The sequence below is a fragment of the Gossypium hirsutum genome, chromosome A06 (assembly GCF_007990345.1).
Source record: "Gossypium hirsutum isolate 1008001.06 chromosome A06, Gossypium_hirsutum_v2.1, whole genome shotgun sequence".
Taxonomy (NCBI): Eukaryota; Viridiplantae; Streptophyta; class Magnoliopsida; order Malvales; family Malvaceae; genus Gossypium; species Gossypium hirsutum.
The window spans coordinates 116,711,004-116,783,092 of NC_053429.1; the positions used below are offsets into that span (position 1 = coordinate 116,711,004).

The following is a 72,089-nucleotide window of genomic DNA, read 5'->3' on the forward strand; positions in this document are numbered from 1 at the left end:
TTGTTGTTGTATGAATTTTAGATGTGATGGAAGGTATGCTTTGTTCTATAAATTAGCATTAATGATATTATAGATGGAAATAATGTTCATTATATTTTTAAGTATTGATGCAAATATTTTGATTTAGGTTGAAAAGAATCCTAAAATATGTTGAAGGGCAATGTAGATGGGTCCATTTGTTGTTCTAGTGTTTATAGCTAAATGAAAGGTTCTACTTTGAATGAGTTTGAATAAAGGACAGTTGGAACATTCATTAGGATAAATGATGTTTCATTTGATATGTAGAATTACATTTATGAGGCCAATTATATTCAATGTCAGTTGTTTGAATGTGCTTCAAGGTTATGTAGCTATGTAAAGATAGAAGATGGCTGCTATTGTCTCCTGCTTGGAACTGTTTTGGACTATTCGGTCCCATGGAACCGTTGGTTTAACAAGAAAGTAAATACAAAATGAGATTCCTAACTTGGCAGTTGAGATTTACTTTTTTGATGGCTTTTGATGCTTATGATCTTTAGTTATGTTAGTTTGAAGCCGGACATAAAAATTTTGTGCTGAATCATGCATAGCTTACTTTTACAAACAACGTATTCTGCTAACATGTGTAGATATGAGTAGGAGGAATATTCTTTTTTGGAACTTTTGAGTATCATGCATAATGTCAAGCCAATGGGATGGGATGGTACTCTCACGTGGATGAACTTGACTTGTTCAAGGTTTGAATGACTCCCAAATGAACTCACTCTGCATGTGTACAGATAAAGGAGTATAACCGTTACGTGATCTAGGACGGGATTAGTTCATACTTGTATACAATGAATATCTTTCCTATTCAGATGTAATTTAATTAGGTTGGACTGTACTTGTATGATCTAGGAATTTCATTGATCGTGGACGTGCTCTATAAATTTATGTCCAATTTTCTTGTATTATTCTTTTATAAGGTATTGTGTCTTATCTTTAATAACTTGGACCGTTACAGGGTTTTGGTCAATGCAATTTCTAAGATTGAATATTGAACTGTTTTGTAGAACCGCTGTCCAAAACCGATCTATCTCCATTTCCTGATGATGGTTCAAATGTGCGGGTTGCTTTTCAGGTCTGAAACTTATTCATTCTTTGATGGAATGTCCAACATGTTTCTTGCTATACTTATGTCAGCTATTACTTATTTTAGGGAATCTCAGGTGCATATGGTGAGGATGCTGCCCTTAAAGCATACCCTAATTGTGAGACGGTGCCATGTGACCAATTTGAAGCAGCATTCAATGTTCGGATGATAAGTACTTTATTGGTTTTTTTTTACTGCATGAACCTATGCTGAAATTTTTTCAGTTATATTGTTTTCGTTCTTTTAACAGGCAGTTGAACTTTGGTTGGTGGATAAAGCAGTTCTTCCCATTGAGAATTCTGTCGGTGGTAGCCTACACCGTAATTATGATTTACTCCTCCGGCATAGGCTACACATCGTGAGGGAGGTACTGTTGGTGGTTAACCATTGCCTCTTGGCATTGCCTGGTGTTGAAAAGCAGGAAGTGAAACGTGTTTTAAGCCATCCCCAGGTTAATTATGTTCATATTCCAATATTGTTTTAGTTTTTTGTTTGTTCTGGAAGTTATCTTTCAGGATATACTGGTAAAAAATGTATTAGATCACTTAGGAATTTACTTTATCAAATATGCAAACTTCATGTTGAAGTTGGGGATTCAGATTCTTGAAGTCTTAATGTTGCTCTTTTTCAGGCACTTGCTCAATGTGAGATGGCACTTACCAAAATGGGCATTGTTAGAGTCAGTGCTGATGATTCTGCTGGTGCTGCTAAGGTATATTTGAAGACGACCTCATACTAATTTGTCATTTCTTGTTTTATTTTTCATACTAAGATACTTGAACAGATAGTTGCTTCGAGTGGAAGAAGGGATATGGGTGCAATAGCAAGTGCTAGAGCCGCTGCATTATACGGGCTTGACATTCTTGCAGAAAAAGTCCAGGTCAAACCTTCATTTTTGTTGCCTCTCTTTAGTGTCACATAGATTCCTTGAAGAAGACGAATGCTGGCTTCATAACATTGAATTGGTTTCGGTATCATAGGCTTGGAATAGCATTTCCTCTTATTTATTTTATTTTTCTGACAAAGCCAATTTGGTTTGGTATAATGCATCAGGACGAGGATGACAATGTTACCAGGTATTTGGTACTCACAAGAGAACCCATAATTCCTGGAACTGACAGGCTTTATAAGGTATAACTCCTTGAACTTAGCCACTTCTATTTTATTTGATGAATCAGTGTTTCCTTTTTGTTGATAATCTTTCACTTTGCAGACCAGCATAGTTTTTACTCTAGAAGAAGGTCCTGGCATGCTATTTAAGGCTTTGGCTGTGTTCTCCCTAAGGGGTATTAATTTGTCAAAGGTAATTATAACAAAGTGTTCATCTTTGTCTTATATTGTAATGTGAGGAGACTCTGATTGTTATGTTGCCTCTTGGATCAATTTTCAGATAGAGTCTCGACCACAAAAAGGGCGTCCTCTAAGGGTGGTCGACGATTCTAACAAAGGGAGTGCCAAGTAAGTTTTTATATTAATTGATATCTACCATTGTAAACTGGATCTTAGTAAAATAATATACATCTGACGAGCAGTGGGTAATATTCCACTATTTTCCGAGGTGTCGCAGCCTAATAAATATGAATGGTTAAACAAGATCAAAAGAAGATGTTAACAGCACTACTTGAAATAAAAAATCAGGGCATAATAATACATTTGACATGAAGATTATCATAACAAACAAAAAAGTAGTTAAATTAAAACTCTTATTCTGGTTGATGTGTGGTGCCAGGTACTTCGACTATCTTTTTTACATCGACTTTGAAGCTTCTATGGCAGAAAAACGTGCTCAAAATGCTTTGGAACATTTACAGGTCAGTTGTCTCACACTCTTTTATTACATCTGTAACATGTAATGGTCATATTTTCCTACCAGAAGCACTTGGAATCCATGTTTTTGTACCAAGGTCAATAGTTACATTGCGTGGATCATACATGTTGGAAGTTTCTATTTTCACATCTTTATCTTGTTTGGATCCATCTCTGTTCTCATTTTATAGAAACTTGATGTCAGCTTTAGTAAACTGTTCAAAATGGCATGTGTCGAATAATGCTTGCATGTAATAACATAATTCCACTTTGTAATCAACCACAATGTTTCAAAGATAATTCGCATTTGCTTCTTATTAGCATGTCGAGATCTCATTGGTGTGTCGACTATTTCCACCTTATAATTCCTTGCCATATGGTTAAGAAAAAATGGAAACATAGGTTCTTAATAGACTATGAACGTACACGGTCATTTTTATTGCCCTTCTCATTTCTCGTAATTCACACTCAGATTGTGAATCTGAAGATGAATTGTTTTGTTTGGCAGGAATATGCCAGATTTCTCCGAGTCCTCGGTTGCTATCCGATGGATGAAGTTCTATAGATGGATTACCCCCTGCCCTCCAAGGGAGAGTACATTTTGTCAATATATTTATTTTTCTGTCAAACCAGCAAGATGGTGACGGCTCAACCCCCACAGGCAATGTACATACAAGTCCTGCTGAAGATGGATGAAGAGTTTACTGGAACATGTTGAAAGCTTTACTTTATTAGTTCAAAAGCTTCTTCGACATGATCCACTCTCTTTCTTTCCATTCTTTTTAGCCCCATGGTGTTTCTTCATCCTCCTAAAGGATGCTGTGCCATGTGAAATTTCATCCAAAATCACAGTTATACAATTGATACCTATCGAGGTCCTTTTAAATCTTTGCAAATTAAGATTGGATTTCGGGTTTCTTACAAAGTATATTTAGTTGTATTTTAAAGGGTAAATTATACCAACTATACCAACGCTCATTCAATTTTGATGCAACTGGCAAAACAGTCACTCTGTTTTTAATTCAATGACTCAATTTTTAAAAAACAATAAATCATCCATTAATGATATTGAAAAGTGACAAATCAGTCGTTAATGATATTGAAAAGTGACAAATTAATCATCTATTAACATTTTTTTGTCATAGGTTTAACGGGATAATTGATGTGATCAGTTAACTTGCCACTTGGACAAAGAGCTAAAGGGTTTAGGGAAAAAATAATTGATTTAGGGTAATAAAAAAAGACATTCCTTGAGATTAAGGGAAAAAAAAGTCGATTGGGATTAACATTTTACTGTTTACGGTTGGACAATTGAAGGATTGAAACTTTTAGGGTAAGGGTAAGATTGAATGATTGAAGGTTGAAGGATTGATATGTGGGTTTTGGGTTTAGAGAGAAAAAGATAACAAAAGATATCAATGGTTAGGGTTCTGGGCCACAATGATTAATAGAAGAAAAGCAGTTGATGTTGTCTGGACTAAATCTGCTATTTCCTCATCGCAATGTAACCAAGAGTATGCTCCATATGAGAAAATGGAATGAACTGACAGGAAGCTCCCCCCTTTGGAAATGATGCATGGCCTTAACTGTTATCATTTTATTCTGGTCAAAATTGATGTTCAGGTCTTTTGGAAAGTGAACTAATTCAAGTATTTTAGTTGCTAACTTGCAGTGATGATGAATTGAATTTTTATATGATCTGCAGCAGGGCTTATCTTGAAGCTTTCTATTTGGGTAAAATGAACTGGTTTTTCGTGTTTATTTGCATATGCAACTGTTTTTGTAAGATGGGAGGGGTCTGTTTTTATTCTATTTGGCATTTTTAATGGTTTTTAGTTGGAATTTATGCTGTTTTTACTGCTTTTTCATGATTATTTTTTAGTTATCTAGGCTCCATAATCTAAAATGTTTTCTTCAGAAATTAGGAATTTCAAAGAATGTGCTGTTTGCTTTGTCTTTTACCTCATTCTTGCGCTGCAAATTTTAGTATACAATGTGGTTCATACCATAAATGACATTGTTGGGACCTGCAAAAGTGGAGATAGATGTAGAGCCTAAGCATTTCTCTTGCGAAAAAACCCTAATTACCATCTCGTGCATTTATCCATTTGTAATTACAAGGGAGAATGTCAACTATTTTCAAAGTACAAAGTGGTTAATGAATTTAAGAATCCAAATGAACTTTTTCAAAGATTCCCACAATGTCCAGGCCAAAATTAGGGCCATTAGAAGCAGAAGATCGAGTAGGATGGTCATGATGTGCAATGAGTGGTGCAACTAGACCAGCATTGCCCGCTATGCTCGGTTCTGTGAACCATGTCTTCTCCCTTTCATCAGAGAGGTCATCAAATTGATCTGGTCCGGCTACCATTGCTCCCAAAAGTATATTAGGATTTCGATCTTGAGAGTGTAGCCATCTTCACCTTCAGCACAATCGAAGATCCCTTTGTCAGTCGTTGTTTCATCGTCAGCTGCTGCAGCAAAGTTTGTGGTGGCATAGTCGAGAAAAGTACGGTTCCCTGTGGCAAAGAACAACCTAGTTCTGGCCCGGACCAACTCATCTTTGTACCCGGATGATCCGTAAAGCTTTCTTGCTTCGCCTCCACAAGCATCAATGATGGTGTAAGTTATGGCTGTGAATCTGATCTTCTTTTGCAGTTATCTCATATATCTGCTCTGCTTTTTTAATCGATCTCATATATCTGCTCTGCTTTTTTAATCAATCTTTGTGCATATTCGTTCTCTTATTTAAATGCTATTGAAGCTGCTGATAGTGCTGCAACAATTTCCCCTGCTAAATCAGAAGTTGTCTCATTACAAACTGAAACAGGCTTCTTGTACCTCATGTCTTCAGGCGTTTGCCAACAATTTATATCGTCAGGGACCAGATTTTTAGTGTCATTACCTGCATTTCCAACCTAAAGGGCCCAACAACCTAGGTCTAAATTGACTTACCTAGGTCTAAATTGACTTGGCTGGATTTCCACAATAGCACACCAAAACCTAATTCTTTAAATTGGCTGGGTTTTTAAAATAGCACACCCGAATTATGATCGGCATCTCTATTTTTTCTCTTATTCTTTTTCTCTTCTCTTTTTTTTTCTTCTTTTCCCCTTCTTCTTTTTCTAATACTTAATTTAAGACTATTTAAACTGATGCTAACCCTCAGGCTGGCTGATTAATGACAGCAAGGAGCCCATTAAATGCCATAACTGAAAATAGTTAAAAGGATTGATTTGTTACTTTTTGAAAATTGAATGTCTAAATTGAAAACAGAGTGACTGTGTTGTCGATTGCATCAACACTGATTAACTGTTGCTATAATTTGCCCTATTTTAATTCCATTAGTTTCCTATCGTTTGCACAAGCCTCATTTTATCAGACAAGAAATGCAGAGATGCCCCAATGGATCATCCCAACTGTATAATTTACAGATTTGGACTATAACATTATCAAGGCATGACGGTCCAAGTGCGTCTTTTTATTGACCACATCTAAAAAACAGGGATGTAAATCGTGAATATCATCAATCATAAGCATAACCTGCTGATAGCTATGCGACATACTAGAATCCACAACTGATACAAGCGGGAAATGGTCCAGGTAGCATAACAAATATCATATTTAACAGACATATCTGCTCGCTTACACAACAAGATACTGATTTATTCATATAGTAGCATTACTCTTTTTTAGTGCCTACTTGAGTTCCTTCAGAAAGTCCTCATTGTCAACCAGAACCTGCAGAAACAAAGCATAACCATATTATAAACTTGTCAACATAAAAAAGGCTTCTTATAACACGAATCACTCAAAACATTTTATGCTATGCTCTAATTCACGATCTAGTTTGGTTGAGACATGGATGCGCCGTGACCATATGTTTTCATAATCTATCACTCAGCCATCGTATCTCTCCTGATTCCTATTTATGATTCTTCCTTGTAATCTATCACTCAGCCATCATAACCTATTATTCTTTACAAATTCTCATGAAAATAGTGCAGACGGAGAAGTTGCAGTAGTACTAAAAGCTTACAGTTTTCCAGCCATCAGGATCTAGGAAAGAGGTAATTTTAGTGTTGATCCCAGGAATTGGCCCCGGTTTACGAGTAACCTTTCCCCCAAGCTCTTGTATAACATGTTCCACAACCTCACCGCTTTTGTATACATCATCAGTGCTAATAGCAACCTGGAATAAGGAAAATAGTCACCCAAAAAGGACAATGGAATCAGTAGTAACAGAGACTTTTATCTGCAAGGATATAGCTAAGTATAGAGTTAAAAACAGACCTGTGCATATGCATTTCCCTTGGTATATTCAGTCACTCCGTAATTGTAAGTCAACTCAAGAACAGTAGTCTCATGTTCTTCTGCATACCCCATCATAGCTATGGAGTACTGTCAAGCACACGCAACAAAAACCAGAGTTAGGCTTCCTCTGCAGCTAGAAGATAAGCTTTACATATCCTTCTAAGCTAATAATATGAATAGAAAAAGCCAAGTAGGACAGAATTTACCTTATATTCAGGCCTATCCACCTTCTTTACTAGCTTCATTCCCAACGCCTGCAAAGAAATAGATGTATAAAAGCAAGGCCATTACCAACTCAAAAGAAAAAAGAAAAAAAAAAAGTTTGGAGCATTAACCACCAGTAATCAATTAGATCCAAAGACTGCTTATGACTAATTGACTATTCTCCAATAAATAAAATTTTCATCTAAGTGATTCATGCACTCAAAGTCTAGGCACAATGAATTTGCGGTCAAATTGAACAATAAGATTAGTTAGAGAAACAAAAGTCAAGAAAAAGGTTATTTTACTTTGCACTACCTTTTCATAGAACTTAACAGAGCGGTCTAAATCCCCAACACGAAGCATTACTTGACAGAGTGGCTCAGGAGTAGAAGCTCTTTGGATGAGCTCAAAAATATAACCATCAGGATCCTTCACGAAAGCAATAACAGAGGATCCACCTTTAACTGGACCAGGCTCTCTTGTAATATTGCCACCCTTTGCACGGATGTCCTCAACCATTTTGTAGACCTAAAATACAAAAATGGATATATATATATCAGCATTCTCAATGAATCTTTTGTTTGACTATCCAAATGTTTGAAACTTACATCAGGTGTTGCAATTGCAAAATGCCCAAAACCAGTTCCAATATCATACGATGATACTCCATAATCTGTAGAGAAGAATAAAAGCTTTTAACTCAGAGATCAAAGAAGTTTACACTTTAGATTAACAGTAGCGAAGTATGCCACAATAGATGTAGCAGATATCTATAACATATATTGAATAAAAGGAATCGATATTTTAACTGTTTGACAAAAAGAAAAATTTGCCAGCTCCAAGCATTACAGATATAACAAAAGCCATTTGCAGTAAATATTTCGCTATAAAAATACAAGGAAAACATAAACGTACTGTAAGTTAACTCAACAACGAAATGAGACTCCTCTGGGCCAAACCCAAGAAAGGCATTGGAGTATTTCTCTTCAGGAATATCTCTTTTCCTCAACAATTTCATCCCAAAACACTCAGTGTAGAACCTAGATACAAATTTGTAGCATTAAAACTTCAAAAAGAAAGTGAAAATTTAAGAACATCAATAGTACTAGAAATAAAAAAAGCAAATGTTACTTGATGGTACGATCAAGATCGCCAACACGGTACACGGCGTGAAGGAACCGACGCTTATCTTTCTTCGGCCATTCCAACAACTCAGTGCTGGGAACTGCAGCTGAACCCTCAGCCATCTTTCAACAAATCCGATTGCTGTGTAATCATTCGCAAAGTCAACCAAATGAATAGAAATTACATAATAAAAATATCATTTTCATTTCATTTTTCAATTTTAAAGTAAAGATCAAAGCTAAAACTTATTACAAATATAGATCAAAACCAAAAAAAAACTAAACCCTAACCCAAATTAAAGAAACCCTAATTTGGATCGAAGAACTTACCAGCAATTACTAGAGAAAAATAGAGTGAGAGTGGGAGTGAGTGGGAGTGAAGCGCCCTGTATAACGCAGTGTCAACATTGGGACAAATTTATAAACTTTTTAATTTTTATTTCACTAATGTAACATGACAGTTACAAAGTGGTGATATAACCGACAAACACGTCTCTTAAGTAGTTTCAGCCAACCAATCAGATATGTGCTTTTCTTCTTGTTAAAAACGCCAACTGTTGTTCTAGACAATTTTGGGAGTTAATACGGAAGTCTAAATCACTAACGGATATTAATATGGAAACGTGGCGATATCCAAATCATTACCACCTATTGAATAAAAAAAATTAGTATTCTCAATTTTTTTTAGTATTGAGCAGCTTTAGAATTTTTTTGCTAATATTTAATTTTTAATGAGTTTTCATAAGAGTGAAAATTAATTATTGGGTTCATTCTAATATATACATTAAAAAATAAAAAAATTTATTTTTTTAAATCATCAATTACTTTGATAAAATAAAAAATGATTGCTTGTTCTTTTTAATATAATATCTTATTACAAATTGATGGATTGCAAAATAAACTAAAGAGAGAAGAAAGCAAATCACGAAGATTATTATATTAAAAATTAGATTTGATTTTGTCTAGTTTACTTAAAAATTTAAAAAATTAATCATTATTTATTAAATTAAAAAGTAAATTGATCTTTTTAATAATAATTTTTCTTGTTAAAACTAACGTCAATAATGGTAATAGAATGATCATAAAAATAAGAACATACAGATTTTATGTGGAAACTCTATCGGGAAAAAATCACAGGCAAATGAGAAGAAATTCACTAATTTTAAAAGAGAATGATACAACAAGAGTTTCGACTACGTCTATTTAAAGGTTAAAAAACATATACAACAAGAGTTTCGACTACGTCTATTTAAAGGTTAAAAAATCATATTCTAATCAATGTCAAATAGAAGAAGTGTAGTTCTATACGAATTCTACTTGTGCATCATGGTCCATACACAGATCCCCTTATTTTGCTACTACATTTTATTTCTTTAACAAGTGTTGAATTCGAATGATACAAGGTGAGTTTCGACTACATCTATTTAGAGGTTGAAAAAAACCTAATTCTAATCAATGTCAAATATATTATGCTAATAAATGCTAAATATATTATGCTAATAAATACAAGATCTTCTAGAAAGAAAATATACTTTATTTAACTTGACTTGCAAATAATCTCTTAGAATTTGGGTTGTACAACTCTAACAATCTCCATATTGACATGAATTCTCAACGAACAATTTCTTCATCACAAACTCTCAATGAACAAGTTCTCCACATCTTTCACAAAACCCTTTAAAGGTATTCTTCAACAATGAACACTAACCAAGTCCAAGCAATCTCAAACTTGGTTATAGGAAGTGACTTAGTCATCATATTTGTAGGATTATCATGAGTACTAACTTTGCTCACAACAATATCACCACGAACAATAATATCACGCAAAAAATGATACCGAACATCAATGTGCTTTATTCTCTCATGAAACATTTGATCTTTCGAAAGGAAGACGTCACTCTGACTATCACAAAGCACTATACTGATCTGAAGGTCTCTACTGAGTTCACCAAAGAGTTCTTTTAACTAAATAGTTTCTTTACAAGCCTCGATAATTGTCGTGTACTCAGCTTCAGTAGTAGACAAAGCAACTGTAGTTTGCAAAGTGGCTTTCCAACTGATTGCGCAACCTCCAATAATAAAGACATACCCGGTGAGAGATATTCTTTTATTAAGATCTCCAGCAAAATCAGAATCAACATACTCAATAACTCCATATCTAGTTCTTCCAAACTATACGCAAACATCAACAGTACCTCTTAAGTATCTAAAAATCCAGCGAACCACTTTTCAGTGTTCTTTACAGAGATTCACTATGTATCTACTAATTGCACTAATTGCATATAAAAAATCTAGACGTGAGCAAACCATAACATACATGAAAGATCCCACTACACTAGAATATGGAACACATGCCATGTAATCAATATCATAATCTAATTACGGACACAAAACTGATGAAAGCCTGAAGTGGGCTACTAATAGAGTACTAAAAGACTTGGCATTCTACATACTGAACCTGCGAAGAGCTTTCTCAATGTACCATTTCTGACTTAGGTACAATTTACATGCTTGTCTATATTTGAGAATCTCTGTAATGACCCAAAATTCATGGGCACCGGAAAAGTGAGTTATAGGGCCTCCATCTTAGTGAAATAAGTTCGAAAATAATTATTAAAAATATTTATGAGCCTAGTGGTGTGTCTAATTAGGATTTAATTAGGTGAATTTAGCTAAATTTAGAGTAAGTAATAAAAAGGATTAAATTGAATAAAGGGTAAAAGTTTAATTATAAAACAATAGAATATAAAAAGGATTAAAATGGCAATTAAGCCATTGACTGCAATTGAGGCGGCATATTGGTGAAATAAAATCAAAGATTTTTTTAGGTTTATATATTATAATGATTATTATTATGGTTTTATATTAAATTATTATGATTATTTAATTGATAATATATTATAAATAAATTAAATAGAAGACAATTGTATGGTAATAAAATATACATGTGTAAGAATTGTATTGGTACATTTGTAATTTAAATATTTAATTACTTATAATTTAAGTATAAATATATTTTATAATTATTAATTGTATTAATTAAATCATGCGATTTTTATTTGATAAGCAAATTAGATAATGACATTTGTAATAATATAAATATGTACACTTGTTATATAATTATTAATTTACTATATAATTATTAATTTACTTAATATTAAAGTAAAAGATACTTTAATATATGATATTTATATTATATTATGTTAATAAAATAATATAGCATAAAAGAATTAAAGAAACAAAAGAAACAAAACAAAAGAAACAGAAACGAAACAGAGAACAAAACGAAAACAGGGGAAGAAAAAGGGAAAGAAAATAAAAAGGGAAATTGGGATTTTAAAGCTTCAAGTTTAATTGGTAAGCTTAATTAAGTCATTTTCTCTTAATTTTGATATTTTAGAAGCCTTAAAACAAGTTTTGATGAAATTAAGTTGATAATTCAAGAGTTTATATGTTTCCAAGTAGGGTTTATGTTGGGAAAAAATTATGGAATTAGGGATTTAATTAAATGAATTATAAGTTAGAATTGATTAAGGGATTAAATTGTAAAGTAGGCTAAAAGTTTTATGTTGTAGGGACTAAATTGAAGAAATTTTGAAATTAGGGAAATATGCTGGAAATTTTATAGTTAAATATAAGTTTAGACAAATTTTGAATAGAAAAAGAGAGTGAATTGGATTAAGAAAGTAATTAAGTTTAGTTAGGATTAAATTGGGAATAAGGTAGGAATTGTTTAGAAATTTAATTATTTATTATAATTAATGCTGTAAATAATAATGTAAATTACTATTGTTATAATTCGAGGACTAAAACGGGAGAATTACGGTGTGTATTACTATAATTCGAATTTTAATTATTATTGATTGCTGAATTTTTAATTGTTATGTATGGTAAGTAAGACTTGAGGTAAGTATGTGAAATTGATATGAATATTGAATGAAAATGAAAGTGATGCAAATTGAATCAAATTGAATTGAATAAGTGAATTATGGAATATGAGATTATTTGAAAAGTGTATTGATTGAAAAATGAATGGTGATTTGAATTGTGAATTGAAAGTCATATAGAATTGAGAAAGTGAATTGAATACCCTATTAACTAGTCGGGCTGAGTCGGATATAGTTGGCATGCCATAGGATTGGAAGTGTTCAGGGATACTTCGACCTCGAGTTGATGAGACACTGGGTGTCACTATATTTCTTCGAATAGATTCGATGAGGTACTGGGTACCAACTTTACTTCGGCTAGGCCGATGAGACACTGGGTGTCAACTATTGCTTCGAACTATCCGATGAGGCACTGAGTGCCATTTGGTGTGTTTGGTTGGATCCGTGTATCCGCCAAAGTCCGAGTTATGTTAATAGGGTAAAAAAATATTTGAAATATGAATTTGAGGTATTAAAATGAGAAAAAGAAATTGAATTATGAATTGGAATTGTGATAGAAATAGAAAAGTATGAACTAAATGTTCATAAGTGATTTAAATTCAAGTTTGTGAAAAGTATATTGATTTATGAATAATTAAATTGAATTGTTATTATGAAATGATGAAAGAAAATAATAATAATAATAATAATAATAAAGTATAAATTAGTATATAAGAAATTAATTGTTATGTATTTAATATTTATGTTTTATATTGTTGATATAATTTGAATTATGGTAATACAACTGAGTATATCTATACTCAGCGTACGATTGTTTCTGTGCGCAGGTTAGTAGAAGCCAAGTGTCCCGGCTTAGCATCCATAACAATCCCGACTCCAACACAAATTTGGTGATGTATATTTCTCTTTTGAGTAAAGGTGGCATGTACATAGGTGTTGTTTAGTCACTTGAATATGTATATTACTTTGGGTAATGAAGAATGAATTATAAGATTTAGATGGTTAAATGAAATGGTAAGGAAAGTATATGATATTTTGATACGTGAACATTAAGTTGTTAAATGAATGAATTTTTTAATCAATTTTGAATGATGCTATGATAGTTATTAAGTTAAAATTATGTTAATGATATAAATATTAGTTATATGAATGTGAAACATTGGTGTTGGTTATTTTGGTTTGAATTTGTAGGGGTTTTAGGTAAAAATAAGCAGAAATACTACCGAAATTTTTACAAAAATAAATAAATAAATAAATACGAAAAATTTTCCTGAATACTCAAACAAGTCCTGTTCTACTTTTAATACGTGTTTTGAGCTTCGAGAGTCCAATATAGGGACTTAATTATTATATTATACTATGAAAGTTATAATTATTCGTAAGTTGTCTGATATGTCCGGTAATGCCTCATAACCTCGTTCCGACGACGGTTTAGGGTTAGGGGGTGTTACAGTTGTTGGTATCAGAGCTATCAGGTTTAGCCGATTCTCGAGCTAAATTAGGCTCGGAAGTGAGTTTAGAAGTACATGCCACTTTCGAGTCGAAATTGAGTCGGGATTTTTTTGGATGCTGACCTATTTGTTTGTTTCTGTTTTATAGATTAAAGATGTTTGATGAAAAAATTAATGATACTGATAAAGAAATGCATACTGGTGATGAAGAGTCGTATGGATTAGATGAAACAGAGTCGGTAACACCTAGTATAAATCCAGAAAGAAATCAACCACCTAGAGTTGATAGAAGAAATAACAGAGATGATTCTGATATATTAAGAATTATTGCCGATGCTTTTCAAAGAGTAGCGAGAACCGCTCCTGCTACGACTTCATTTCCAACTCAAAGACGGGCCCCGATAAAGGAATTAAGGAAGTATGGTGCCGCTGAATTTATGGGTCTTAAAGGAGTCGATCCGTCCGCAGTTGAAAATTGGATAGAGTCGACTAAAAGAATTTTACAGCAACTGGATTGTACCCCCCGGGAGAGTTTGATTTGTGCTGTATCGTTACTGCAAGGGGAGGCTTACTTATGGTGGGAATCAGTTGTTCGGCATTTACCAGAGGATTAGATAACATGGAACCTATTTTAGAAAGAGTTTCAAAAGAAATACATCAGAGAAATGTATATTGAAGATAAAAAGCAGGAGTTCCTAATGCTGCAACAGGGTGACATGTCAGTAATAGACTATGAGAGAGAATTCTCGAGACTCAGCAGATATGCCTCAGAGTTTATTCCAACGAAGCTAATAGTTGTAAAAGATTTTTACGGCGTTTGCGAGATGAGATTAAGGTACAATTGATATCTCATCGTATTACTGAGATGATAGATTTGATTGAGCGAGCTAAAATGGTAGAACAAGTGTTGGGAGTTAATAAAAAGATTGAAAGTGCTCGACCAGTTGGGAAGCGTGTAGGAACTACTAGTTCGAATCCTCAGCCGAAAAGACCAAAAGAATCTTAGGGTGGCTGGAGATCCAGTTTTAGATCAGACAGAGGTGGTAGAAGCAGAGGTAAACAGATGACAGTATCTACTAGCAGTGTGAGAGGTCCATCTCGAAGTGTAGAAATTTCAGACTGTGAGCACTGCGGGAAGAAACACAGAGGAGAATGTTGAAAGTAACTAGAGGTTGCTTCAGATGTGGTTCTACAGACCATTTTATCAGAGATTGTCCGAACACCGATAGTGCTGCACCTGTATCGTCACAAAGATCAGTATCTACTGCTAGAGGCAGAGGGTCAGGTAGAGGTAGTTCGGCTTCCAGAGGAGGTGCTGGTAGAAGGAGCAGTGATATTGTTACTCAGCAGTCTGAAGCCAAAGTACCAGCCAGAGCTTATGTGGTCAGAAAACGAGAAGAAGGTGATGCTCATGATGTGGTGACAGGTATATTTTTACTGCATTCTGAGCCTATTTATGCTTTGATTGATTCTGGATCTTCGCATTCTTATATTAATTCAAAATTAGTCAAATCGGGAAAACTAAAATCTAAAATGTCTAAAGTGTCTATAGAGGTGTCAAGTCCGATAGGCCAAACAGTGTTAGTGAATCAGATTTGTCCAAGATGCCCGTTAATTATACAGAATAAAACTTTTCCTGTTGACTTGTTGATTATGCCATTTGGGGATTTTGATATAATATTGGGAATGGATTGACTATCCGAATATGGAGTAATTTTGGACTGTTATAAAAAGAAATTTAGTATTCAAACAGACAGTGGGGATCAGATTGAAGTAGACGCTATTCGTACTAGTGGGCCGGCACGTATCATTTCAGTAATAAAGGCTAGTAAATTACTTCAACAGGGTTGTTCAGCATATTTGGCATATGTTATTAACTCAGATTCGGTTGGAAGTCAATGTAGCAAGATCCGAACAGTTTGCGAATTTCCTGATGTATTTCGTGAGGAATTACCGGGTTTACCGCCTGATAGAGAAGTTGAATTTGCTATAGAGGTTTATCCGGGTACTGCACCGATCTCTATACCTCCGTATCAGATGTCACCTACATAGTTGAAAGAATTGAAGATACAGTTGCAAGATTTGTTAGATCGTGGCTTTATTCGACCGAGTATATCACCGTGGGGAGCTCCGGTATTATTTGTTAAAAAGAAATATGGCTCTATGCGACTTTGTATTGATTACCGACAGTTGAACAAGGTGACAATTAAAAATAAGTACCCGTTGCCTCGCATTGATGATTTATTTGATTAGTTGAGAGGAGCTTCTGTGTTTTCGAAGATTGACTTAAGGTCGGGTTACTATCAGTTGAAGGTAAAAGAAAGTGATGCACCAAAGACAGCTTTCCGTATGAGGTATGGCCATTATGAGTTCTTGGTAATGCCATTTGGGTTAACAAATGCCCCAGCTGCTTTTATGGATCTCATGAATCGTATCTTTCAGCCATATTTAGATCAGTTTGTGGTGGTTTTTATTGATGATATATTGGTTTATTCAAAGTCAGAGTCAGAACATGATCGGCATCTGAGGATTGTGCTACAGACTTTACGAGAGAAACAACTATATGGAAAGCTTAGTAAATGCGAGTTCTGGTTATCAAAAGTGGTATTTCTGGGACATGTAGTATCTGCAGATGGAATCCGAGTTGATCCGAAAAAGATTGAAGCAATTATTCAATGGAATGCACCGAGGAATGTATCTGAGGTACGTAGTTTTCTTGGTTTAGCTGGGTATTACAGAAGATTTGTAAATGGATTTTCGAAGATAGCTTTGCCGATGACCAAGTTGCTGCAGAAGAATGTTCCTTTTATTTAGGATGATTAGTGTCAGAAAAGTTTTGAAACATTGAAGCAAATGTTAACCGAAGCACCAGTTCTGACATTGCTAGAATCGGGTAAAGATTTTGTAGTGTATAGTGATGCTTCTTTGAGTGGTTTGGGTTGTGTATTGATGCAGGATGAGAAGGTAATAGCCTATGCATCTTGTCAATTGAAACCACATGAAAGGAATTATCCGACTCATGATCTTGAATTAGCAGCTGTGATTTTTGCATTGAAGATTTGGAGACATTATCTTTATGGTGAAAAATGTTACATCTATACTGATCATAAGAGTTTGAAGTATCTTCATTCTCAGAAAGAATTAAATTTGAGACAAAGGCGTTGGATCGAGCTTCTGAAAGATTATGACTGTGTTATATCATCCAGAAAGAGCTAATGTTGTAGCTGACGCATTAAGTAGAAAAGCTGTAATTGAATTAAGAGCAATGTTTGCACGACTTAGTATCAGTGATGATGGGAGTCTTTTGGCCGAATTGAGAGTAAAACCGGTAATGTTTGATCAGATTAGATCAGCTCAGTTGGAAGATGGCAAATTATTGAAGAAAAGAGAGATGGTACAGAATGGCACAGCAGAAAATTTTAGTATTGATGATTGTGGATGCTTGAGGTTTTGAAATTGGATTTGTATTCCAAATACTTCTGAGCTTAAAAAGTTGATTCTATGGGAAGCTCATGATAGTTCATTTGCTATGCACCCCGGAGGCACGAAAATGTATCGAGATTTAAGAGAATTATATTGGTGGCCAGGGATGAAAAGAGACATAGTAGAATTTGTAAGTAAATGTTTGACTTGTCAACGGGTAAAGGCAGAACATCAGGTTCCTACTGGATTGCTTCAGCCTATTAATATTCTTGAATGGAAATGGGATCGCATCACGACGGATTTTATTACGGGATTACCGTTGTCAGCAAGCAAAAAGAATGCTATTTGGGTGATAGTTGATAGACTTACCAAGTCAGCACATTTTATAGCAGTCAGGACAGATTGGTCGTTGCAGAAGCTTGCAGACGTGTATATTCGAGAAATTGTTAGATTACATGGCATTCCGATATCAATAATTTCAGATCGAGATCCTCGGTTCACATCGAGATTTTGGAGACAGTTACATGAGTCGTTGGGTACTAGACTTAGTTTCAGTACAGCTTTTCATCCCCAAACTGACGGACAGTCCGAACGGGTAATTCAGATACTAGAAAATATGCTTCGAGCTTGTATTATTGATTTTGAAGCAAGTTGGGAGCGATATTTGCCACTAGCTGAGTTTGTCTATAATAATAGTTTCCAATCTAGTATTCAGATGGCTCCGGATGAAGCGTTATATGGTCGAAAATGTAGATCACCAGTATGTTGGACGGAGTTGAATGAAAGGAAAGTAATTGGGCCGGAATTAATTCAAGAAACAGAAGAAACAGTCAAAAAGATCAAAGATAGATTAAAGGTAGCTTTTGACAGACAAAAGTCTTATGCCGATTTGAAACGTCGAGATATTGAGTATTCAGTTGGAGATAAAGTATTTCTTAAGGTTTCTCCTTGGAAAAAAGTTTTGAGATTTGGTCGGAAAGGTAAATTGACCCCACGTTTTATTGGGCCGTATGAAATAGTGGAAAGAATTGGACCAGTTGCATATCGATTGGCTTTACCTTCTGAATTACAAAGGATTCATGATGTTTTTCATGTTTTGATGCTACGAAAATATAGATCAGATCCTTCTCATATAATTTCTACAGAAGATATTGAAGTTCAACCTGATCTATCATATGAAGAAGAGCCGGTTCAAATTTTAGCACGGGAAGTGAAAGAATTAATAAATAAAAAGGTTCCTTTAGTGAAAGTCCTATGGAGAAATCATAATGTTGAAGAAGCGACTTGGGAACCAGAGGAAACTATGAGAGTACAATATCCTCATCTCTTTTCAGGTAAATTTCGAGGACGAAATTTATTAAGGGGGGAGAAATGTAATGACCCAAAATTCACGGGCACCGGAAAAGTGAGTTATAGGGCCTCCGTCTTAGTGAAATAAGTTCGAAAATAATTATTAAAAATATTTATAAGCCTAGTGGTGTGTCTAATTAGGATTTAATTAGGTGAATTTAGCTTAATTTAGAGTAAGTAATAAAAAGGATTAAATTGAATAAGGGATAAAAGTTTAATTATAAAGCAATAGAAAATAAAAAGGATTAAAATGATAACTAAGCCATTGACTACAAATGAGGCAGCATATTGGTGAAATAAAATCAAAGATTTTTTTAGGTTTTATATATTATAATGATTATTATTATGGTTTTATATTAAATTATTATGATTATTTAATTGATAATATATTATAAATTAATTAAATAAAAGACAATTGTATGGTAATAAAATATACATGTGTAAGAATTGGATTGGTACATTTGTAATTTAAATATTTAATTACTTAAAATTTAAGTATAAATATATTTTATAATTATTAATTGTATTAATTAAATCATGAGATTTTTATTTGATAAGCAAATTAGATAATGACATTTGTAATAATATAAATATGTACACTTGTTATATAATTATTAATTTACTTAATATTAAAGTAAAAGATATTTTAATATATGATATTAATAGTATATTATGTTAATAAAATAATAAAGCATAAAAGAATTAAAGAAACAAAACAAAAGAAACAGAAACGAAGCAGAGAACAAAATGAAAACAGGGGAAGAAAAAGGGAAAGAAAATAAAAAGGGAAATTGGGATTTTAAAGCTTCAAGTTTAATTGGTAAGCTTAATTAAGTCATTTTCTCTTAATTTTGATATTTTAGAAGCCTTAAAACAAGTTTTGATGAAATTAAGTTGATAATTCAAGAGTTTATATGTTTCTAGGTAGGGTTTATGTTGGGAAAAAAATTATGGAATTAGGGATTTAATTGAATGAATTCTAAGTTAGAATTGATTAAGGGATTAAATTGTAAACTAGGCTATAAGTTTTATGTTGTAGGGACTAAATTGAAGAAATTTCGAAATTAGGGAAATATGCTGGAAATTTTACAGTTAAATATAAGTTTAGACAAAATTTGAATAGAAAAAGAGAGTGAATTGGATTAAGAAAGTAATTAAGTTTAGTTAGGATTAAATTGGGAATAAGGTAGGAATTGTTTAGAAATTTAATTATTTATTATAATTAATGCTGTAAATAATAATGTAAATTACTATTATTTTCGTAGCCAACAAAGAACCCGAATCATCAGCATCGAAAGGAAAGGAGAAAGTCATCGAGGACTAAAACGGGAGAATTACGGTGTGTATTACTATAATTCGAATTTTAATTATTATTGATTGCTGAATTTTTAATTGTTATGTATGGTAAGTAAGACTTGAGGTAAGTATGTGAAATTGATATGAATATTGAGTGAAAATGAAAGTGATGCAAATTGAATCAAATTGAATTGAATAAGTGAATTATGGAATATGAGATTATTTGAAAAGTGTATTGATTGAAAAATGAATGGTGATTTGAATTGTGAATTGAAAGTCATATAGAATTGAGAAAGTGAATTGAATACCCTATTAACTAATCGGGCTGAGTCGGATATAGTTGGCATGCCATAGGATTGGAAGTGTTCAGGGATACTTCGACCTCGAGTCGATGAGACACTGGGTGTCACTATATTTCTTCGGATAGATTCGATGAGGTACTGGGTACCAACTTTACTTCGGCTAGGCCGATGAGACACTGGGTGTCAACTATTGCTTCGAACTATCCGATGAGGCACTGAGTGCCATTTGGTGTGTTTGGTTGGATCCGTGTATCCGCCAAAGTCCGAGTTATGTTAATAGGGTGAAAAAATATTTGAAATATGAATTTGAGGTATTAAAATGAGAAAAAGAAATTGAATTATGAATTGGAATTGTGATAGAAATAGAAAAGTATGAACTAAATGTTCATAAGTGATTTAAATTCAAGTTTGTGAAAAGTATATTGATTTATGAATAATTAAATTGAATTGTTATTATGAAATGATGAAAGAAAATAATAATAATAATAATAAAGTATAAATTAGTATATAAGAAATTAATTGTTATGTATTTAATATTTATGTTTTATATTGTTGATATAATTTGAATTATGGTAATACAACTGAGTATATCTATACTCAGCGTACGATTGTTTCCGTGCGCAGGTTAGTAGAAGCCAAGTGTCCCGGCTTAGCATCCATAACAATCCCGACTCCAACACAAATTTGGTGATGTATATTTCTCTTTTGAGTAAAGGTGGCATGTACATAGGTGTTGTTTAGTCACTTGAATATGTTTATTACTTTGGGTAGTGAAGAATGAATTATAAGATTTAGATGGTTAAATGAAATGGTAAGGAAAGTATATGATATTTTGATACATGAACATTAAGTTGTTAAATGAATGAATTTTTTAATCAATTTTGAATGATGCTATGATAGTTATTAAGTTAAAATTATGTTAATGATATAAATATTAGTTATATGAATGTGAAACATTGGTGTTGGTTATTTTGGTTTGAATTTGCAAGGGTTTTAGGTAAAAATAAGCAGAAATACTACCGAAATTTTTACAAAAATAAATAAATAAATAAATACGAAAAATTTTCCTGAATACTCGAACAAGTCCCGTTCTACTTTTAATACGTGTTTTGAGCTTCGAGAGTCCAATATAGGGACTTAATTATTACATTATACTATGAAAGTTATAATTATTCGTAAGTTGTCTGATATGTCCGGTAATGCCTCATAACCTCGTTTCGGTGATGGTTTGGGGTTAGGGGGTGTTAGAATCTCCATCTCAAGAATCTTCTTTGTTGCTCCCAAATTTTTCATCTCAAATTTTTTACTAAGTTGGGCTCTAACTTTTCTTATCTCTCCTTCATTTTTGGCTGCTGTCAATATGTCATCAACATGTAGGAATAGGTACATAAAAGAACCATAATTATTTTTCTTAAAATAAACACAACTGTCAAAGTTGCTTCTTTTGAAATCATGAGTAGTCATAAAAGAATCAAACCTTTTGTACCATTACCTTGGTGACTGTTTCAAGTTATAAAGAGACTTTTTCAACAAGCAAATATAGTCCTCCTTTTTTGAGATTATAAAACTCTCTGGTTGTTGCATGTAAACATCTTCCTCAAGTTCTCCATGTAAGAACTTTATTTTTACATCTAACTGCTCAAACTCCAAATCATATATGGTCATAATACCAAGTAAGGCTTGATCGAACTATGCTTCACAACTAGAGAAAACACATCTATGAAGTCTACACTTGGAATTTGACTGTAACCTTTTGCAACCAGCCTTACTTTATATATGGAATTTTCAATTCCTAGGGCCCCTTTTTTCTTCTTAAGCACCCATTTACAACAAATAGTCTTTTTACCTTTAGGAAGCTTCACTAGATCCCATGTTCTATTCTTATGAAGTGATTCCATATTTTTCTTGTATGGAAAACATCCATTTTCCTAAATCTTTACAGCTAACTACCTCAGAATAAGTAGTTGACTCTTGATTTGCATCTATATCTTTAACCACGTTTAAAACATAAGCAACTAGATCAGCCTCGACGTACCTTTTTGGAGGTTTAATTTCTCTTTTAGGTTTGTTCTTAGCAATAGAATATTGTGGTGAAGAAGCAACTCTATTCTAAGTTTCTATACTAACATGAGAAGTAAACTTCATTGTAAATTCTAGATTAACCTGTAGCTCTACCTGCTTCATATGTGTGCTTGAACTTTGCTGGTTTTTATTGGAAGGGTTTTTAAGAGATAAGTTAGGTAGCACAACAGTTTCATAAAAAAATAACATCTCTGCTAATCACAAATTTTCTATTTTCAGGACACCATAACTTATATCCTTTAACACCAGCCTTATAATTAAGAAAAACACATTTAATGGATCTAAGTTCCAATTTCCCATTATCAACATGAGCATACGTAAGACAACCAAAAAAATTCAAATTAAAATAATCAACAGGATTACTAGACCATACCTTTTATGGAGTCTTTTTCTCAATGGCAATGGATAAAGATCGATTAATCAAAAAAATGCAATAGAGGTTGCTTCAGCCCAAAACGACTTCGGTAAAAAATCATTTGACAACATACATCAAACTTTTTCTATGATTGTTCTATTCATCTATTTTACAATGTCGTTTTACTGTGGAGTATGACAAACTGTTAAGTATCTCACGATTCGTTTTGATTTGCACAATTCATTAAACTTATCACAACAGAATTCCAAGTCATTATCTATGTGGATGTGTTTTATCTGTTTTCTTGTCTGCTTCTTGATCATAGTTTTCCAAGCTTTAAACGTGAAAAATACATCACTTTTCTGCTTCAAAAAGAATACCCAAACCTTTCTGGAAAAATCATCAATGATCGTCAGCATATAATTAGAGCCACCCCTCGAAGGTACTTTAAATGGTCCCCAAAGATCTGAATGTATATAATCCAGCGTTCCCTTCGTGTTATGGATTCCTCTAATGAATCAAACTTTCTTTTACTTCCAAAAAAATAGTGCTAACAGAACTTCAATTTGCTAATGTCTTGTCCATCAAAAAGTCCTATTTTGCTAAATTCTGTCATGTCATTCTCACTCATATGCCCTAGACGTATATGCCAAGGTCTTGTAACATTATCATTTGGCAAGGAAGAGGAAGTGATGACTGCATCACCAGTAACAGTTGAACCTTGCAAAACATATAAATTGGCAGTTTTTCTTTGCCTTTTCATTACAGTGAGGGAACCTTCGCTAATCTTCAGAACCCCACTTTCAGCTATGTACTTGTACCCCTTTGAATCAAGAGTACTTAACAAAATCAAATTTCTCTTCAATTCTGGTACATGTCGTATGTCACTAAATGTTCTGACGACCCTATCGAACATCTTAATTTTATCGTGCCAATACCTGCAATTTTACAAGAAGCATTATTTTCTATCAAAACAACACATTCATACACTATTTCATAAGTTGTAAACCAATCCCGATTGTGACTCATATGGAAGGTGCAACTAGAATCAATGATCCACTCCTCACTCACTTTAGGGTTGTTGGCAGAAGTAAATAAGAGTTCACCATCACTGTAGTCTTCTACAACATCAGTTTTACCGGATTGTTCTGGTTGTTTCCCCTTTTGATTCGTCTCCTCCCTTTTGATCTTATTCTGCAACTTATAACATTCAGATTTAATGTGCCTTTCTTCTTATAGAAGTCACAAGTTTTACCTCTGTTTGAATATCTCAATCTACCCTTAGATTTACCGCGAGGATTTCGTTCTTGTGTCCTCCTACGATTATCATCAGTATTTCATTTTTGTCTCCCACGAACAATGAGACCCTCTCCCTGAGTGTTGGATTCAGACACAAAATGTTTTATCTTGTCATATAATGTTAAGGAAGCATAGACTTCATCAACTGTGAGAGATTTACGGCTATACAAAATCATATCTCTAAATGTTGAATAAGATGGGGGCAACGAACAAAGTAAAATTAACCCTAAATCTTTTTTATCATACTGGACCTCCATGGCCTCTAGGTTTGAAAGAATTTCTTTAAACACAGTTAAGTGTTTGTACACAAATGCACATTCCTTCAAACAATGAGCATAAAGGTGTTGCTTCATATGCAACTTGATAATTAGGGTTTTCGACATGCATAGCTGCTGCAGTTTTGCCCATAATGCAGCGATGATCTTCTCCTTCATCACGTCCTATAGAATTTCATTCGATAAATACAGATGTAATTGCGTTAAAAACTTTTGATCTTTACGTTTCTTCTTTTCCTCCTTCAATGTTGAAGGCATCTTATCTAACCTTAGCAAGGTATCCTCCAAATCCACCTGTGCAAGAACTACTTGCATCTTTATCTGTCATACTGAGAATCTGGTGTTGCGATCCAATAGCGGAATATCATACTTCATTGTCGCCATTACTATGATTGAAAACAAGCAACCTAAAAAGTTCCGATACTAATTTGTTAAAAATTGAACGTTGATAATGGCAATGTATAAAGATCACAAAGAAAAAAAAATAAAACACATAGATTTTACGTGAAAACCCTTTCGGGAAAAAACCATGGGCAGAGGAGAATAAAATTCACTAATGTCAAATTCGAATGATACAAGATGAGTTTCGACTACATCTATTTATAGGTTGAAAGAACCTAATTCTAATCAATGTCAAATATGTCGTGCTAATAAATGTTAAATATATTATACTAATAAATACTAAATCTTCTAGAAAGAAAATATATTTTGTTTAACTTGATTTGCAAGCAATCTCTTAGAATTTAAGTCATACAACTCTAACAATATTCGGGTCACACAACTCTAACATATCTGTTTTTAAATAGAGGGAGCAAAATGCAATTTAAGCCCCTATTAGACTTTAGAATAAATGATTTTTCATTCCATTTCAAAACAATACTGAATAATAAATTGCGAGAGTTAGGTGAGATGATAAGGATCTTTCCTACCTTAACTAGTGTCGAGGGTTTGATCCTCGCCCTGAGTATATAGCAGCTTTAAAACTCATGGTCAGCATCTACCCCTTAATGAACCGACTTAGATTTTCTCTCAAACAAAATGATAATCGATTTCTCTGTATTTTGTGCGTTCATGAAAAATAGGATGGGTAGTAATGTGAATGGTAGCATGGTTAGCACAATAAAGAGCAACATGAGGAACCGGAACCGAAAATCAGATAAAAGAGCAGCTAACCAAGTAAGTTCGCGAGTAGCTAAACCATGGCTCGATATTAAGCTTCAGCAAAGGACCTGCTAATAGTTGGATATCCAGGAGATTAAGGAATGACCAAATAAATACAAAAACCAGTAATGTTTGATTATTAATTATTAATAGTTGGTTGTTTCAGTAGAGGACCTGCTAATATATGTTTTTGCTTTAATTATCAATTAAAATTTTAAAATTTTATTTTTTTCTAATATTTGATTAATTAAGAAAAGGTTTTAATAAAAATAAGCTATCGAAAAAAAATTAAATATTTTTACAGCACTTAAAAATATATTAGCTATGATACTAAAATTATAATAAATATTTATTATTTTCAATGAATTATTGTTATTTTATATAATAACATGATAAATAAAATCTTATTATATTACCTTGAATGTACTTCGAAATAAAATTCTATAAACATATATGTATGATAGATTATTTAATTATATATGGAAAAATTATTTGTTTCTATTAAATGGACCACCAAACAACCATATAGTATTTTAACGTAATTGAAATTTCAATATTTATTTATTTATTGATACTAATTTGACCATATATGAACTTTTCACGGGTTACTTTCAAAGTCTCTTATTTTAAATAAAAGAGGTATAATAATAAATTGAGTCCCTAATATTTATTATTTTTGTTATTTTAACTCTATTTTTTATCATTTTGATCCTAACTTTAAAAAATAATCAAATTACTTTTTTTTTATGAAAAAGTTAACTAAACTGATAAAATTTTAATGAAATCAGCATAATAATTTGAGTAACAATCTATATGTATTTCATAAAAGCTCAAAAGAATACGTAAAAATATTTAAAAAATTCATACAAATTTATGCATATTAGCAATGAAGTAATTGTGAACTGTCACCGGTCAGTCATATTAATTCTATTAAAATTCTAACAATTTAGTCAACTTTCAATTAGAAAACAATTTGAGTACTTTTTCAAGGTTTAGGACTAAAATAATCCAGAAAATGAATCAAGGTCAAAGTGACAAAAGAGATCAAATATTAGGGACTAAATTTATAATAACACCATTAAAAAACAACTTTAATTATGTACTATCACTTAAATTGAACAATTTATTTATAGAAAACGAAAAAGGTTATTATTGACTGGGGGAAAAAACAAAACAGGACCATTTGTTTATAGGGTTGGACCACCTTGATAAGAGGTCAGCAAATTTTGCATAATTTAAACCACTTCTTAATCTCTCAAAATAATAATTATTTTTATGTAAGCTAAAAAATTATTTAAAGAAGGTTAAATGCTATAGAGGGTCCCTGTACAATGTATTTTTTATGGATTTAGTCCCTCTACTATAAGTTAACCATTTATAGTCCTTTTACTTTTATAAATGTGCATTTTTATCCTAATTTTAACTTTAGTTTCTATTAATCCCTTCAAATAATTTAACATTACTTATTTTTATTAGACATATAATGACATTTTTGTACTGTTTGACAAATCGTTGAAAAAAAATAGAACAAAAGAAGTCAACAAACTCTGTGGTGTAATGGCAAGGGAATTTTGTTAAAATGAAGTTTTGGGTTAAATCCCTAAACACCCCTCCCCTTTCCCCTTACAAAAGAAAAAGAAAAAGAAAAATGTAGAAAAATATATAATATTTGTCCAATGGTATAAAAATGCTAATCTAAATAATGTTTCAAAAAATAATAAAAAATTGATCCCAACTCCCAACACTGAAAATACACATTTCTAAAGTAGTGGAACTGAAAATATCAAATCATGATAGAAGGACTAAATATGCCAAAAAGGCATAATATAGGACCTCTATAAATTAGACCCTAAAGAAGGACCAGAAAAAAGAATAAATAAAAATTAAAGGAAGGGAAAAATCTAAGAAAGTTGGAAGTTCTCTATTGCGTGATGATGGAAGCAATGAGGGATACATTAACCTCCATCCAATCAAAATCACCCACGTAAGCCAACGAAGGATATCCGAAATTACGTCCAGGTTCAATGAACCGGTTTATCAAGCTATTATTTAAGCCTTTCGCTAAACACATCAAAAACAAAGACGGATTCTTTATTTTTTGGGAAAACAAAGATTACCTTTTTTTTTTTTTTGGGGGTTTGAGAATGGCGTTTGCTGTTACTTCATCGTCTTCTTCAACTGCGATTTCTGGTTCTAGCTTTCCTCGTTCAAGTGCCTCCCCTGATCCCAAAGGTACTTGTATTTTCCGTTATTTTTCTTTTTCTTTTTCCTTTGAAAATTTCGTCTTTTTTGGGTTAATTAAGTTTATTGATTTCTTTTTTTAAATTTGGTGTATGCAGTTCCACAAATTGGTTCAGTCCGGTTTGCAGATCGTCATGCAACGGTGAATCTGTCTCGAAGACGTTGCGCAGTGAAGCCCGTAAATGCGGAGCCAAAGCGTAATGATTCCATCGTTCCTTTAGCAGCAACCATCGCTGCTCCAGGTAAATCTTCAAAAAAGAACTTATCTTTTAAATTTGATGGTTTAAAAAGGGTTTAATGGGGCTTAATTATTTGGTTGATTCAACAGAAATATCGGAAAAAATAGAGGCGGAGGATTTCGAGCAATTGGCTAAAGAACTTGACAACGCTTCTTCACTTGAAATTATGGATAAGGCTTTAGAGAAATTTGGAAACGACATTGCCATCGCTTTCAGGTAACCCTTAGCTCAAAAATTGCTTAGCGTTTAGTACTATTTGTAATAGAAGTTAATAATTTGAAAGCCAAAGCATCTCATGGAATATTCTCCTTGTCTGCAAGATCTAAAATGGTGAATGTGTTAGTTCAACTGTTAGTTTAAAAATTACTAGATCATTTCTTTTAATGGCAAATTTGAGTGTTAATTGAAAATGGGAATTTTTGTTATGTTTTGAATTTGTGCAGTGGAGCGGAGGATGTTGCTTTGATTGAGTATGCGAAATTGACTGGTAGACCATTTAGAGTGTTCAGCCTTGATACTGGAAGACTGAATCCAGAAACGTATCGATTCTTTAATGAGGTTGAGAAACATTATGGAATCCGTATGGAATACATGTTTCCAGATGCTGTTGAAGTTCAGGCATTAGTGAGGAGCAAAGGGTTATTTTCATTTTACGAGGATGGGCACCAAGAGTGTTGCCGGGTTAGGAAAGTGAGGCCATTGAGGAGAGCACTCAAAGGGTTACATGCTTGGATTACCGGTCAGAGGAAAGATCAATCTCCAGGGACTAGATCGGAGGTTCCTGTTGTTCAAGTGGATCCTGTTTTTGAAGGATTGGATGGTGGGATTGGTAGCTTAGTGAAGTGGAACCCAGTCGCCAATGTTGATGGTAAAGACATGTGGAATTTTCTTCGGGCGATGAATGTGCCTGTCAATACTTTGCATTCCCAAGGATATGTGTCTATTGGCTGCGAGCCGTGCACTAGGCCAGTTCTACCGGGCCAACATGAGAGGGAAGGAAGGTGGTGGTGGGAGGATGCTAAGGCCAAGGAGTGTGGTTTACATAAAGGAAATTTGAAACAAGACAGTGCAGCCCAACTTAATGGCAACGGAAATGGGGCTTCCCATGCCAATGGTACTGCCACTCAAAGTGATATTTTCAATAGCCAGAGCTTGGTCACATTAAGCAGGACTGGAATTGAGAATTTGGCGAGATTGGAGAACCGGAAAGAGCCGTGGCTTGTTGTGCTCTATGCCCCATGGTGCCATTTTTGCCAGGTAAACCCTGTTTCAAACCATGCAGAATTTTAATTGAAAAAAATGTTGGTTGTTTGGCTTTAATCTGATGGACGACTGTATGAATTTTGAACAGGCAGTGGAAGAATCTTATGTTGAACTGGCGGAGAAGCTGGCAGGTTCCGGGGTGAAGGTAGCTAAATTCAGAGCTGATGGTGAACAAAAGGAGTATGCAAAAACAGAGTTGCAGTTGGGAAGCTTCCCAACTATACTTTTCTTCCCCAAACACTCGTCTAAGCCCATAAAGTATGCATCGGAGAAGAGAGATGTAGATTCATTGATGGCCTTTATTAATGCCCTCCGATGACGGGAATCAAAAAGTCATTTGTCTGAATTAGCTAATCATCAGTTGAGCGACGAAGAATGAAGCTGATAAAGCGTAGGACACTCTGCTCCAATGCCCTTGTTTTCGAGATTCAAGTGAGGGTATAAAACCCAGATTTTGCCATGCTTTGTTGTTTTTGTATATTCAGCACATACTTCCGTATTCTATCTGAGGTCTTTTTATTTAGAGGGTATATTTATATTGTTTTTGAAAGCATTAATCATCTAGAAGTAAATTGGACTGTTTTGGATTTTGTCTCAATGGGAGGGAACTTCTCTTCTCGTGACGAAAAAGCATAAATGTTTCACACTACTGCAGCGTTGATCTGTAAGTCCTGTGCATGGAGTGGGACTAGACCAGTTGCCTGTCAGGCGCCATCAACCCAGCCTGATCTGGGTTGGTATGGGATTAGAACTGGTTGGGCTTAATCCGAATTTAAATTAAATGATAAAATTATGTTTAATATATTAATATTTAAATAGTTAATTGCAACAAACTATAACCCACATTCTAAATTAGTTTTTAAATTTCAAAATATTTTAATTACGAGATTATATCCAAATTTTATGTAGCATAAATTAAAGAAAAATAAAGAAAAGTGAATATAAAAGATATATGTAGTAAACATTTTGGTTTTGACTTTTGAGATTTTCAAAATTGTTTTTATTAAGCTTTATTGTTGATTTTTCTTTTTCAATTTTATTTCGTTTTAGTTTTTACACTTAAAAGTTTTGCCCCAATATTTTTATAATTTTTTATTTTAAATTATAAGATTTAGTATATTTTTTAATAGTTCAATTGACAATTTTAATAACGAAGTAACTAATAGATATAATTTTAATAGTGTAGGGTGTACTTAAAACGTTTTGATTTTTGGGGTTTAGAATTAAAATTTTTGTTGGAATTGAGCTTTGGCTCGACTCGGCTTATGGACATATTTTAATAGATTGGGTTGGGAGTAGATAGATCTTTTTTACCTTAAACTGGTTCGGATTAATCTGATTTTTAATTTTTATTTAAATTAAGTTAAATTATAAAATATAAAAATATTAATATAAAAGAATATATTTAATATATTATTATTTAAATAGTAATATTAGTTTTTTTGGATGGATTGGGCTAAAGCTCGGCCTAGGTTTAGATTTCTTTTTAAAACTAAGCTTTGACTTGGTCCAATTCGATTTATGGACACATTTTAATGGGACAAGGCGATATTTTTACTTTTTTTTTTTAACTTTCTAGGTCTTGATTTTATTTAAAGTTGAGTAATTTTTATTTTTAAACTTTTATTGTATTAGAGGCCAAATTTTAGAATTTCAAGTTTTAAAATCTCTTTCATCTTTTAGGTAGTAGATTTTAGGATTGAATAAGTTTAGTTAAATTTCAAATCAAATTAGATTTTAATCTTAGAATTTTAAAATTTTTAAATAGAGTTAAGTTTAAATTCTTTTAGGACTTGCTTTAAGCTCATAGCTGATTTAGATTTAAACTTTGGAAATTTAGAGTCAAAATTTGAAAATTTTAAGTTAGAAACCCTAAATACCAAATCTTGTAGGACTATTGTTAAATAGGCATTATAAGGGTGCTCTAATCTTTTTTACACGTAATTTTATTCCCAAACCCAGATTTTGATAATGAGACCGAGTCTTAATTTAAAGATTTTTCTTAAATTGGTCTGAGGATTAGTCTTAAAATTTTAAGTGATACATGGCTAACTGGCGTAACTCAAATTGGTTAGGGCCGACTCTACTCTTTTACATTTTCATATCTAGCTTGCTAAGCTTTCATTGAGCATGTTATGATGCATGACACCATCAAATTGGTGATTTTATAGCAACAAAAAATTCTTGGCCTAGCTTCGAATTGGATGTCAAGTCGACATTCTTGCATGTATACTTGAAGGAAGAGGTATTTTTTAAATAATCCCCTAATTATATTAAGGATGGAAAAGAACCTAAAGTTTATACATTGAAGAAAGCTCCATATAAATTAAAGTAAGCTCTATGAGCTTGGTATGGTCATATTGAGCCTTTTTTTTTAAATGAAAGTGGAGTTTCGAAAGCGTCCATATGAGCACACACTTTTTTTTTTAAAACTAGAGATAATGGGAAAATGCTAATGGTGTGCTTATATATTGATGATCTTACTTTTACTAGGAATGATATAGCTATGTTTGATGGTTTCAAGACGTTTATGATGGATGAGTTTGAAACATCAGATCTTGGGAAGATGCACTATTTTCATAGTCTAAAAGTGATGCAATCTGATGATTGAATTTTTGTTTCCCAAAAGAAGCATGTGGGAGAAATTTTGGATAAATTCAAGATGAATAGTTACAAATCTATCAACACTCCAATTGAGTTTAGGTTAAAGCTAAATAAAGAAAGAAATTTGAAAAAGGTGGAAAGGACTTTTAATAGCAAATTGTAGGCAATTTGATGTATTTAATTGCTATAAGATCAGACATTATGTATTTTACGAGACTTATTAGCAATTATATGGCCCATTTGAAAGACACATGTTAGCTGTTAAGAGAAAACTTCATTACCTATAAGGAACCAAAGATTTTGGTATTTTCTATAAGAATGGTGAAATGTTAGATTTGATTGGCTTCCCTAATAGTGATAATGAAGGTGACAAGGATGATAGAAGGAGCAATTCAGGCTATGTTTTTATAGTTGGCATAATGACTATTTGTGGTCATCCAAGAAGCAACCCTTGTCACATTATCAAGCACAAAAGCTGAATTTGTTGTTGCTACTCTTTATTCTTTTCAAGCTATTTGGCTTAGAATAATCTTTGAAGAACTTTAATTCAAGCAAGAAGTGTTAGAAAAATCAGTTAAGAAAATGATTTTACAATTATAGCAGAAGTTTAACTTTTTTCAAAACTGAGTTGATTTGAGATATTTATATCAATAAACTCCAACTGAATAATACTAGTGTATTGTGCGAGACGGATTCAAGTCAATCGCTACTTTCAATCGAACGACCTTCTTCGCTATTCTTGTACCACGAATTGCGCCGAGTGTGGGCTTGAGCAACACAAGCCAAATGACAAAAATGAAATGAATTTATTACTTTCAGTAGGAAATTAATCTCTTTCTATAAAAACCAGTAAAAATCGTAATTGCCAGAAAATAGTTGTAAATAAATTACCACTATTTTTTGGCAGAATAATGATAACTCTAATAATTGTGAAGTATGTATTTTAGGTCAACTAGTCTCATCTATTTATAAGGAGAGATACAAGAATACTAGTTGAACAAGACATTGATAAATAATATTTATTTAATAGAAAACATACTCCTACTCTGTGGGAAGCACAACCTAGTAAATATTACTAGGATTGTCGCCCTTCACTTTTGGTATGAGGAGAATTGGGCCTCTCATGTATTGGATCCAGTTAATGTACTTCCTGAACTTTTGACCCAACACTTTATAACTTAATTCAATCCAATATTTGTTTTCTATATTTCAAAATAAATATTATTTATTAAATTAATTAAATTAATTTCTCAATTAATAATTTTCTCAACCCAATTCTAATATCATTAAAGTTCTAACAATTTTACCATAAAAGAATATATTAGGAAATATATTTAATTCCTTATTCAACAGAATCATAATGAATAATTAATTTAATTTCATTTTCGAATTTCAATTATTTAATAAATTATGATTAAATAATAATTTGAAAAAACTTAAGTTAATTCTCAAGTCATTTTTTTACTTAATGAGAAAATACATTCATTTGTGAATACGATCCATTTCTCTTACTTCAAAATTTTCATTGATTTTTATCCATTTGGTTCTACATATAATTCATTTATGGTTTTAACGAACTAGTGGAGGGACCGATTGGACATATATAATTAAGTTCTAACTTTTCACATATTAATTGTAAACTTATTTAATCATAAAGTTATTCCACTAAAATATCATCATAATTAAGGTCTCCCTAATTATATACCATTACGAAAGTCATTTAATAAGCGCTCGTCCAATGACCTTGTTATAGGTGTGTTACCCTTATAAAATATTCTTTATGTTTTTGGGATAAATTCGTTCTCCTAATATGATCCTATTTTATATCATGGTAACCATTACATCTTTCTTCATGAAAAGTCAATTACTATTAAATAGTAATCAAATAATTTATTATAAAAAAATGAGTCGTTGCTACGTTTACTTTTCATCTATCTTGTAATGTCGATGAAAGGATATCATTTACACTTTAGTTGGGCTATGAATTCCACTATTATGGAACGATGCTACATATTGTATAAGTCGTATACTCAATGCATTAGCTTTCGATTCCTTATCTATTTGAACTCAGGCTTTTATATACATTAAAGTATAGGAGTGACACATACATAATCTATTATCCACTCAATATTAAGGTATGACATTCTATGAACGTCACAAGAGAATAAATCCATAAACTGATTTAGGATCTATTCTACTTGGGTCTTGTCCAGGCACATCTGTGTCTCTATCTTCTAGGGATCATCTGCTCTAATGGACAAGATGAAAATTCTCCCTAATTAGACCTGATAGACGACATATTAGTCATTCGATTGGTTTGCTCATTTTTGACTAGACTAAGACATGTTTAGATTATCTACTAATACCAGTTGTCTTTTTATATTATGATCTGACCACATAATACAACTTAGTATTTGTAACAGCCCATTTTTTAATGGTATCAGAAATAGTGGTTTCAAGATTACAAATCTGACGAGTAAGTTCATATAACTAATATTTAAATTATGAGAGTTTATAATAATTTTTATATTAAATTTGATGAATTTTAATTATTGAATTAAAAGTTAGTATAAGTGGTTCGGCTCAAAAGTTGAGTGAGTTATGAAAATAAGGTATTGAGACCTCATTTCCGTTATTTAAGGCCATAAATATTTTTATCAAATATTTACAGAGTCGAAATATATGTGAATTGAAGTTTGGTCCGGTAATTCTGATGATTTATTGCTTAATTTCAGTAAAAAGACTAAATTGTAAAGGAGACAAAAGTGAATTGTTATAGATTCAATTACTATAAGGACCAAAATTGTAACACCCCGAACCCGAGACCGTCACCGGAGTCGAACACGAGGTGTTAACAGACTTAAAAAAAATTTCCCAGACACTGCCAATCTGTGTACTAGTCGCTTTAAAAATCATATCTTGAGTTCAGAAACTCGGAATCCAGTTCCGTAAATTTTCCCTGAAACTAGACTCATATGCCCATCTACATATTTTTTTCTAGAATTTTTGGTTGGGCCAATTAGTACAGTTTATTAGTCAAAGTCTCCCATGTTACAGGGATCAACTACACTGACCTTTGCGCATTACGACTTGGATATCTCCCTGTACAGGGCTTCAATACTGATGCCGTTTGTTTCTATAGAAACTAGACTCAGAGAGGAATCTATACATATATTTCTTGACTCCTAATTGTCTCTGGTTAATTTATAATGAATTTCCAAAGTCGAAACAGGGAATCTAGAAACCGTTCTGGCCCTGTCTTACGAGAACCTGAATATCTCTTAACATACTGTCCGTATGATTGTTTCGTTACTTCCCTATGAAAATAGATTCATCAAGGTTCGTTTACATAATTTATTCACTATTTAACTCCATTCCTACTATTTTTAGTGATTTTCCAAATCTACATCACTGCTGCTATCAGCATCTGCCTTTAAGGTAGACTTTACCTATTTCATAGTTTCCATTATTCAACTAGCTCTTTTTGCATAAATAGCACAATTTATGATAGTGATTAACCATTCCCATGGCCAATCCTTGTCAAGCATATCCACACCTCTCAATAACCATATCCATACCAAATGATTATAACATTATACTCAAACATATATAAGCCATTTTCGCATGGCTATCCAAAATTATACAAGTCCAAAGGGTCCATGACCCACAACAAACGGGTAGTCCTATACATGCCATTTCGAAGTTCAACCAAAATTGTACCAAAAAGGGGGGGGCTTTGATAGTGTGGGCGACTTCGACTTCAAAATCCCGAGTCCGATAGCTGGAAAACCAAAATCTATAAAACAGAGGATCAAAGAAACGGAGTAAGCAATTTATGCTTAGTAAGTTTTGAGCAAGGAATTCCAGCACAGCAAAAGTATAGCATTCATATAGCTAAACGGATAATTTCATATGCACAAATTTTCGATATCAAACTTGCTTCACATTACCAACCCTTATGTACATACACAAAAGATCAACTTAGCCAAAGGCCGGTAGCTCGTTTATCAACTGAGCGAATACTTATTTGTAAGGGCTCAACTAAATTCAAGCACATACGAAACATACCTCAATGTTGGGATGTTTCTAGAGTATTTACTGAAATTTTTACAGCAAGATCATTCATTCCCAAATCACGTACCTTCGGAATTTAACCGGATATAGCTACTCGTTCAAATGCCTTCGGGACATAGCCCGGTTATAGTAACTCGCACAATTGCCTTCGGGACTTAACCCGGATTTAGTAACTCGCACAAATGCCTTCGGGCTTAGCCCGGAATTAGTATCTCGCACAAATGCCTTCGGATCTTAGTCCGGATATGGTCACTTAGCACAAAGCCTTCGGGACTTAGCCCAGACATCATTCAAATAACCATGCACATTTAACAATAAATCATGGCACATTCGTATTTCGTTTTCGTTAGCAAAACTCGAACACAAGACACTTATCATTCTTGCAATTTCGGCTCAATAGCCACACACAAAGAGCATGATTTTGATTTGCATAAAACATGATCTAATCAAATCATAATTTAAGCTCTTTTACTCAAGAACTTACCTCGGGTGTTGTCGAACGATTCCGATAGCTATTCGACCACTTTTTCCTTCCCTTTATCGGATTTAGTTCCCCTTTGCTCTTGAGCTTAATTAAACAAATAAATTGATTTAATCATTTGAGCATCGAAAAGAGGAACACAAGGCCATAGCCCATATTTATACATTAGACATTTAAGTCACATATGTACGGAATCATGAATCAAACTCAACATTTTAGCTAATTTTTCCCCCTTGGCCGAATTTTCTAAGCCAAGACAAAAGCATCAATATGCTTGCCTCTAACCGAATACATGCAACACCAATCTCCTTCCTATGGCCGAATATGCATGTCTATGTTGGGGCCGATTTGAACACTTAATACATTATACAAGTATGGTCACTTGTATTGACTAAACACCCTTTTGTTTCAAGTTCAAAACTTGGCTAATACACACATATATACACTAGTAAAGCATCCTCTCCCTTTCCATCAATTTAACACATGCATTACTCATTAATATACAAAAATTATATTCGGCCTTAGCACACAACTTGCTAGCCGATTCTTCTCCATCTAGCAACCAATGCACATATGTGCTCACTCAAAAATGCTAAAAAGAAGATTCAAGAATCATCAATCCACCATCACATGCATCATTAACAAGCTTCATATTTAGCATGCAATGGCATTAACACAAAATCTACCTAGGCCGAATATCATCCCCATGACATAGCAAAGATTTGAACCATGGGATAATTAGAACTCAAGCTAGCAACTAAAAACATGCATGAATCTCATGGCACAACCTCAAACATACCTTGATCTAGATACAAGTATGGCCAAACCTCCTCCTAATCCTCTTCCAAACCAAACATGAAGCAAGAACTCCTTCCTCCTTCCTTAGAATTTTCGGCCAAATGAAGATGAAAAAGGATGAACAAAATTTTCTCTTTTCTTTTCTTTAACTCACGGCAATTGGGGGGGGGAAACAACCACACACTTTTTTTTTTGTTTTCATCATATTCCCTTTCATTATTTTATGCCCATGCTCCTTATTTTATTTTTTTCCACCCATGATGCACCAACACAACATGTCTATGACATGTCTTGCCCATCACACTTGGTCTACCATGCTTGTCATGGCCGGCCACTACTAATTAGGGGGGGAATTTGACATGCAAGTCCCCCCTTTTTATTTCATGCACTAATAGGTCCTTATGCTTCGACCTATCACATTTCAAAAATGTCGCACATAAGTCCTATTGACTAAATTCACATGCAATCGACTAAATCGAAGCTTGAAATTTTCACACATTCATAATTACATATTCTAGACAATAAATATCACATTCAAACATTTCGGTGACTCGGTTTAGCTGTCCCGAAACCACTTCCCGACTAGGGTCAATTTTGGGCTGTCACAAAAATGGTGATTAAACCATGGTAAAAAAATCCAAGCGGTGGTGGATGCCAATCATTCCTCTAACTTTTGGGTTATTATTTCATATAGTTTAAGATTAAATTGAAAAAAAAATTGTTTAATTGAAATTTAATATAATTGAAGGACCAATGGTGTAATTGGACCATCCTTAAATGGCCTAATGATAGGATTGATGTGGAATTATCTAGATTTTGATAAATTGCATTTAGCTTCTAATTACTTAATCATTAAAGAAAAATGGACTAAATCATAAAAACTGTAAAAGTCAATTGCTATTAGTTTAAAAGGTTTAATAAGGGGATTCTAAAGGGCAATTAGACCCTTGTGCTTGTAGTGGAGGTAATGGCTAAGAAAATATGAAATTTAAATGTTATAATGAAGGGTATATTAGTAAATTAACAAAAAAAATAAAAATTTATTATAAATTAAAAGGTAAAATAACTTGATCTTGTTCAATTTCTTTCTTTCAGAGACCGAAACCTTTAGAAAAACATAGAAGGAGCTTTGGTCAAGTTGAGTTCTTCATTTGGGTAAGTAAATTTTGCCCTTTTTTTTAATAATTTTTATGTTTTTGAGCTTGTATTAGCTTGATTTAGTTAATTCGGTAATTAATTTGTAAAACTGTTAAATGTTGTAGATTATGCCGTTGATGTGTTGTGTATATTCTTGAAGTTTTATGATGGGTTATTGAGTTCGATTGTTAAATAGGACTATTTTGTAAAGTAGTTTTTTTTAATTTTAATGTTAAAGGACTAAAATATTAAAGTGATAAAAATGTAAAGACTTGACGTGAAATAATTGAAATTATGGGCTGTAATGAGACACAATACCATTTGGCTAAATTTGTTTTTAATGAAAATTGGTTAAATTGTAAGTTTTGAGCTTAAGGACTAAATTGAATAAAAGTAAAATGTTGGGGGCAATTTTATAAAAATGTCTAAAAGGATTAAATTGCATAAAATAAGGTAATTTTTATGTGGAATTAGTGAATTGAATGAAATTATTATTTTATATCAAGAACGAATGGAAAATTGAGGAAGAGAAAATTACAGAATAGTCATTGTACTTTGTTGTTGTTGTAGTTTAGTCTGGTAAGTTTGTTTAGTTTAATTTTAGTACATTTATAAATGTATTATATAAACCTAATTGTATAATGTTAGGTTATATAGATGTGTGTAATTGAAAATGGAAATAAGGAATTGATATGACATCAATAACTGATTGAGATACTTTGAACCGTTACTGCAAATTAGTCCTGTAAGTTCGTAACTTAGTAATTCAATTAGTTATTGTTTCGATGAATTGTTATCTATTTGTGTATATATGTGAAACAAATTCGTAGCTTGAATGAAATGAATAAGACCATAGTTGAAAGACACTATGGCACCATATTGGAAACGAGTAAGACTATAGCTGTAAGGCGTTATGGCATCACGATTTTAATGAGTAAGACCATAGCTGTAGGGCGTTATAGCATCACGATTTTAACGAGTAAGACCATATCTGAAAGACATTATGGCATCACTATTTTAATGAGTAAGATCATAGCTGAAAGACGTTATGGAATCATGATTTTAACGAGTAAGACCATAGCTAAAAGACGTTATGGCATCACAATTTTAATGAGTAAGACCATAACTGAAAGATGTTATGGTATCATGATTCTAACGAGTAAGACCATAGCTGAAATACGCTATGGCATCACGATTCTAACGAGTAAGACCATAGCTGAAAGACACTATGGCATCATGAATTAGACGATAAGATCATGATTGAAAGACACTATGGCATCCTTCAACCATTTGCTATTCAGGTAATATGTTTTGGGTGAGGTATGTATCATAAGATTGAATGTGAGATGAATGTGTTGACTAGTATAATTTGTAATGAATATTTATGCCTTGGTGTGATTATATGCTATATATGTATATAAATATGCTAACTAATGATGTTTGTGATGTTTAAGGAATTAAATGGATATACGAGTATTTTTCGAGTAGTTAATGTTATTCTATTTGGTTCATCGGGCTATGTTTTATTGATCTCTGAAAATTTATTGAAAAGTGGAAACTGATTTGTATTATTGTACTGAGCATTTCTTACCTATTGTGAGTTGTGATTAGCAGAAATTATAATAATAACCTCGTTGACAATTTGGCAGAAATTATAATAATAACCTCGTTGACAAGAACTCTGTTCATTAATCTTGTATTTGAATTATTATTATGTTTGATTCGATAAGCTTTACGATTCAATCGACGAACTTACTAAGCTTTACGAAAGCATACTCGTGTTATTTGTCTTATTTGTTGTAGATACGTTTTGTGGATAGGGAGATTGGATCAACTCGAAGAATCACACTATCCGAGGATCATTTGGTAGCTTTTGAATACATCTTGGCTTATAAAGCATTTAATAGGAGATTTTGATTTGTAAGGGTTCGTAAGTACTTATTGGTGTTATTGTTAACGTGCATATAATTATGTGGTATAAGTAGTTAAGTGAGGTGCATACTTGATTTTATGGTATAACATTTTGAGATAGAAAATAAGTTATTTGAATGTGCTTGTAGCTTGTAAACTTAGTCAAGGAAATGAATTGTGAAAGTACTTGAAATGTGATGTCATGAATGGCACATTAGTTAGACATTAGGATGTTTGTTTTGACATGTTTTGGGTGTCATTGGAATACATTTTGAAGTCTTATAATATTGTGTTGAGAACTGGTTTAGGTATCTATGCAATTGAATGAAAAATAAACATGATTTAGGTAACTTTTGAACACATACGGCTTGGGACACGGGCTATCATAAGGTTGTGTGTCACACACGGGTAGCCCACACAAGTGTGTGCCCTGAACATGTTAGTTGCAGGTTTCACAAGGGCTAGCACACGGCCTACGACATAGTCGTGTGACCTAAGTCATTAAGTTACATGGGTGAGAACACGGGCGTGTATAGTAGCACACAGGCATATGGGCTAACCACATAGCCATGTGACCCTTGTAGTGAAAATTTTCAGTTTTTCCCTAAACGTTCTAAATTGTTCCAACATTAATCCCTAATTATTTCTAAACAAATTTTAAGGCTTTGTAGACTCGATTTAAGGCTCATAAATTTATGGATTACCGCGATATGATTTATTATGAAATTCTGTTAATTAATTTGGCAGCTTGATGCTATCTGTTATTGATTGTTTTGGATTGTATAGTAATACGTCGTAACCCTAATCCAGTGACAAGTATGGGTTATAGGTGTTATAGTATTAGTTAAACGTTAGATATTAATGTGCCAATATTTTCTTCCATTTAGCTTTGCATGCAAAAATCGTTGAGGAAAATATAGAAATAATATTAATGTAATCGATGGATATTTTATTAAACCAATTTGTTTGAAAAATAAAAGTGTACAAAGACGAATATACTACATTTAGGGCACTAGATCCAATAGTCTCCCACTTGCCTTAGTGAAGTAGAGGAGTCATATTTTGCATTCCCATGCCCTCTACATGTTTCTCAAAACTGCTAGCTACTAGAGTCTTGGTAAATAGGTTTGTAAGGTTGTCCTATGATGTGACTTTGACTACATCCACTATTATGTCTACTACTATCTCCCTTATTATGTGATACTTTCTCTCAATGTGTTTCATCCTCTTGTGGTTTTTAGTTTCCTTGGTGTTAGGTAGGTTGCACTGTTATCACAATACAGTATGGTAGTTTTTTTCATACCAGAAACAACTTTGAGATTCGTTCCAAAGCCATATTACTTTTTTTGTTGCTTCAGAAGTAGCCAATTATTCAACCTTCACAGTAGAGTCAACAATACAACACTACCTGACACTTCTCTATACCATGGACCTATTGCCTAGGACAAAAGACACGACCCCAGGTCAATTTCTATGAATCTTGACATGTTTGGAAGTTAGAATCGGTATAACCGATAGAAGTCAGATCTCCTCCGGAATACACAAACTTATAATCCTTCATTTTCTATAAATACTTGGTTATATGCTTGACTATTTGTCAGTGTCTTGGACATGTGCATTACATAGTATACATACTGTGACTCACCAACCCTATTACAAAGTAGATATCTGGACGTGTACATTACATAGTATACATACTTCCTATTGTTGAAGCATAAGGAACATTTCTCAAGTATTGTCTTTCTTTTGCTATCTTAAGAAGTCTTCCAAAGAAATATGAAAGCACGATAGAGAGGGTTGAGTTCGTTTTTTGAATTGACCATTGCATAATGTTCCAATATCTTGTCTATGCATGAAGCATGTGATAATGCTATCACTTTGTTCTTTTGATCCCTTAGGATTCAAATGCCTAGAACAAGTTAGCTTTCTCAAGTCCTTCATGCTAAATGTTAGGGTTAACAACAGTTTAACCCATGACAATGTCCCTATATCATTTCTAATGAGTAGAATGTCATCGACGCATAAAACGAGAAAGACTACCTTTTCATCCTTAGTACATTTATAAATACAAGATTTATAAATATTTTACTCAAATCCAAAAGTTTTTTATCGTTTGATTAGATATTTGACTTCATGAGTGGGATGCTTGCTTAAGTCTATATATAGATCTAAGCAATTTACAAACTTCATGTTTGTTTCCTTTAGCTATATATCTGATGGGTTGCATCATATAGATGCTCTTTTCAAGATAGTCATTTAAGAACGTTGTATTGACATCCATTTGCCAGATCTTGTAATAACAGTAATCGGAATGGATAACAATATACATATAAATTTGAGTATGGCAACTGATCGCCTCTCTTTGTTCTATTAAACAAAGAGAGAAATCAACACTCTTGAACTAAAATAAAATATTACGGCTTTAATGCAAGTGTGACAGGTCAGTTGTAATATTTTTAGTATTACAATGGAACACTAAAGTATTCCAAGGATCGAACCTAAGAGAATCGTGATGTAACACCCCTAACCCGTATCCATCGTCGGTGTAGGGTTACGATGTATTATTAATCAATTCACAACATATAGCATACACTTTTCAAACATAAAGCATTCATTCTCATAAATTATTCAACACAATCACATTGTCCCTTATAAGGGCCTATGATGCCTTAAACATGTTTTAGAAGTGATTCGGAACTAAACCGATAACATATGAAAATTTTGGAAACTTAGAAAAATTTCAACCATTCAGGGGTCACACGCCCGTGTGAATAGGCCATGTGCCTCACACGGCTCCAGACACGCCCGTGTCTCGGGCCGTGTGAAAACAGGGCATACATATTAACTTGGGTCACATGACCAACCACACGCCCGTATGTCTAGCCCGTGTGCGCTTCGAAGTGGCCATACACGCCTGTGTGCCACACCGTGCCAAAACTGTAGGGTATATTGACTTATGCAACACGGCCAAGTCATAAGCCTGTGTGCTAGGCCGTGTGCCAATTAGGGAGTATACTGACTTGTACCACACGGCCAGTCACACGCCTGTGTGTGAGACCGTATAGAGCATACTGACTTCATTTTAATTTCATCACCAGGGGACACACAGCTGTGTAATATGACCGTGTGTCACACACGGCTAAGACACACGTCTGTGTCTCTGCCCATGTGGACAAAAATAGGCCATTTGCAAGGCCAATTTGCCACCCTTATTCATGCTCACTTAAACAACCAAAATGGTACCATTTCATCATACAATTAGGCAGCCAAAATCATCAACCAAATGCACAATTCATGCCATTATAATTTCATCTAATACAAATCTCAATCACTACCATTTACTAAGCCAAAAACATGCCAAAACAATATCAATCTATATAGTTTATCATAATTAACACTCACATAACTTCCTTATAAACAACCACATAACATCTAAAATCATACCTCATCAAGGCATTTCTCAAGCATTTTATACTCCACAAATCAATTAATCATTTGAGCAACTATAAAACCATAACCACATTCATACCAAACATGCCAAAATAAACCATCACTCATGGCTATATATACAAACCAAAATATATACAATTTACAAGCCAAATCCCATGGCTATAATCACAACCAAAACACCACATCTAGCCTATACATGCCATATGTCAAATATGTATAATCCAAAAGTACCAACTTAGATGTTTGATAGTGTGATGATGTTCCCAACGACTCTCGGATCTGAGCTAGCCTTGATTCACTATAAAACATAGAAAAATAACACAAAGTAAGCTTAATAGCTTAGTAAGCTCGTATGATATAAACTTAACTAATCACAAATACAACATTCATCAATCTAAACATATTATCATGTACTTTATGATTACTAACAAATCTTTCCACTGCTTATTCATAAGCTTATATCCAAACTTTGTAACTTCTTCGATTTTAAGCTTATAATATACATGTACATACTTGTAACAATTCATAACAAGTTCAAACATACACGGAATCCCGTTGAACACATAATGTCTTGCACACTAAGTGCCATACTCAATATCTCGCACACTAAATGCCGTACATAGCCAAAGCTATCTCAAATCGCACACTAAGTGCCATATATAGCCGAAGTGTAACACCCTTTACCCGTATCCGAAGCCAAAATAGGGTTCAAGGCATTACTGGACTTATATTTTAATATTCACTCATATTCAAAAGATAAATCTTGCATACAATTTAAAATTTTCACACACTCATTCATACCATGAAGACATATTTCTCAAAAATAAGCTTATACCATGCCTGAATATACACAAACATTAACATCATTAACAAGCCATTCTCGCATGGCTACATATACAAATCAAATTGAACCACATTGAATTTAGCCTATACATGCCACATAACCAAAAACTTAAAGCTTTTAATTACCGAAGTGATAACTAGATAGTGTGATGTGGTCTCCAACGACTTCCAAACCGAGTAAGTCTCCGAAACTCTATGAACATAGGAAAAACACACAGAGTAAGCTTAGAAAGCTTAGTAAATCATAAGCAAATAAATCATTTCAATGATATTTACAAATCATTATCATTAAACCAAATTTAACAAACATCAATCACTTATACAATCTTGTACTCGTAAATTCATATAACCAAATAAGTAGCTTATCTTATATATATATATATCACGTTTTCACATTTGAAAGACAACCGTTAACTCAATCATATAAATCAAGTTTGCACATAATCATTACATGAATAACCAAAACATGTAATGGTTCACTAACCACTTCATATGCAACTTATCCATTTGGCTACATTTCAATTTCATATATATATAGAGCACATATTCACATTTCATTTTCTTATAAATCACATATTATCTTACACATATATATTACTTTCCATTTCCCAAAACCATGTTTCTCATTTCATAATTCCCATGCTCAAAACATAGGACCACAATTCGTATATCAAACATATATGTATCACACCATTTATTTATACATTCACATCATTTGATGTCATATATTTCACATATTATCACTTGAAACATAATCACCTTTCATTTCTGAATTTCATAATCGAAACACACGTACCTGAATTATATATCCATAGATCATAATCATATTCACTTTCATTACTCACTTTCATAAACATTGCAACATACCTGAATCGGATGCACATTTATATATTCATTTACTTCTCAGAATACCAGTTGAACCATTCGGAAACAAAGAGGATACTCAGATATCTCTGGAAGCTCGTACAATTAATTTAAGTCACATACTTTCATATAATCACAAACGTTGACCAAATCGGTCATGTTCTTATTCATAGATATAGTAATCATTCACACATATATATCGTTCTTTAATACTAATAATTCACCTTAAAAATCAATTCACATGCGAGTACATAATACGTACCTGACTATCATAATGTATCATACATAATCAATAGTAGTTTACCTCGAACTTTTTAATTCATAATCTTACTTGAATCACCGGCGTTAAGCCTGCTAGGTTTAAAACCCGAATCCAGTCACCAGCACAGAACCTGCGGGACTTTAAGCTCGAATATAATACCAGCACTAAGCCTGCGGGATTTAACCCGGATATAATACCAGCACTAAGCCTGCAGGATTTAACACGGATATAATACCAGCACGAAGCCTACGGGATAAAACCCGGATATAATACCAGCACGAAGCCTGCGGGATAAAACCCGGATATAATACCAGCACGAAGCCTACGGGATAAAACCCGGATATAATACCAGCACGAAGCCTGTGGGATTTAACCCGGATATGCATCAAATATCATGCATATTTAATCATATATTAACACATCTCATTCAACATATCACATTAGTAGTCATTTGCTACATTCGGATACAAGCTCCATATGAACATCATCATTTACATTTCGGTTCAAAAGTCATACATAAATATCACATATCCATTTCACCATTCAAGCTTAACCCATAGTGGCCATTCAACTATATGTCATATACATAAATTATTTATCACAAAACTTAATTCAAGTAGAACCAAAAGGTCACAATCCATCTAATGTATACATATCAAGGCATCATCAATTATATACTAAAGGTGACTACTTAAAACTTACCACGGACGAAGACGAATGAACCGAGACGGCTATTTGAAAAATTTAGGTTTTTTTTTTTTCCGATCCAATTCTGATTTGCTCTTTTCTTGATCTAAATTAATATAAATTAAACTTATTTAATCTCACATATACTCAAATTCACCCAAAAACAAATAAAAAGGGCAATTTGCACATTAGCCCCTAATATTTCACATTTTCACAAATTAGTCCTTATTTCCAAATAGCACAAAATACACAAAATCTCATCAAACCCGCGTTAGACCGAATTTACCTTAGGCCTTAGTAGCCCATTTATTCAATTTATTTCACACTCGGAACAAATTCTCCAAAGCTCAATTCAATCGGTAACATATATATATATATTTATTTACAACTTGATTCAGCACATATAATGCACATACATTAATACATCCAAACATGAAATATTAGCAACCATTACTGAATGGTCAAGTTATTCCACATGGATTATTAGACAAAAATATAAAAGTACATACAAGCATTACCAAATGACCGAATCTCCATTGTATTTAAAAATAATTCATGCACCACTCATTTAACTATTAATAGTCATTTACTAAGTACCAATGCCAAATAGAAATATACCAAGTTCACATGCTATGAATCATGCTAAAATGTCATTTTCAAAACCAAATTGTTTTTCATCTATTCGGCTAGCAAATTATATAAAAAAATAATTTATACCAATTTCATAACCAAATAATCATATTAACTAAACACCTTAAACTTAACTTAATAATTAACAAATCAACTATAATTCATGAATATTCTTGTCTTCGTAAATGCACCAATAAATCCAATTATACAAGCAATGATTTATTCATCACTTAGCTTATCCAATTAAGCCACAACCGAAAACACATTCATCAACCGAATCATTATTTAACCAAAACATGAAAAATCTATTAATACATATTTATTTTTCATCATCAAACACAAAAATCATCAAACTTTCAACAATGGAAAAACACAATATCAACATAAATTCCGAAAATTGAAGCATGGGTTTACTGGCATTCGAAGCAACGATCTCAAAAATATAAAAATTATCAAAAATCGAGTCAAAATCACTTACTAATTAAAGCTTGAAGTTGCCGAACCCTAATGGCTTCCATGAACCTTTTTTCTTTTCTCATTTTCGGTTGAAAGAACCATGAAAGATGATAATTTGACTTTTATTTTATTAATATATTAACATATATTCATAAATTACTCAAATAACCTTATTTCAAATTCAATATTTCAATAATGTCAAACCAACATTTCCACTAACTAATTAATGGTCCATTTATCACATAAGGACCCTAACTTTTAAGCTCCATAGCTTTTAGACACTTTTAACTTATAGCATGCTACTTTTACATTTAACGCAATTAAGTCCTTTTATAAAATTGAGCTCACAAAGGATAAAATTTTCACATGAAAATTTTACACGTATTAACTCATATACTGTATACACCAAGAATAATACTAAAATATTTTTTTGGCTCGAATTTGTGGTCCCGAAACCACTGTTCTGATTAAGGTCTAAACTGGGCTGTTACACGAAGCTATGTCGAATCACACACTAAGTGCCATATATAGCCGAAGCAATATCGTATCGCACACTAAGTGCCACAAATAACCGATTTGTCATCGAACATATCTGTAGTCCCGTAGATACAATTTATGCAATATTAAAGCACTAAAAGCATAATTATTACAATGCTTAATACATACGAACTTACCTCGGATGTGAAAACAGTGAATCGAGTCGATTAGTCGATAACTTTATCTTTACCCCGATCCAAGTCCGTATTTTGCTTTTCTTGATCTAAATATATTCAAAATTAACTTATTCAATCATCTATTCATTCAATTTAGTCCAAAAGACACTTTAAAACACATTTACACTTTTTCCCCATAGATTTCACATTTTTCACAATTTAATCCTTATTTCACAAAATCACAAATTAATGAAATTCAAGACTAACCCATGCTAGCAAAATTACCATAGTGCCCCTAGCAGCCCATAATTTTCATTTATTCACACTTTTAACCTCTACATTTCACATTTTCTCTATTTAACCCCTTTTCACATTTTTGTCAAAAATCACTTTACAAAAACTATTAATCTAACATTAAACCTTCCAAATCTATCATAAATCATCAAATTACTCAAGTATTCAACAATGGAAACATGATAAATCTTTAACAATTTTGCAAATTAGCCCTTGGGCTAGGTAGTACTAGATGCAACGATCTCAAAAACATAGAAATCATTAAAAACAGGACAAAAACCATACCTGATTGAGCAAAAATACCTAGGCCGAATGTAAAGCTTCTCCCATGGCTATTTCTTCTTCTCAAAATCTGTTGAAGACATAAAGATGGACATAAAATTGTTTTTGTTTTATTTATTATATCATAGTAACCAAATTACCAAATTAACCTTACTAATAAACCATTTAAAACACCTATTATAAGCCCATAATTGTCCAGCCATCATTATAATGGTATAATTGCAACATAAGGACCTTCACTTTAGTAAAACATAGCTATTAGACACATTTAACCAATAGCACACAAATTTTACACTTTATGCGATTTAGTCCTTTTTACTGAATTAAGCATTCAAACAATAAAATTACTTCGCGAAATTTTCACACTAACACAATATCATAATGTAAACATTAAAATAATAATAAAATAAAATTTTAACCTTGGATTTTTGGTCTCGAAACTACTGTTCTGATTTGACTATTGAATTCAAAAATTTCTAAATAATGTGTGTGTAAAATAAGGAGTCTAACCAACTAATTGAAAAAAATTATATTATGATAAATCATAAAGTTAAGAGAAATTAAACTAATCTGCTACCTAGTTGATACGGACTAAATTGTAGAACAGGAAAAAATTAAAAACTAACAATTAAATAACAAACGGTGGTTAATTGATCTTGATGTGGTTCATTAATCCTCAAATTAGGAACCCAAATCGCTTAAACTACAAAATGGCTCCATATTAGCTCTCGGTCTCAATTTTACCAAGTTAGATAAATTAATTCGGATTATCTCTCGATCTCACCGGTTAACCTGAGACTAATGAATTGGTGCCCAACAAGATCTTCTCTCGGTCTCACTTGCCTAGATATTCCCTTAGGGTCGTTAATCATAAGTTTTTAGGTTCATTCAAATTAGTCCATTTTTTTTACGACTTGGTCTTTTATCAAAAATAAACTCACCACATCTCTATCAACCAACCCTCTTTAAAAGATTAGTTACTCATGTTGAAAATAAAACTAATAAACATGAAAATGAAAAACATGGAAGTCATTAAACAAAAGCTTAAGAAAAATGTAAAAGTTGATATTTTTATGCAAGAAAATTTAAAGGGCATATAAAGAGAATCATTCAACAAGAAAATCTAAAGTAAAGAACATAAAAGGAACAAAATTTAACAGATTTAAAGTAAAAGAAACTAAAGTACATTAAACTAAAGCTAAAAATGTCTTACAACCAAGGTACAGAGACTGGATGTGCAAATAAACCTCTGCTACAATAATAACTAACTTAACTAACACTAAGAACAACCTAAGTTAAGCTATAGGTTAAACATCCCTCCAAAAGCACACTTGAAACAGAGCTTCAAAAACACACTTGGGCACTAAGTGCCGAGCTTGTAGGCTACACATCCTCCCTCAAAAACACGCTTGAATCACTATGAATATAACTCGGTAATCCTTAACAAATATTGGATTCAGGTACAATTAGTGAATATATATCATACGTCAACATCTCATCTCATATAAAACCCATAAAACACGCGAGATAACCTTATTAGCATGCCAATTGTATCCTATCCTATCTTTAATTTAGGCACAATTTACACATCAATATCCTTTATTACAATTCATTCCACAGGCACAATTTATACATAAATATCCTTCATTACAATTCATTCCATTCCTAACATTTTATACTGTTCCAACCAAAATTCAAAATATAATCACGTATTACCAGTTTAATCCAATAGATATCAGAATATCAAAACAATATATTTATATACCTTTTAACAACATAACATCACCATGAATATATATATCATCCACTCGTATAACGAATTTTACATTCATTAATATATATCTATCAATATCTACCATAAATCTCACCTTTTTCGATATAGTCCTTTTTATGTCATAAGTCATTAAAATTACATTTGTATATATATAATTAATAAATATAACCACATAATTCAAGCATAATAAGAAAAAAAATTAAGTTCCATAGAACTTACCTGAAAAATGGAAACTACAAAGTGTTAGGGACTAATTTGTGATTCTTCTATTTCTTGATTAAATTCCAATTGATTTAATTCCAAATATATGATAATTAATTACAATTTATCAATTCCAGCAGTCATATAACATCTTAATGTATGCATATAACAACTTAATTTCATTTTACACAATTTTCCTAAAGTTTCACATTTTTTTCAATTTAGTTCCTAAAACTGAAATAGTTATAGCTTTAAATTTTAAGCTTCATTTTTCAATTCAATTTCAACTTCATCCCTGTACAACCCTCTAAATACTATAATTATATAAATTTCATATCAATTTTGACATATTCACATTTTAGTCCCTATACTATAAATTAAAAAAATTCACTTTACAAAATAGTCCTTTTTGAGAACAAAGCTTCAAACTCAACCATTAATAATCCAAAAAGCTTAAAAAACAACAATGGTAAATTTTAAAATCTTTGACATTTTTATGATTTAATATCCGGCTTAGCTAGATTAAGCTACAACGATCTCAAAAATATAAAATTTACGAAAAATAGGCTAGGTTTGGACTTACATGCAAGGGTCGAATGGTTTTGAATGTTTGAAGCTTTCTTCCTTCCCTTAAAAATGGTGGAAATGGTGATGGATGAAAAATGAAGATGATAATGACTTATTATTTTATGTTTTATGTTTTAATTATAACATAGCCTTTTAATTTCACATTTTTTACTAATTAAAATATACTTATCGTCACTACTATACAAAAGTGTTTATTTTCCACTTTAAAATTTAATAATTTACCTTTTAAGCCCTTAGAACTATTAAAAATCAAATACGACTAGCTTTTAGAGTTTTTATGATTTAGTCTTTGTACCTCAATTAGACATCCAATTACAAAAATTTTCGGACCAAAATTCAATTCACCTATATAGAAGTTCCTTAAATATTTAATAAAAATATTCACGAACTCAATTTACAAAAATGAGGTCCCCATACCTCAATTTTTTAAAACCACTAACTTTTGAACTGATTCAACTGTACCTTTACTAACTTTCCAAATAACTTAAATTATTAGACCAGAATTTAGTATAATACTGTAATATCCTCGTAAATATTAATAAATAATATTTACTAACTCGATCATCAAAAAATAGAGTTCGAAACTACTGTTTTCGGTACCAATGACAATTGGGCTACTACAAAAAAAAAAGAAGTGTTGAAGAGAAATGTTAAATTTACAACTAAGGAAATGAAAATAAGAAACCCTAGAAGAAGAGAAGGAAAAACTAAAAGAAAACTAAAGGAAAAGTGTGGCCTCCTTTTCTCTTGGCCAAATTTTTGTTGATATAGAAGCTATTCTGACCCAATTTTTGTGCCCCAAATACCTTGAACGGGTCTTCAATGATTGGTGCTTCATGTGGACAAAGACTACCATTTTTTCAACTTCCCCCTTCACGATGTGGGTATCACGATACTAAGGAATAGGATATTGCAATACCTCAGAAAATCTTGAACTTGGGGTGCTTCTTGGCAAGTGGATATTGCGATACCTAAAGTGGTTATCACGATACCATTGAAGTGTAGTCTCCAATCTTGGGTCTGTTAGAGGTATCACGATTCCAAGGTTTGGATATCGCAATACCCTCTCCTATGGTGTCGTTCTTACTCGATTTCAGCCTCCAATGTGTCCCTTCATCACTCAACCATGTGTTAGGGCTCCCAATGACACTATTAGCCAATTTGGGTCTCAAAATGTGTAACAAACCCATTTTTAGTGGTGTTGAAAACTCCATTTTTGAAATGAATGTGACATACCTTAGCTTAGGTCCGGTGATTAGGTCAGGTTTAGAGTGTTTCAAAATAAGTAAAAACGAGGAATTTACACTTATTAACTTGAAGCCTAAAAACTACAGAAAAGATGCTACTTTGCTTGAGAATAAGCTCTTCAAGTGTATCAGGAAGGCCTAATTTACCATATAAAATTACGGCAGATCAAACTCGCCCACACTTAAATATTTGTTTGTCCTCAAGAAAACACACTAAACATGTAAAAATAAAGATGTCTCTTGGACTATGTCAGGAAATTAAGTCACATTGCGGTAAAACATCGAACTCATAAGAAAACTACCTCTCATGCAACTTAGGAGTGATATCTAGTTAACTTGGTTCTTCCTAATGCAAATACAATTAATTCACTAAGTTAAAATGTCAATAGATATAGGGCCTATTCTTCTGTGCTTAAAAAAAGTCCTTCTGACTCCAAAAGCGCTTTTGGAGGAAAAGCTATACAGAACAAGCTGCTTTTGGCTGGAATTTTTGGCAAAAGCACTTCTGAAAAGGAGAAGCTAAAACTTTTAGTTTTCCTTTCCCAAAAGCACTGTTAGTGCTTAATTATTTTTTCACCCCTCCAATAACATAATATTTTCCTTTTTTTTCTTGGTGTTTAATTACAAATGTGTTAAAATCATTAATTAAAAATAAAAAAATATTTTTTAAAATACTAATTACAAATATTTAATGGTTATATTTAAATATTTAAAATGTAGTTTATATATTCTAATTAAATTTTGTAAGTAATTAATATTAATTACTTAAAATGTTTAAAATTTATATTTCATATATTAAAATATTAACAACAAGCTATAATAATTTTTTATATTCTTACTAAAATATAATAATATTAACTAATTTAAATTTTATTTAAATGCATATTTTTTATTTGATAATAACATGTCTAAAATGGACATTTTACTTCTCAAAAGCACTTTTTGACAGCAATGCTAAACACTCAAATTTTAAACTAAATTTTTCAAAAGCATTGCCAAACTAACCCATAGAGGAAATGGAAATGAACGTATGTACAAGTGTTATCCATCAAAATAAAAAATGTGGGTTGCTTATAGATATTTAAAAAGAATTGGTCATATTCATTCAAACAAAAGCAAGTTGTTCACGAATTATTATGTCGGTGAATTATTCGGGTCCCAAAGGTTTTTTAAGCTTGTAGCATTCTGAAGCTTAGGACAGTTTAGAATTCAAACAATGGGCACTCGAAACGGGTTCAAGCACTAGAAATAGTTAAACAAATGACATTGTTCCCTACTCACCCCCAATTTATTTAAAAACTCACCTCCTTATTTCTCCTTCCCTAGCCTACCTTATTTCTCTAAAATTTTAAAAGGAATTACTTGATATTAGTACTGTAACACCCCTAACCCATATTTGTCACTGGAACATGTTTATAGAGCATTACCTAAGTTTACAGAACAAATACAATTAATTCATGTCTTTTACTATTCATATCCGAATCAAATCATAATTCATTCATGTTGTCCCTTAAATGGACCCTCGAGGTCCTATTTATACATTAGAATCAAGTCGGGACTAAATCAGGAACTTAGAGAATTTTTTGTGAAATTTCAAATTTTTTCTTAGGTGTAGGGGGACACACCCCTGTGTGGTCAGGCCGTGTGGCTCACACGGCCAAGTGACATGCCCGTGTCTTAGGCAGTGTAGGCATTCGATGTGAGGCATACGGCCATGTCCCAACTCGTGCTCAAATTAAGGTAACTACTGACTTGGGTCACACGGCCAGCCATACACCCGTGTGCTAGGCCGTGTAAACTATTTAATTTTCAAAAATAGGTGCAGGATTCACACGGCCAAGACACACGGCAGTGTGTTGGGCCATGTGTTTCACACGGCTGAGACACACGCCCGTGTCTCTGCCCGTTTGACCAATTTTGAGCATTCTGTTTCTTAATTTTTAAGATGCAGAGGATACATGGCCAAACCACATGCCCGTGCGTATGGCCATGTATCACACACGGTTAAGACATACGCCCGTGTGTCTACCCGTGTAGACAAAATAAGGCCATTTCCAAGGCTTATTTCTCACTGAAATTTTTCCTTGTACCTCCACTAGTACTTGCATACCTATACCAACCAACTCAAGATGCTAAAATCAAGCCAACATTAACATTATACTTTATATATCATCACATGTATTCAAACTTACCTTTTTAAAAGACATATATGTTTACCATAATTCAATCTAACCATACCAAGCACACATATATTAACCATATTATAACCTCAAGTATATATTCACTAAATATAACATTATTAGCCATTTTAATGGCTAGATTACAAACAATCAATTACATGCCAACATTGGCCAAGTAAACCTATACATGCCATTATACCAAAACAAGTTTACTATTTATACCAAAACGGGCTGAAAGTGTAATACTCCTAACTCGTATCTGTTTCCAGAACAAGGTTATGGATCATTATTGGAGTTTTTAGATCATTTACAGATAATTCACGTCAAATACTATACATTTTCTGTTATTATTCATAACATCCCTTAAATTGACTCTGGAGGCCCAATACAAGTATTAGAATCGAATCGGGAACTTAGAATTTTTTTTGTAAAATTTCAAAGTTTTTCCTAGGTACAGGGGGCCACACGCCTGTGTGGCCAAGGGACATGCCCGTGTGGTCCCATGACATGCCCGTGTTTCAGGCCTTGTCTTACCCTGTGTAACTCCCTGACTTGGGTCACACGGCCAACCACACACCCGTGTGTTAGGTCGTGTGGCCAATTTATTTTCCTATAATTAGGGGTAGTTTTCACACGGCAAAGCCACACACAAGTAGGCTAGGCCTTGTGCTTCACACGGCTGAGACACATGCCCGTGTCTCTGACCGTGTACTCAATTCTGAGCATTTTATTTCTAAATTTTTAGATACAGGGGACACACAGCCAGACTACATGCCCATGTGCACGACTGTGTGTCAGAAGGATAGTGTGATGATACTCTGACCGATTCCAACCTTTACGAGCTTCTGAGCACTATAAAACAGAGAAAAGAAAACTGAGTAAGCATTTCAAATGCTTAGTAAGTTCATATAACAAGAATTTAACTTACCAATCATGTACATTCCAAAAAAATTTACAAACATGCATCCAAGTCATTTATGGTCATTTTCCTAAACACATATGATCTCAAGAGACTTGTTAGTCATGTATATATATCATGTAAACATAAAAAATCAAAGATGAGCTAATCATGTAATAACTTTTACAAACATGTGCTTTTCATATCATATTTCCTTATAACATATGCATTTCCATAATCAATCATCTTAAGTTCAATTCAACCATGTCAAAACTATTCCCGTTGAATTTATTTGAAATATCGATGGATACACATATAGTACACTCAAAGTGTACAAAACTGTAAATCGTCAACTCATATTCAGGGGTAACCGATTAGGGCACATAATTAGGAAGCATTCTCTCGACCATATAACAGGATGCTCATGTGAGTCATGTAACAAGAAGCTTATCTGGGCTAAATCAGGAAACTCATAAGAGTTTAGAACAAGAAGCTAATTGAGCTTAACAGGTAACTCCGAAGAGTTATTATTAGGGAGCTCCAGATAGCCATATAACAGGATATTCAAACGAGCCATGTCAGGAAGCTCACAAAGAGCCTATATCAAGACACTCATAGAAAGTTGCGTTTGTGTCCGCAATATATATATGCAGGATCACAACCAATCGTATAATAGGACGCTCACAAAGAGCTGTGGTAGCCCGCAACACATGTAGGATCACTACCGATCAAGATGCTCGCAATTACCATGTATTAGGAAGCTTGAGAGGTCTTATAACAGAATGCTCGTAAGAGCTATGGTGTTTCCATAACAAATGCAGGACCACAACCAATCGGGAAATCCTGTATCTATCGAATTCCATGAGTCAAACGGGATTTAAGATTTATCGGGATTTGTCGAATATGTAACCAATTTCATCTATATGGCATTTATAAAATTCACTTACACAACATTCAATTCAAGCATATAAATATACACAATTTAGTTACACAAACTTACCTCGTCACTTTTTATATACAGAAATCTACTAATCCGATACTTTTTCTTTTCCTCAATCTAATTTTGTATTTGATTTATCCAGATCTATATAAATGAATTTAAAATTAATTTAATCCATTTAAAATTCAATTCACATCCTAGGAAAAATTACCATTTTGCCCTTATACTTTCCAAAAATGACAATTTCGTCCCTAGGCTTGGACAATGAAATTCATGCAATTTAATCCTTATTCCAACCCTAACCGATTTTTACATATAACATTTACAACACATATATTTCATAAAAATAAAAAATTTTCCATGAATTTTACATCTTTACAATTTAGTCCCTGAATAATTATTTCATGAAAATTCACTTTACAAAAGTTGTTTATCTATCAAGAACTTTTCATTTTCTACCATAAATTTCAAATTTTCAATATATTCATCCGTGGAAAAATTTTAATACTTTGATAACTTTACAAATTGATCCCCAAAATAGCTAGATTAGGTTATTCTGATCTCAAAAATATAAAAATTACTAAAAATTAGACAAGATTACTTACCCAATTAGGCTTGCTTGATTTTCTTTCTCTTTCCTAGGGTTTCCATAGAATTTGGGGATGAAGATGATATAAAATGATGATATTAAACATTTATTTTATTTATCATCTTTTATTTATTTTAATTTCCAATTTAGTCCTTTTTCTTTTTCTAAATTTCCATGGATGAATCATTAAAAATATCTACTAACTTTTCTTAATGGTCTAATTACCATATAAGGACCTCAAGTTTTGAATTTCATAGCTATTTGATACTTATAGCTACTAGAACTCAACTTTTGCATTTTATGTAATTTGGTCCTTTCTATAATTAATCATGAAATCGGTAAAATTTTCTTATCAAAATTTTCATACGTCTTTCCTATCATAATGCAGACCATGCAATATTATTAAAATAAATTTTCTTTCTGTCTCGAATTTGTGGTCCCAAAAGCACTGTTTCGATTTCACTGAAAACGGTTTGTTACATGCACGCACAAAATTGGTAATTGAGAATCGAAAGATTTTATTTTTCGAGCTAAACTTTGATTTAGCTCTTTTTTTATTTATTTTGCACTCTTTTGTTCACTTTTTTTTTATATATAATGTACGAACTTGCGTTATCTTTTCATTTTCATTTTCACACACAAAGTCACCATGATGTATCTACCTAACCTTCAATGTCCATGGCTCGACATCCATTACATAGTGCATTTTAAAGATCAGGACAGAGAAGGATTGAGTACTAAACTCATTTAGGCTCAAGGCTTTGATATTAAGGTTACAAGGAAAGGGTACTTGAGGCTCAAAGATATGAGAACTAGGGTACATAGTAAAAGGTAAGCTTTTAGGCTCTAGGCTAGTTCAAACAATGCCTAAGGTCTTTACTGAATCAATCAACAACACCAATTCTATCAAGCATAGATATATTTAAATGAACAATTAACAATTCAAACTATTTATTTACAAGGATCTGTATGTTTTATTCATCCTATGGTACACCTTATACATTTTCATTTAAGTTATTGCCTCTACTCTATTATACAAATTAACTTATTAAACTAATTAGTCTACAATTAAGAACATCAAGTTGTTTAGTATCATTCGAAATTTACAAGTTTGGCAATTCCATGTACTTATTCAATATTTACAACTAATAACTTATTACCTAATTATGGTCTAATAACCATGCAATTACACATAACAAAGAAAAAAAATGAAAAATATTTTTGGATTTTTTTATTTTTTTAAAAGGCCTAAAAACAAAAATAAACACACAAAATAACATAAAATAAGAAAAATAAAAAAAATTCAAAATATGTGCATCCCCCTCACACTTAGACTACACATTGTCCTCAAAATTCACTGCACATAAAACAAACACACAAAAACACAAACAACTAAACAGAATACGAAATATAAAAGCAGAAAAATAAGTCCTCAAAGTAGTGTAGTTTAATAGCTTACATGCTGCACAAATAAATAAAAATAAAATTAAAAATGCAAAAGCATGTAACTAATCTGAATCAGAGCTTGATTTTAGCTCCACAGTTTGCTTTCCTTTCCCTCTTGCGCTTGAGAACTTGTGAAGTCGATTCAGTCGCTCTTCGAATCCTCCTCAAATGATCCCTCCTCTAATTGATCGCATGGATGCGAAGATTGCACCTGTTGTGTTCTTACTTTTATTCAGTTCGTTGTTCCCTGTTTTTTTGCTCGTTTCCTTCCTCATATTCTTATGGCTTCTCATTCCACACATTTCTTGAACCTGAGATCTTTTTGGTTTCACCAGCCAAGCTGGCTTTTCTATCCCATGGTTACCCGCACAACGTTCTACGTACAACTTCACAGCTTCAATTATTTGGGAGTTATAATATTGTGACTCTGCTAGCTCATCAAGCCATTTTTGAATGCCGTCTAACATATTCCCTATTCTTGATTCTTTTGGATGTGTTTGTGACAAACCTTCCTCTTTCTTATGCCTATAGGTCCATTTGGCTTATTGCTCCTACAAAAGTGCCTAAATTTTCATATATATTGAATCACCTATAACATATGTGGTTGGTTGATTAAATGGTTAAAGCGACTCCGTAGGCACTTCTGTCTCTCGGCATATGCCTGTGACTAAATGTGGGAAGAAAATCTCTGCTTTATCCCGGATCACACAACACAACATATATTTGTAGATCCATGTCCATACACAAATGTGTTTTTTATTCTTGGATAAATGGTCGACCATGAAGTTCATGAAAAAATTCCATTGCTTCAAGAGATATGAACTTCCAATCGCTTCATTTCATGGACTCCGTTGGTATATCACGAGAACCCATCAAGCTTAGTCTTTGGGAAGGCATGGTAAAAGAGAAAAAAAATACAAATACACAAAATATAAGAAATGAGATAAATATTTATGGCACTAATAGGAAAGAATGAACAAACTGTAGCACTTAGGGACTGTATTGTTAGGTCTTGCGGAATCGTTCAACATTGTTGTTCGAATCCAACAAAGACAACAAGCTACAAAAGAGTGACCAGAAGCAAACCCTAAAAAGAGTTTAAAAAAGATGGTTGAGAATTTTTGAAGGGAAGGAGGTGAGGGAATGAAGGGGGCAGGTAGCTAGGGCATGAAAACTTAAGGGTTTGGGGGTTCTTTGAGGGTTTTTAAAGTTTAAATTCTTAAAAACACGTGGGTAACTTGTAGGAGATCCATTTTTGTTTTGATCTAACTCGGATATCGCGATACCTTAAAGAGTATATCGCAATACCCGCAAAATTTTCACCCCAAAATTTGAAATTATTGGTGGTGTCACGATTTCTTGAGATGGGTATCACAACATCACTGTGTTGTTCCTAATTCTTACACTTTTCACCCTTCGCTCTCCTTAAATATGTAAAATTAAGGTTACTAACTACATAAAAAATTGAAATCAAGCAGCTAAAGCAAACTATAGTGAAGTAATACAAAATTAGTTGCTGGAATTGAGGCCTAGTCTAAACAAGAAAGTTAAAGAAAAGTTTTAATGTACATGCTACTCATTTATATATTACTGATTTCTTTTAAAGAAAAATTTAATGAGTAGCTTAGGGCGACTCGTTAAGCCCCAAAAATGGAACTTCCACGAGGTCCTTGAAACTTTGATTCGTTGTTTGTCTATCATCAAATTGATCAGGGCCTCCTTTAATGAATGAACACATCGAACCTGCCTTAATTTAGGTCATTTTGATTTTGTACATTTCGAGCCAATTCTCACAGCAATAGCATCCACTCCATCGTACCTTTCGAATGATTATCAATGTTGGGATCACAAACTCAACTTGTTCTAAGTTCTCTACCTCTATCTGAGCATACATCTATGAGGGCACTTCTTCGATCGATTTTTCTTGTGGGGTTTTTACTAAAATGTTCGAGAAATGTGGCGACTCTTCCACATTTACATAACTAGATTTAGAGATTTCTTTGATATCACTTGGCACCACCTTCAACTCTCCACTCGCTATATCTGGCTGACAATTGACTCTCAAGTCTTGTTGCTCAACAATCGTATAAGAGACCTCCTCATTAATTTCAACAGTTTCTAATTCGACACACTTGTCCACTGGAACATTTTCCCTAGCTCGGTGTTGGATGACTTCTAACATGAGGTCCAATTGACTCTGTATAGTTTTCAAATTTTCTTAGCATTAAGACATGCCATCCTCAAATGTAGTACCCCGAGTGGTTAGTTAGTTATCTTTATTAGGTGCTTCCCAGTAGGCTCCCTCATCCTCATAAAAAATCCGAGGAATACAAGTCATACTGGTCATATGTCAGGTCAACACCTTCCCATCCTTGGTAGTCATTTTCCACCAAACATGCATAACTATACAAGTCGTTAGAACGATCGTATCCTTGCCTCCCGTAGAGGCTGTAATCATCCCATCTAAGTGTCAAAGCACCATCTACATCAGACACGAACGATTATTCGGGTCACTTGTAGTTATTATTAAACATGACTTTTAGTCAAGTATCAACACAAAAAGATTAAGAGCATTATTAAAATAGGAATAAAAGGTCATATCTATAACCTCGACTTTCATTGATTATCTCCCTAAGTACAGGCAACGAAAATGAAAATAGTTCAGTCAAACGTCGATTCCCTGACAACACACCAACAATTTGACCGTCTTTCCCTCGATCAACAACGGAGAGAAATGAATCAGCACTGGGAATAAAATAAATATAAATATCACGGCTTTACTGCAAGTGTAACAAGTCAGTTGTAATATTTGTAGTGTTATAGTGGAACACTGGAGTATTCCAAGGATCGAAACCAAGAGAATTGTGGATTGAACAATTTCTAAATAATGTCCGTGTTAAATAAGGAGTCTAACCAACTAATCAAAAAAATTATATTATGGCAAATCATAAAGTCAAGAGAAATTAAACTAATCTACTACCTAACTAACAAGGACTAAATTGTAAATCGAGCAAAATTACAAAAATTAGTGATTAAATAAATATGGTGGTTGGTTGAACTCGATGTGGTTCACTAATCCTGAAATTAGGGATCCAAATCGTTTAAACTCCCAAAATGGTTCTATATTACCTATCGGTCTCAATTTTACCATGTTAGACAAATTAATTTGGATTTTCTCTCGATTTCATTGATTAATTTGGGACTAATGAATTGGTGCCCGACAAGATCTCCGCTCGGTCTAACTTGCCTAGATATTCCCTCAAGGTTGTCAATCCTAAGTTTTTAGGTTCATTCAAATTAGTCCAATTTATTACGATTTGGTCATTTATCCAAAAATCAGCTTACCACATCTCTATCAACCACCCACTTTAAAAGTTTAGTTACTCATGCTGAAAATAAAGCTAATGAACATGAAAATGAAAAACATGGAAGTTATTAAATAAAAACTTAAGAAAAATGTAAAAGTTGATATTTTAATGCAAGAAAACTTAAAAGACATATAAAGAGAAACATTCAACAAGAAAATATAAAGAAAAAAACATAAAAGGAACAAACATTAACATATTTAAAGTAAAAGAAATCGAAATACATAAAACTAAAGCTAAAAGTGTCTTAAAATCAAAGTACATGGATTGAAAGTGCAAATAAACCTAAGCTATAGTAATAACTAACATAAGTAACACTAAGAACAACTAAAACAAGAAGAAAGGTTGTAGAGAAATATTAAATCCACAACTAATGAAATGAAAATAAGAAAACCTAGAAAAACAGAAAGAAAAGCGAAGAGAAAACTAAAGAAAACTCTAAGCTAAAACTACTCCAATATAACTTCTTTTTCTCTCAGCCAAATTTTGGCTAATATAGCAGCTATTCTAACTCTATTCTTGTACCCAAAATACCCTTGAATGAGACTTCAATGATTAGTTCTTCGGGTGGATAAAGATTACCCTTTTTGTCAAATTTTGTCCCCTTATAGTGTAGGTATTGCGATACCAAGGAATAGGATATCACGATACCTTGGGTAGTCTTGAACTTGGGATGCTTTTTCACAGGTGGATATCGCAAAACCATTGAAGGGTGGTATCCAATCTTAGGTCTGTTGGAGGTATCATGACTCGAAGGTTTGGATATCCTAATAACCTCTCATTTGGTGTTGTTCTTTCTTGATTTCAGCCTCCAACTTGCCCCTACATCACTCAATCATATTTTAGGGCCCCCAATGACATTATTAGCCAATTTGAGTCTCAAAATGAGTAAAAATGAGGCATTTACACTTATTAACTTAAAACTTAAAAACTACAACAAACTACGTAAAATATGCTACTTTGCTTGAGAATAAGCTCCTTAAGTGTATCAAGAAAGCCTAATTTGTCATATAAAATTATGGTAGATCAACAATTGAAGAGAAAGTTTTCTCGTTTCTTTTTTAGTATACCCCTTTGCTACAAGTTTAACTTTATAAGTTTCCACTTTTCCATCCGCATTTCATTACTTCTTGCAAATCCACTTACACCTTAAAGGTTTTACACCTTTAGTAAGTCTATAAGTTCCCACACTGAGTTCAATTTCATAGAATCCATATCAGCTTTCATAGTTATTTCCCCCTTAGAATCTACACTTTGCATCATTTCGTTAAATGTGAGTGAGTTGTCATCTTCTTGTCGACAAGCTCAATGTTAAAAACACATTTGCCAGACTGGAAGAACTCAGGCCTATGAGAGACCCTCCGATTACGATGAAGCTCCCTACGCTACTAATCGTTTGTAGGTTTAATATTAGAAGTTGGATATGAAATATTTACTAAAGGGTTTTGTGTATTTCTCAAAAGTTCCTCGAGTACTTCTTTACTTTTAGGTTTAAATTCGTTCAGGTAACTTTCCTCTAGGAGGGTAGCATGAGTCTACATTATAATTGTTTGCTCTTTTAGATTATAAAGCAAACCACCCTTCATCCTTTAGGATATCCTACAAACATGCATAATTCTGTCCGTGAATCCAACTTTTTTACTTTTTTGTCTAATACGTGGGACGGGCTTCCCCAAATCCTAAAATTCGTTAGGCTTGGCTTTCTATCGTGCCATAATTTATATGGAGTTTTAGGTGCAATGTTAGTTGGTATATCATTCAGAATGCAACAAGTCATTTATAAAAATATCCCTAAAACATCAATTGAACCATGTCTAACAAAGTTCAATTCTTTCTCTTTGCCAGACTATTCTATTGTGGATTTCCCAACAAGGTTAATTAGGATAATATCATGTTCTCTATGAGGTATCCTAGGAACTAATTCGATAAGTATTCCTTACTTCGATCAGATCAAAGTGTCTTTATGGGTAAACCTACTTGTTTATCCACTTCCACACGAAACTCTTTGAATTGATCAAAAGTTAACTTTTGTGGTGCATTAGGTACACATACCCATATCTAGAATAATCATCTATAAAGGTTACATAATGATTGTATCCACCTCATGCACTAATGTTCATGGGGCTACATATATCAATGTGTACAAGTTCTAAGGGTTCAATAACCCTCATTCTTTTTGAATTAAAAGATCGCTTAGTCACCTCATCTTCCAAGAAAGATTCACATTGTGGAATATTAATTTCCTTAAGCAAACTTAAGGTTCCATCTTTCACAACTCAAGTGATTCTTTCTTGGTTAATATGACCAAGTCCTGAATGCCAAAGGTACGCCTCGTTAGAGTGAGATCCTTTATAAATGATAGTACGTCTTTCTTGGTTAATATTTTAAGTTCCTTATTCATTGTACATCTTTTTTTTGATAAAATAAAGATTATTTGACATCCATCAATTACAAATAATAGTACAATTTCTAAAAATTGCAATACTATTATTGAAAGAGACGATCAAGCTGTCTTTAAATAAACATGCAATAGAAATTAAGTATCTTTTAAAACTTGGTACGTAGAAAATTTCTTTTAAAATAATCTTTCTAAAATTATCAAAACAAAAATGTACATCTTCAACTATTTCAGCTATTATATTTAACCAATTTCTGGTTAGCAATGATAGACTCTTATCTCTAAGATTTTTCGTTTCCTCGAACCCTTGTAGTGAAACCCACACATGATTAGTGGCTCTAGAACCAATAACTCAATAGTCTATTGAATTTTCCACTAAGCAAGCTTCTATCATAAAGACTTCTATACGTTTTCCTTTAGTGGCTAGGTAATCCTTTCACTCTTTACAGTTTACCTTGAAGTGTCTTTTTTATTATTATAGAAGGAACATTTAGACTTGGATAAGTCTTTAGGCTTATTGATTCTCTTCCTTTCCTCTTGAGGTAGCCTAGAAGGCTTATCCTTGTTTCTTGTAGTGTGTTTCCCTTTCCCTTTAGAGGAAGAAGCAACGACTAAGTTTTCTTCTACTTTTTGGACCGATTGACTGCTATTCAACATCAACTTATAAGATTTTAAATTCTTCTTGAGTTGTGTAAGTGTTAGATTCTTATTACCAAGGTTATATTTGACTTTTAATCTTACAAAATACTTGGATAAGCTTTTGAACACCATATCTATATGCGTTTTTTGGTCCAAATTGACCTCATTATCTGTAGCCTCGGCAAAGTATCCCATAAAAGTAATCATATGGTCTTTGACCAGAGTGTCAAGCTTTTGTTGGACATTCATCAAACTAGTTATAGTCGACTATCAAGCCAAAACAGCTTGGCCTCTGAACATGTCCTCTAGTTTTTCTAGAATTGCTTTGGTAGTCTTCCAACTATCTAGTTGCTTATAAAGGGTGTTGGTCATGCTTGCCAGCATATAGCAATGAGTTATCCAACTAGACTCCTCCCAATGTTTTCTAGTTTTAGCTTGAGTGGCCGAAGGACATTTATTATCAAGAACTTTTTTGAGTTTCTCAAAGCTCAGAACAATCATGAGGTTTTTTTTCCATTCCTTATAGTTATTTTTGTTTAGCTTGTTTTCAGTGAGAATGTTTAATAAGAGAGTATGTGTCATTTTCAAACTATAAATAAGATTATTATAACACCCCTTACCCGTATTCAACACTAGAATAGGGTTACGGAGCATCACCGAACATATTAAATAATTACACATACAGTTCACATACATTTTCAAGTTTCAAATAATCATCATTCAACAACATACATATCGTCCCCAGTATAAACCTATGAGGCCTAAAACATTCATTCGGGAAGGTTCAGACTAAACCGATAACTCAGGAAACTTTTGAAACACTTAGAAATTTTTTGCAAAATACAGGGGACATACGCCCGTGTGGTTGTGCAGTGTCTCACACGGCCAATGACACACTCGTGTCACAGGCTGTGTGGGCATTCGAAATGGAAGCACATGGCCATGTCCCTGCCCGTGTCCGACCCCGTGTAACTCTCTGACTTGGGTCACATGGCCAACATACACGCCCATGTGGCTAGCCTGTGTGTTGGGCCGTGTGGAGCTTACTGACTTGATTTCAATTTCAACACCAGGGGACACACGATCGTGCAATCGGACCGTGTGTCATACACGGCTGAGACACATGCCGGTGTCTCTGCCCTTCATGTGTCTCTACTCGTGTGGACAAAAATAGGCTATTTACCAAGCCAATTTGCCACCCAACTTGCACACACCTAAACCAACCCATTTGGCACCAAAACATAACATATATATGCACTCATCCAATCTTAACCAAGCATAAAACATACCATTTCGATACCAACAACAACAAGTCTCACATATATCACAAAATGTTATTGCATTTTATACCAAATTCACATTCCCAATCTAACTACATAGCCAATTTCAGACATACATCAATTTTTCTAAACTCACAAGCATACTTATTCTTAATTCATCAACCAATTGACATCCACAATACTTATTACCAACAAGCATCACATATATCCATCATCAAGTTCACACACAAAACATATGCATAATTATATACACAACCAAATCCAACCAAATTAAGCCAACTTCCATGTCTATATACAAAACCAAACTTTAGACATTTACAAGCCAATTTAAATGGATAAATTCATAGCTAACACATATGTACCAAAATAATCAAACTCCTATACAAGCCATATACTCAAACCGAATCCAAGCTAGCTTTGAAATCACTATAAAACATGGAAAAATAAACAAAATAAGCTATAAATCTTAGTAAGTTCGTATAACGTTTAAATCAACACAACGTATATGCTCTAATTAAGCAATTAAAACATAACATAACATAACATAACATAACATAACATAACATAACTTATAATGAATCACCAACCCACCACATTTGCATTCATAAGTTAGATGTAACTTTCATCATTTTTCCTTATTTTAATGTATTGCTCGGTTTATGTACATACCTGTACCATTTCATATCGAACTCATACTTATCCACATATTTGACATACCCGTTGAACCATTAAGAATACTATCGGATACTCGGGAACCTCACATCCTAAGTGCCACATATATAGCCGAAGTTATCTCAATCTGTATCATATATAATACTCACACTAGAGCTATCAATGGGTCTGCTCACACAAGTTGACGGTCATGAAGAAGCTACACAGTGCTTCTCACACAAGCTAACGAGTATCCCCAACACATGCCAAATAACTCAGCCACCGGCAGAACATACGGACCAACACCCCAATAACAATATACCTCTAATGACATGTCATTCGTATCCTAATCTATTCCTATGATTCAATCGGGATTTCCAATGTCGAATCTTCGTCGAATAGGTCCGCAATGTCGTATTTACAATTTATGCAATATTAACGTATTTAAAATAAAATTAAAACAAAACACGTTACATATGGACTTACCTCAGATGTAAAAATGACAAAACAAGTCGATTAATCCAAAACCTTGTTTTTTCCTTAATCTAAGTTCGTATTTCACTTTTCTTGATCTATATAATATCAAATTTAACTTATTTAATAATATCTCTATTCAATTTAATCCAAAAACACACATAAAGCACTTTTACATTTTTACACCTAACATTTCATATTTTTATAATTTAGTCCTTATTTCATAAAATCAAAAATTCATGCAATTCAACCAAAATCCATGCTAGCCAAATTTTACTTAGATCCCTAGTAGTCCATATTTTCTATTTATTTCATAATTTAACCACCAAATTTACACATTTTACAATTTAATCCCTAATTTTCATTTTCACTAAAAATCACTTAACAAAACTTGTATAACTATCATCAAACATTCATAATCTATCATCAATCATTAAAGCTCATATATATTCATTAATGGCAACATCCTAAACCTTTAACAATTTTTTCAAATTAGTCCTTGGGCTAGCTAGACCTAGTTGTAACGATCTCAAAAATATAGAAATTAATAAAAACCGAGTCAAAATCACTTACCAATTTATCCATGCAATTGCCAAACCCTAAATAGCATCCATGGATGTTTTTGTTTTCTTAATTTCGGCTAGAATGAGGAAGATGAACTAAAATTATGGTTTTTGTTTTATTTAATTTACTTTAATTAACCAAATTACTTGTTTAACCTTACTTATAAACAATTAATAACACTTAAATGATGTCCAAGATTGTCCAATCATAATAAAAATGGTATATTTACCACATAAGGACCTCCACTATTTAATTTCATAGCCATTTAATACCTTTAACTATTAGAACATACATTTTACACTTTACGCGATTTAGTCCTTTTTATCAAATTAATCACTCAAACGATAAAATTTCTTAACGAACTTTCACACAATTATACTATCATACTGTAAACAATAAAATAATAATAAAATAATTATTTCAATTTCAGATTTGTGGTCCCGAAAACACTGTTTCGATTTAACTAAAAATGTTCTGTTACAATATCCATTCATTAATATCTTTGTATTAAAAAAATATTTTGAAAATTTTTTGCAACAAACGATACACATTAAGTTGATGCATGTGTCTTACATTAAACATTGAAAACATTTTTAAGTCGTTGCAACGATGATATCTACACCCATTGAATTGAGTCACCGTGAGACAATCCCAATCTACTAGTAAGAACATGGATTTCCATCCAATTAATGTGTGAACCTAATTCCTTAGGTATTCACATGTACTAATAATCACTTAACATTTGAATATCATTCTACCTTAAGTAGAATATCTTCGTAAGAAGTTACTTAACTAGAAGATCTTAAATGTAAAACCATCAACTCAAAACCTATCACATCATGTACCACAAATGAGTAATCATGGGGCAATCTCACTAAGTGACATGCAGTGACTAGTTGTCATCTTTAAACAAAAACTTCTTGTTATATTGCATGATAATACCTACAACGTGGTTTGCCAACTATCATACGATTACAAGATAATTCTTTTTACTTTTAAGAAATCTCCTTTGTGAGATCCACATGGCAATCCTACCGTGGGGGTAGTTAAATTGTTATACCATTATAAGAGATGATTGATGGAGGTCGTAGGTCTTGTTTAAAGACCTTCTCCCACTCAATATTTTAAAAAGCATATAAGGTTTTTAATGTTCGGTTTCAATCATGAATGATTAATAAATGCATGACAAATACATGTGGTATTCTTTCCCTTAACTATATGACATTCTTATCATACATATGCATGGACATAAATTTGTAGTCAAATAAATCTTATCATGCTATCATAAATAAAAGCATAAAATTTAAATTATCCTGTCTAACCATAGTTTCCATGATTTCATCCTAGAAAAATAATAAAATTCCAAAAATCACCCCAAAACATACTTTAGGTCTCTAGTTCGCTACCATGGACTTCTGTTGTCACACGAGTTCACATCACTGTCATCATTGTTGCATTGATGTTGTCGTTATCAACCATCACCGGGCTTCATTCAACCACTATAGGATCATTAATGACCACCGCCCCTAGTATCATTGAGCCATCATCGACCACCTTCATCGGCCTTCGTCATGCCTTCGCTGGCTATCGCTAGCCACCATTGACCGTCATCAACCACCGCCGTTGGCCGTCCAGGCTCCATCAAAAGTATTGGTTACATAAGACTTATGTTTGTTTCTGACTTATATAAATTATTCCAAAATAATAAAATGAATAAATCATGCGTGAAAATGATAGTCCACGATCTAATTACATACCCAAAATTAATAATAATTACAACCAAATTTCTAGGAATCACAACTTTGTCAATTTTACTTTATCATATATAATAACATAAATCCATTCTCATATATATCCCTAAACATGCTTATAATTACAAGAATGCCACATTTTCTAAAAAATTAAGCACATGAAGAAGAGAGGAAATTTCAGTATCGGTTTATACTATAAACATAGTACAACTTAGCTCCAATACCAATTGTTAAAAGAAATATAGTTTGAAAACGATTTTCTTATACAACAAAAAATCAAAATTTTGAAAACTAAGTCGGTTTATGATATTTATAGTAATAAAAATTCCTGAAATTGCACTTGTGTTTTAGGCTATATGGATCCTAAATGTTCTCGGCTTTCAACCAAATTACCTTCTTCGCTATTCTCGTACCACGAACTGTTTTAAGTGTGGGCTCAAATACTTTTGAATCAAACACAAAACTAAAATTATTTCATTTACTTTCATTGGGAAAGTAAAACTTTATCTCAAATAAAAATTGGCAGAATTGTTATTTGTAAAAAATATAACTTATTCTAATAAATAAATTTTCACTATTTTCTAGCAGAATAGCAATATTGAAAACTTATGAGAAACTTGTGTTTCTCTCTTTTCTAAAGTCTATTTTGAAGCCTACCAGTGTCTGTGATACCTCAAACCCGGCCTAGAAATTTAGGCTGAATTCGAGATGCTACATTGATCACCGAAGTGATCATAGGAAAATTTTACAAAACAACTCATCTCAGTGAATCAAATGTATTTAAAACCATTTAATAATCAGTCAATAAAATTTACAGTAAGACTCATTATAAAACCCAAAATAAACGTACGAATGAAAATCTAAAACAAAAACTGTACCACAATATTATAAAGCCTTACAGTTCAAAGTTAACCAAATAACAAAATCGTAACGGAAAACAAAACTGATAATTTATTTATTTGTGAGACTGTTCGAGACCTCCGCGTACTAAGTCCAGCATCCAGAACTTCGAAATGTACCTAAAAGGGGAAACTGAAGAAGGGGTGAGCTACTCGAGCTCAGTGTGAGATCAAACCAATTAAACTACAGAAACAGAAACAGAGAACTGGAAGCAGTTCAGAAGCATAACATACTTACAGACAGATGATAGTTAAGCGAATTCGCCCAAAATCAAACACACACCATATGTACTTTATAGTCATATGGCTCAATCAGAAACACAGTCTCACGTACCGTTCAAACTCAGTAGTAGTAGTAATTCTCAACAGTCACAGTAATTAACTAGTCAAACAGTTGCAGTCAGAATCTACAAAATTCTCATAGGCACAAGTACTTTTCAGTCAAACAGTCAATCAAACATTCTAGTCGATCAGTCAATATGATGTATATGAATGCGATTGAGTTAAGAAAAAACCCACCCATCCAGCTAACTCACCTCTCCGTTCCCCATCACTCCTTAATAGAGCTATTAAGCTCATCCGACCAATCACTCCATATAAGACCTCGAAATGCCCATCCAACCCTACACTCCTTATGATGTCATTCCGAGTTTCTCAGTAACGACGGACATCAGCATTGTCCTCGACCCTCAAGGAACTAGCACTACGCACAACCCTCTGGGTATTAGGGCTATCAGTAAGCTGTACAGTGCCATGCGGTAAATCGCAGTACAGTCATGCAATGAAAACTGCCAGTTCAGTTCAGTAACAATACACAGCGAAGCTGACGTATGTGCAGTACAGTGCAATACGGTGAAAAGCTATACCTATAAATTACTGCCAGTTCAAATAATAGTATGTAGCGTAGCTAACGTACATGCGGTACAGTGCAATGCAGTAATCCACTATACCGATAGGTTGCAGTAAAACTGCCAGTTCAGTCAATGATAAACAGTGATGCTGACGTATATATTATACGATGCAGTGCGGTAGTCCGCAGTACAGTGAAATTGTCCACGACCCTCAGGGTATTGGGACCGCCTATGACCATCTGGGTATTAAGGGCTAATAACCAACAGATCAGCTGCCAGTTCAATTCAGTCAATCTTCCTTCTCTTCAAAATCCCGCCCAAAATAGTTTATGCATATGTTTGTATGTACGCAGTCAGATGTACATAATCAGAATATCAGTCTCAGGTAATTAGTCAGAAGCAGACATTCATATCCAATCAATCAGTTACAGAAGTGTATACACCCATACACTCAGATTTAGTACCTAACATATCACACATCCAATTACAAGTAAAACATAAACTCAAGTTAGAACAGAGTCGTATCTACCCTCAATAAGCTTAGTCGAGGGTTGGAACACACACAGAGTTGCGATTACAATTAAATTGGCCTAAAACCAAATTTTGGTGAGATAGGGCCACACACACGTGTGCTCTGGTCGTATAGAGCAATCCAAGCCGTGTGGGGATCCAAACGCCCGTGTGAAGGGTAGCACACAGCCGTGTGGCAGAGGCACACGCTCGTGTGAAGCAGGGACACGACCAT

General features: G+C 33.1%; 3 protein-coding genes across 4 annotated transcripts in view; 2 read left to right on the plus strand and 1 right to left on the minus strand.

The window, feature by feature from the left end:
- LOC107961995 (arogenate dehydratase/prephenate dehydratase 1, chloroplastic) overlaps positions 1 to 3,833 on the plus strand; it is a 4,884-nt gene extending 1,051 nt beyond the window's left edge. The window contains exons 2-11 of one of the 2 annotated variants that reach the window (XM_016898199.2): positions 1,032 to 1,099; positions 1,178 to 1,270; positions 1,362 to 1,562; positions 1,743 to 1,823; positions 1,896 to 1,991; positions 2,165 to 2,242; positions 2,325 to 2,414; positions 2,502 to 2,569; positions 2,841 to 2,922; positions 3,426 to 3,833. In XM_016898199.2, the coding sequence (XP_016753688.1) occupies positions 1,032 to 1,099; positions 1,178 to 1,270; positions 1,362 to 1,562; positions 1,743 to 1,823; positions 1,896 to 1,991; positions 2,165 to 2,242; positions 2,325 to 2,414; positions 2,502 to 2,569; positions 2,841 to 2,922; positions 3,426 to 3,482 (914 nt within the window). In that variant the 3' untranslated portion in view covers positions 3,483 to 3,833. Of the gene's footprint in view, positions 1 to 1,031; positions 1,100 to 1,177; positions 1,280 to 1,361; positions 1,563 to 1,742; positions 1,824 to 1,895; positions 1,992 to 2,164; positions 2,243 to 2,324; positions 2,415 to 2,501; positions 2,570 to 2,840; positions 2,923 to 3,425 lie in introns of both variants that reach the window. The other variant, XM_016898198.2, reaches the window with a different exon arrangement.
- Positions 3,834 to 6,366: 2,533 nt separating this feature from the next.
- Positions 6,367 to 9,145, minus strand: LOC107961996 (lactoylglutathione lyase GLX1). The gene is made up of 9 exons (XM_016898200.2): positions 8,890 to 9,145; positions 8,567 to 8,701; positions 8,351 to 8,475; positions 8,044 to 8,108; positions 7,751 to 7,963; positions 7,438 to 7,485; positions 7,211 to 7,318; positions 6,957 to 7,109; positions 6,367 to 6,658 (listed from the first exon to the last, which is right to left on the minus strand). Exons 2-9 carry the CDS (start codon positions 8,680 to 8,682, stop codon positions 6,617 to 6,619), a joined length of 870 nt encoding a protein of 289 aa, XP_016753689.1. The 5' UTR covers positions 8,683 to 8,701; positions 8,890 to 9,145; the 3' UTR covers positions 6,367 to 6,616.
- Positions 9,146 to 27,508: 18,363 nt separating this feature from the next.
- LOC107961997 (5'-adenylylsulfate reductase 3, chloroplastic) lies at positions 27,509 to 29,713 on the plus strand. Its single transcript, XM_016898201.2, has 5 exons — positions 27,509 to 27,672; positions 27,780 to 27,923; positions 28,010 to 28,136; positions 28,364 to 29,177; positions 29,272 to 29,713. The coding sequence occupies exons 1-5, from the start codon at positions 27,585 to 27,587 to the stop codon at positions 29,500 to 29,502; spliced, it is 1,404 nt and encodes a 467-aa protein (XP_016753690.1). The 5' UTR covers positions 27,509 to 27,584; the 3' UTR covers positions 29,503 to 29,713.
- Positions 29,714 to 72,089: the final 42,376 nt, after the last annotated feature.

Excerpts from the sequence above, each read along its gene's own strand:
- LOC107961996 (XM_016898200.2), bottom strand. The coding sequence starts at position 8,682 with ATGGCTGAGGGTTCAGCTGCAGTTCCCAGCACTGAGTTGTTGGAATGG. Across the intron at positions 8,476-8,566 it reads GATCTTGATCGTACCATCAA|GTTCTACACTGAGTGTTTTG; the intron begins GTAACATTTGCT and ends ATTTGTATCTAG. Across the intron at positions 7,964-8,043 it reads TTGCAATTGCAACACCTGAT|GTCTACAAAATGGTTGAGGA; the intron begins GTAAGTTTCAAA and ends TTTGTATTTTAG.
- LOC107961997 (XM_016898201.2), top strand. The coding sequence starts at position 27,585 with ATGGCGTTTGCTGTTACTTCATCGTCTTCTTCAACTGCGATTTCTGGT. Across the intron at positions 27,924-28,009 it reads AGCAACCATCGCTGCTCCAG|AAATATCGGAAAAAATAGAG; the intron begins GTAAATCTTCAA and ends TTGATTCAACAG. Across the intron at positions 28,137-28,363 it reads GACATTGCCATCGCTTTCAG|TGGAGCGGAGGATGTTGCTT; the intron begins GTAACCCTTAGC and ends GAATTTGTGCAG.